Genomic DNA, 72,089 nt, shown 5'->3' with positions numbered 1-72,089 from the left:
ATATTTGGAGCAATTTTAGGCCTCTGCTGGAAAAGGAAAAAAATAAAAACTACACAGAAGTGTTCTCAGAAACTTCTTTGTGATGTGTGCATTCAACTCACAGAGTTGAACATTACTTTTGATAAAGCAGTTTTGAAAACCTCATTTTTAAATCTACGAGTGGATATATGGAGCGATTGTGGCCTCAGGTGGAAAAGGAAATATCTTCAGATAAAAACTAGACAGAATCATTCTTAGAAACTTCTTTGTGAAGTGTGCTTTAAACTCATAGATTTGAACCTTCCTTCTGATACAACAGTTCTGAAACACTGTTTTTGTAGAATCGGCAAATGGATATTTGGTGCACTTTGAGGCCTATACTGGAAAAGGAAATATCTTCACATAAAAACTAGACAGAAGCATTCGCAGAAACTTATACCTGATGTGTGCATTCACCTCACAGAGTTGAGCATTCCTTTTGATAGAGCAGTTTTGAAACTCTCTTTTTGTGGATTCTACAAGTTGGTCATTGGATTACTTTTAGGCGTCTGCTGGAAAAGGAAATATCTTCACATACAAACTAGACAGAAGCATTCCCAGAAAATCATTTTTGATGTGTGCATTCAACTCACAGAGTTGAGCCTTCCATTTGTTAGAGCAGTTTTGAAAAACTATTTTTGTAGAATCTGCAATTGGCTATTTGGAGCACTTTGAGGCCAATGTTAGAAAAGGAAATATCTTCATATAAAAATTAGAGAGAAGCATTCTGAGAAACTTTTTGCGATATGTGCATCCACCTCAAAGAGTTGAATCTTCCTTTTAAGACAGCAGTTTTCCTTCACTCTTTTTGTAGAATCTGCAAATGGATATTTGGACCGTTTTGAGGCCAATGCTGGAAAAGGAAATGTCTTCAAATAAAAACTAGACAGAAGCGTTCTCAGAATCTTCTTTGTGATGTGTGCATTGAACTCACAGAGTTGAACCTTCCTTTTGAGAGAGCAGTTTTGAAACATCCGTTTTGTAGAATCTGCAAGCTGATATTTGGAGCGCTAAAGCTTATGCTGGAAAAGGAAATATCTTCACATAAAAAGTAGACAGAAGCATTCTCAGAAACTACTTTATGTTCTGTGCATTCAACTCATAGAATTAAATGCCCTTTTGTTAGAATAGTATTGAAACACTCTTTTTGTGGAATCTGCAATTTGGTATTTGGAGCTCTGTGAGGCCTATGCTGGAAAAAGGAATATCTTCACATAAAAACTAGATGGAATCATTCTCAGAAACTTCATTGTGATGTGTGAATTCAACGCATAGAGTTGGACCTTTCTTTTCACAGAGCAGTTGTGATAGAGTCATTTGTAGAATCTACAAGTGGACATTTGTAGGGCTTTGGGGGACATGCTTGAAAAGGAAATATCTTCAAATAAAAACTATACAAAAGCAATCTCAGAAAATTCTTTGTGATGTGTGCATTCAACTCACAGAGTTGAACCTTCCTTTTGATGGAGCAGTTTTGAAACACTGTTTTTGTAGGATCTGCATTTGGTTATTTGGAGCACTTTTAGGCATATGCTGGAAATGGAAATATCTTCACATAGAAACTAGACAGAAGCGTTCTCAGGAACTTCTATGTGATGTGTGCATTCACCTCACAGAGTTGAACATTCCTTTTGATAGAACAGTTTTGAAACTCTCCTTTTGTGGAATCTGCATGTTGGTCTTTGGATCACTTTTAGGCCTCTGATGGAAAAGGAAATATCTTCACATAAAAACTAGACAGAAGCATTCCCAGAAAACTCTTTTTGATGCGTGCATTCAACTCACAGAGTTGAGCCTTCCTTTTGCTAGAGCAGTTTTGAAACATTATTTTTGTAGAATCTGCAAGTGGGTATTTTGAGTGCTTTGAGGCCAATGCTGGAAATGGAAATATCTTCACATAAAAACTAGACAGAAGCATTCTGGGAAACTTCTTTGTGATATGTGCATTCACCTCAAAGAGTTGAACCTTCCTTTTAAGAGAGCAGTTTTCAATCACTCTTTTTGTAGAATCTGCAAATGGATATTTGGACTGTTTTGAGGCCAATGCTGGAAAAGGAAATATCTTCACATAAAAACTAGACAAAAGCATTCTCAGAAACTACTTTGTGATGTGTGCATTCAACTCACAGAGTTGAACCATCGTTTTGTTAGAGCAGATTTGAAATATTCTTTTTGTAGAATCTGCAATTTGGTATTTGAAGCTCTTTGAGGCCTATGCTGGAAAAGGGAATATCTTCACATAAAAACTAGACGGAATCATTCTCAGAAACTACTTTGTGATAGGTGCATCCAACTCACAGAATTGAACATTTCTCTTGATAGAGTAGTTTAGAAAAGCTCTTTTTGCAGAATTTGCAAGTGTACATTTGGAGCACTTTCAGGCATATGCTGGAAAAGGAAATATCTTCACATAAAAACTAGACCGAATTATTCAGAGAAACATTTTGTGATTTGTGCATTCAACTCATAAATTTGCACCTTCCTTTTGATAGATCAGTTTTCCAACACTGTTTTTGAAGAATATGCAAGTGGATATTTTGTGCACTTTGAGGCCTATGCTGGAAAAGGAAATAACTTCACATAAAAACTAGACAGAAGCATTCTCAGAAACTTCTATGTGATGTGTGCGTTCACCTCATAGAGTTGAACATTCCTTTTGATAAAGCAGTTTTGAACCTCTGCTTTTGTGGAATATGCAAGTTGGTCTTTGGATCACTTTTAGTCCTCTGCTGGAAAAGGAAATATCTTCACATACAAACGACACAGAAGCATTACCAGAAAATTCTTTTTGATGTGTGCATTCCACTCACAGTGTTGAGCATTCCATTTGTTAGAGGAGTGTTGAAACACTATTTTTGTGGAATCTGCAAGTGGATGTCTTTAGCACTTTGAGGCCAATGCTGGAAAAGGAAATATCTTCACATACAAACTAGACAGAAGCATTCTCAGAAACCTCTTTGTGATATGTGCATCCACCTCAAAGAGTTGAACCTTCCTTTTAAGAGAGCAGTTTTCAGTCACTCATTTTGTAGAATCTGCAAGTTGATATTTTGACCGTTTTGAGGCCAATGCTGGAAAAGGAAATATCTTCACATAAAAACCAGACAGAAGCATTCTCAGCATCTTCTTTGTGATGTGTGCATTCTACTCACAGAGTTGAACCTTCTTTTGATATAGAAGTTTTGAAACCCTCTTTTAAAGAACCTGCAGTGGGATATTTGCACAGATTTGAGGCCTTTGTTTGAAACCGGAATATCATCACATAAAAACTAGACAGAAGCATTCCTAAAAACTTCTTTGTGATGTGGACATTCAACTCACAGATTTGAACATAACTTTTCACAGAGCAATTTTGAAACCCTCTTTTACAGAATGTGCATGTGGATATTTTGACCGTTTTGATGCCTTCGTTAGAAACGGGAATATCTTCACATAAAAACTAGGCAGAAGCATTCTCAGAAACTTCTTTGTGATGAGTGCATTCAACTCAGACTTGAACCGTCCTTTTGATAAAGCAGTTTTGAAACACTCTTTTTGAAGAATCTGCAAGTGGATATTTAGAGTGCTTTGAGGCCTATGGTAGAAAAGGAAATATCTTCAGATGGAAACTAGACTGAAGCATTCTCCAAAACTACTTTGTGATGTGTGAATTCAACCCCCAGGGTTGAAACTTTCTTTTGATAGAGAAGTTTTGAATCACACTTTTTGTAGAATCCGCAATGGGCATTATTATTGCTTTGAAGGCTATGGTGGAAAACAAAACATCTTCACCTAAAAACTAGATAGAAGTATTCTCAGAAACTTCTTTGTGAAGTGTGCATTCAAGTCACAGAGTTGAACCTTCCTTTTGATAGATCAGTTTTGAAACACTCTTTTTGTAGAATGTGCAAGGGTATATTTGGACCATTTTGAGGCCTTCGTTGGAAACAAGAATACATTCGCATAAAAACTAGACAGAAGGAGTCTCAGAAATTTATTTGTACTTTGTGCATTCAACTCACAGATTTGATCCTTCCTTTTGATAGAGCAGTTTTGAAATACTTTTGTTGTAGAATTTGGAAGCTGACATTTGGAGTGCTTTGAAGCCTTTGGTGGAAAAGGAAATATTTTTTCATAAAAACTAGACAGAAGCATTCTCAGAAACTACGTTTTGAGGAGTGCATTCAAGTCATAAAATTGAACGTGCTTTTTGACACAGCAGTTTTGCAGCCCTTTTTTTGTAGATTCTGACAAAGGACATTTTGAGCGCTTTGAGTCTTTTTGTAGAAAAGGAAATATCTTCACATAAAAATTAGTCATAAGCATTCTCAGAAACTTCTATGTGATGTGTGCATTCAACTCAGAGATTTGACCATGCCTTTTCATAGAGCAGTTGTGAAACACTCTTTTAGAAGTACCTGCAAGTGGATATTTGGACTCTTTTTAGGCCTTCTTTAGAAACGAAAGTGTCTTCACAGAAAAAGTGGAGTGAAGCATTCTCAGAAACTTCTTTGTGATGTGTGCATTCAACTCTCAGATTTGAATTTTTCTTTTGATAGAGCAGTTTTGAAATACTCTTTTTGAAGAATCTGCAAGTGGACACTTGTAGCATTTTGAGGGCTAAGTTGGAAAGGGAAATATCTTCCAATAAAAACTAGACAGAAGCATTCTCAGAAAATTCTTTGTGATGTTCGCATTCAACCCACGGAGTTGAACATACATTTTCATAGAGCAGTTGTGAAACATTCTTTTTCGAGAAACTGCAATTGGATATTTGGACCGATTTGAGCCCTACGTTGGAAAAGGGAATATCTTCACACAAAAACTAGATAGAAACATTCTCAGAAACTTCTTTGTAATGTGTGCATTCAACTCACAGATTTCAACATAACTTCTCATAGAGCAGTTTGGAAACACACTTTTTGTAGAATCTGCAAGTGGATATCTGCTCTCCTTTGAGGCCTTCTTTGAAAACGGGAATATCATCCCATAAAAAGTAGACAGAAGCATTCTCAGAAACTTCTTTGTGAAGTGTTCATTCAACTCACAGATTTGAACATGACTTCTCATAGAGTCGTTTTGAAACAGTCTTCTTGTAGAAACTGCGTATGGAAAATTGTACTTATATGAGGCCTTCGTTGGAATCAGGAATATCTTCACATAAAAACAAGACAAAAGCATTCTCAGAAACTTCTTTGTGATGTTTACATTCAATTCACAGAGTTGTACATACCTTTTGATAGAGCTGTTGTGAAACACTTTTTTTGTAGGATCTGCAAGTTGATATTTGGACTGCTTTGAGGCGTTCGTTTCCAATGGGATTATCTTCACATAAAAAAAGACAGAAGCATTCTGAGAAATTTTTTGTCATGTGTGCATTCAACTCGCAGAGTTGAGACTTTCCTTTTGATAGAGCAGTTTTGAAACACTCTTTTCATAGAATCTGCAGGAGGATATTTGGACGTCTATGAGGTCTTCTTAGGAAGTGGGAATATCTTCACATAAAAACTAGACAGAAATATTCCAAGAAACTTCTTTGAGATGTGTGCATTCAACTCACAGAGTTGATACTTCCTTTTGATATAGCAGATTTGACACAATCTTTTTGTAGAATCTGTAAGGTGACATTTGGATAGCTTTGAGGCCTTCATTGGAAACGGGAATATCTTCACATAAAAACTGGACAGAACCGTTCTCAGAAATATCTTTGTGATCTGTGCATTCAACTCACAGAGTTGCACCTTCCTTTTAATACAGCAGTTTTGAAACACTTTTTTTGTAGAATCTGCAAGAGGACATTTGGACCCTTTGAGGTCTTCATTGGAAATGGGAATATCTTCATATAAAAATTAGGCAGAAGCATTCTCAGAAACTTCTTTGCGATGTGTGCATTCAACACACATAGTTGAATGTTCCTTTAGATTGAGCAGTTTTGAAACACTCTTTTTGTGGAATCTGCAAGTGGATATTTGGAGTGTTTTGAAGCCTTCATTGGAAACTGGGATATCTTCAAATAAAAACTAGACAGAATCATTCTCAGAAACTACATTGTGATGTGTGCATTCAGCTAATGGAGTTGAGCCATTCTTTTGATGAAGCAGTTTTGAAACACCCTTTTTGTAGAATCTGCAAGTGCACATGTTTAGCGATTTGAGGGCTATAGGTCAAAAAGAAATATCTTCAAATAAAAACTAGACGGAATCATTCTCAGAAACTTCTTTGTGATATTTGCATTGAACTCACAGAGTTGATCATACCTTTTCTTAGATCCGTTGTGAAACAGTCTTTTAGAAGAACCTGCAAGTGGATATTTGGACCACTTTTAATCCTTCGTTGGAAACGGGAATATCTTCAAATGAAACCTTCCTTTTGAACCTTCCTTTTGATAGAGCAGTTTTGAAACACCCTTTTGTTAGAATCTGCATGTGGATATTTGGACCGCTTTCAAGCCTTTGTTGGAAAAGGGAATATTTTCACATAAAAACTAGACAGAAGCATTCTCAGAAACTTCTTTCTGAAGTGTGCATTCAACTCACAGGGTTGAACCTCCTCTTTGATAGAGCAGTTGTGAATCACTTTTTTTTGTAGAATCTGCAAAAGACATTTGGAGTGCTTTAGGATTCGGTAGAAAAGGAAATATCTTCACGTAAAAACAAGAACGAAGCATTCTCAGAAACTGCTTTGTCATGTGTGAAATCAACTCACATAGTTGAACCTCCGTTTTGATAGAGCAGTTTTGAAACACTCTTTTTGTAGGATCTGCATGTGGATATTTAGAGCGCTTAGAAGCCTTCATTGGAATTGGCAATATTTTCAAATAAAAACTAGACAGAAGCATTCTCAGAAACTACTTTGTGATGTCTGCATTCAAATCACAGAGTTGAACCTTTCTTTTGACAGAGCAGTTTTGAGACACTCTTTCTGTATAATCTTTAAGTGGAGATTTCTTGTGGTTTGAGGGCTGTGGTGGAAAAGGAAATATTTATAAATAAATACTAGACAGAAGAATCTTCAGAAACTTCTTTGTGATGTTTGAACTCATCTCACAGAGTTGAAAGTACCTTTTCATAGAGCAGACGTGAAACACTCTTTTGGTATAATCTGCAAGGGGATATTTGGACTGTTTTGAGGCCTTCATTGCAAACGGGATTATCTTCACATAAAAATTAGACAGAAGCATTCTGATATACTTCTTTGTGATGTGTGCACTCAACTCACAGAATTGAACCTTTCTTTTGATAGAGCAGTTTTGAAACACTCTTTTTTGTATAATCTGCAAGGGGATATTTGGACCGTTTTGAATACTTCATTGCAAACGGGAATATCTTCACATAAAAACTAGACAGAAGCATTCTCGGAAACGTCGTTATGAGGTGTGATTCCACTCACAGAGTTGAACCTTTCTTTTGATAGAGCAGTTTTGTAAGACTCTTTTTGTAGAATCTGCTAGTGGACATTTGTAGCACTTTTAGGTCTATGTTGGAAAAGGAAATATCTTCAATTTAAAACTAGACAGAAGCACTATCAGAAACAACTTTGTGATGTCTGCATTCAACTCACAGAGTTGAACTTTCCTTTTCATACAGCTGTTGTGAAACACTCTTTTTGTAGGACCTTCAAGTGTATATTTTGACGGCTGTGAAGCCTTCTTTGGAAACTGGAATATCTTCACACAAAAAATAGACAGAGGCATTCTCAGAAACTTCTATGTGATGTGTGCATTCAACTCACCGAGTTGAATCTTCCTTTTGATAGAGCAGTTTTGAAACACTCCTTTTGCAGAATGTGAAAGAGGACAGTTGCAGGGCTTTGAGGGCTATGGTGGAAAAAGAAATGTCTTCAAATAAAAAGTAGAAGCATTATCAGAAACTTTTTTGTGATGTGGCATTCAACTCTCAGAGTTGAAGAAACTTTTTCATAGAGCACCTGTGTAACAGCCTTTTTGGAGTTCCAGCAAGTGGATATTTGGGCCGATTTGGGGCCTTCATTGGTAACGAGAATATCTTCACATAAAAACTAGACAGAAGCATAATCAGAAACTTCTTTGTGATGTGTGCATTCAACTCGCAGAGTTGAACCTTCCCTTTGATAGAAAAGTTTTGTAACACTCTTTTTGTAGAATCTACAAGTGGATATTTGGAGTGCTTTGAGGCCTATGCTGGAAAACGAATATCCTCAAACAAAAACAGGACAGAAGCATTCTCAGAAATTACTTTGTGAGGTGTGCATTCAACTCACAGAGTTGAACTTTCCTTTTGATATAGCAGTTTTGAAACACTCCTTTTGTAGAATCTGCAAGTGGATATTTGGAGTGCTTTGAACCCTGCATTGGAAACGGGAATATCTTCAAATAAAAACTAGAAAGAAGCATTCTCAGAAACTGCTTTTTGATGGGTGCATTCATCTCACGGAGTTCAGACTTCCTTTTCATAGAGCAGTTTTGAAACACTCTTTTTGTAGAATCTGCAAGAGGATATTTGGAGCGCTTTGAGGCCAACATAGAAAAGGAAATATCTTCACATAAAAACTAGACAAAGCATACTCAGAAGCTTCTTTGTGATGTGTGCATTAACTCATAGAATTCAACATGTCTTTTCATAGAGCCTTTGTGAAAAATTCTTTTTGAAGAACCTGCAAGTGGATATTTAGACCGATTTGAGACCTTCTTTGGAAACGGTTTTATCTTCACATAAATACTAGAGAGAAGCATTCTCAGAAACGTCTTTGTGTGCATTCAACTCACAGAGTTGAAAATAACTTTTCATAGAGCAGTCTTGAAACAGTCTTTTTCTTGAATTTGCAAGTGAATATTTGGACCGTTTGAGGCCTTCGTTGGAAACGGCAATATCTTCACATAAAAACTTGACAGAAGCATTCACAGAATCTCCTTTGTGATGTGTGCATTCAACTCACAGAGTTGAAAATAACTTTTCATAGAGCAGTTTTGAAACACTCCTTTTGTAGAAACTGACAGTGTATATTTCCAGTGCTTTGAAGCGTTTGTTGGAAACAGTAATATCTTCACATAAAAACTAGACAGAAGCATTCTCAGAAACTACTTTGTGAGGTGCCTATTCAACTCATAGAGTTTAACTATCTTTTTAAAGTGCAGTTTTGAAACACTCTTTTTGTAGAATCCGCAAATGGACATTTTTAGTGCTTTTAGGGCTATGTTGGAAAAGGAAATATATTCAAATAAAAACTAGACAGAAGCATTCTCAGAAACTTCTTTATGATGTGTGCATTCAACTCACAGAGTTGAACATAACTTCAGAGAGCAGTTTCTAAACAGTCTTTTTGTGGAATCTGCAAGTGGATATTGGAACACCTTGAGGACTTTGTTGGCAATGGAAATATCTTCACATAAAAAATAGACAGAAGCATTCTCAGAAACTTCTTTGTGATGTGTGCATTCAACTCACAGAGTTGAACCTTCCTTTTGATAGAGCAGTTCTGAAACACTGTTTTTGTAGTTTCTGCAAGGGTTTATTTAGACCGATTTGAGGCCTTCATTGGAAATTGGAATATCTCCACATAAAAACTAGACAGAAGCATTCTCAGAAACTTCTTTGTGATGCGGGCATTCAAATCACAGGGTTGAACATAACTTTTGATAGAGCAGTTTTGAAACACTCTTTTTGTAGAGTCTGCAAGTGGAAATCCGGACCGCTTTGAGGACTTCCATGGAAACGGGAATATATACACATAAAAATTAGACAGAAGCATTCTCCGAAACATCTTTGTGATGTGTGCATTCATCTCAGAGAAGTGAACCTTCTTTTTAATAGAGCAGTTTTGAAACACTCTTTTTGTAGAATCTGCAAGGGATATTTGGACCGTTTTGAGGCCTTTGTTGGAAACGGGAATATCTTCACATAAAAATTAGACAGAAGCATTTTCAGAAACTATTTTGTGATGTGTGCGTTCAACTCACAGAGTTCAACCTTCCTTTTGATAGAACTGTTTCAAAAAACTTTTTTTGCAGAATCTGCAAGAGGACATTTGGAGTGCTTTGAGGCCTTTAGTGGAAAAGGAAATATCTTCACATAAAAACTAGACAGAAGCATTCACAGAAACTACTGTTTGATTTATGCATTCAACTCACGGAGTTTAGCCTTCTTTTTAATAGAGCAGTTTTGAAACAGTGTTTTTGTGGAATCTGCAAGTGAATATTTGGAGTGATTTGAGGCCTACGGTAGAAAAGGAAATAACTTCACATAAAATTTACACAAAGCATTCTCAGAAACTTCTCCATCATTTGTGCATTCAACTCACAGAATTGAAACTTTCTTTTGATAGAGCAGTTTTCAAACACAGTTTTTGTACTATCTGCAATTGGATATTTGGAGTGCTTTGAAGCCTTCATTGGAAACGGGAATATCTTCAAATTAAAACTAGACAGAAGTATTCTCAGAAACATGTTTATGATGTTTACATTCAACTTACCGAATTAGACATATTTTTTCATATTGCAGTTTTGAAACGACATTTTGAGGAACCTGCAAGTGGATATTTGTACCAATTTGAGGGCTTCGTTGACAACGGGAATATCTTCACGTAAAAAATAGACAGAAGCATTCTCAGAAACTTCTTTGTGATGTGTGCATTCAATCATAGGGTTGAACACAACTTTTCATAGAGCAGTTTTTAAACACTCATTTTGTAGAATTTGCAAGTGGACATTTGGAGGGCTTTGATGCCTTCTATGGAAAAGGAAATATCTTCACATAAAAACTAGACAGATACATTCTCAGAAACTACTTTTTGATGTGTGCATTCAACTTACCGAGTTGAATCTTCCTTTTGATAGAGCAGTTTTGAAACAAACTTTTTGTAGTATCTGCCAGTTGATATTTGGATCTCTTTGAAGCCTTCATTGGAAATGGGAGTATTTTCAATTAAAACTAGACAGAAGCATTCTCAGAAACTACTTTGTGATATGTGCATTCAACTCACAGTGTTGAACATTTCCTGCCATAGAGAAGTTTTGAAAATCTCTTTTGGTAGAATCTGCCAATGGACGTTTGTAGCACATTGAGGGCTATGGTGGAAAAGGAAATGTATTCAAATAAACACTAGACAGAAGCATTCGTGGAAACTTTTTTGTGATGTCTGCATTCAACTCACAGAGTTGAACATAACTTTTCATAGAGCAATTTTGAAACACTGTTTTTGTAGAATCTGCAAGTGGATATTTGGATCACTGTGAGTCCTTCATTGGAAACTTCAATATCTTCAGATTAAAACTAGTCAGAAGCATTATCAGAAACTTCTTTGTGATGTGTGCATTCAGCTCACAGAGTTGAACTTTCCTTTTGATAGAGCAGTTTTGAAACACTCTTTTTGTAGTATCTGCAATGGGATATTTGGAGCGCTATGAGGCCTGTGGTAGAAAGGGAAATATCTTCACATAAAAACTAGACAGAAATATTCTCAGAAACTTCATTGTGATGTGTACATTCAACTCACAGAGTTGAATATTGGTTTTGATATCCCGTTTTGAAACACTCTTTTTGTAGAATCTACAAGTGTTTACTTGGAGCGCTTTGAAGCCTTCGTTGGCAAAGGGAATGCCTTCAAATAAAAACTAGACAAAAGCACTCTCAGAAACAACTTTGTGAGGTGTCCATTCAACTCACAGAGTTAAACCTTTGTTTTGATAGAGCAGTTTTCAAACCCTCTTTTTTGTAGAATCTGAAAGAAAACATTTGTATTGCTTTGAGGGCTATTGTGGAAATGGAAATAACTTCAAATAAAAACTAGACAGAAGCATTCTCAGAAACGTCTTTGGAATCTTTGCATTCAAATAACAGAGATGAACATACCTTTTCATAGAGCAGTTGTTGAACACTCTTTTTGAAGAACTTTCAAGTGGATATTTGAAACGATTGGAGACCTTTGTTAAAAACGGGAATATTTTCACATGAAAACTAGACGGAAGCATTCTCAGAAACTATTTTGTGACGTGTGCATTCAACTCACAGTGTTGAACATAACTTTTCATAGAGCAGTTTTGAAACACTCTCTTTGTAGAATCTGAAAGTGGATATTTGGACAGATTTCAGGCCTTCGTTGCAAACGCAAATATCTTCACATAAAAACTAGACAGAAGCATTCTCAGAAACTTCTTTGTGATGTGTGCATTCAACTCACAGAGTTGAACCTTCCTTTTGATAGAGCAGTGTGAAACCTTTATTTATGGAATGTGCAAGTGGACATTTGGATCACTCTGAGGCCTTCAGTGGAAAGGGCAATATCTTCCCATAAAAACTAGCGTAAGCGTCTTCCTAAACTTCTTTGTGATGTGTGCTTTCAACTAACAGAGTTGAACCTTCCTTCAGATAGAGGAGTTTTGAAACACTTTTTTTGTAGAATCTGCAAGAGGATATTTGGAGCACTTTGAAGCCTTCATTGGAAAAGGGAATATCTTAAAATAAAAAGTAGTTAGAAGTATTCTCAGAAACTACTTTGTGATATGTGCATAAAGCTCACAGAGTTCAGCCTTCCTTTTGATGGAGCTATTTTGAAACACTTATTTTGTAGAATCTGTAAGTGGATATTTGGAGCGCTATGAGGCCTATTGTAGAAAGGGAAATATCTTCACATAAAAACTAGTCAGAAACATTCTCACAAACGACTTTGTGATGTGTGCATTCAACTCACAGAGTTGAACCTTCCTTTGGATAGAGCAGTTTTGAAACACTCTTTTTCTAGAATGTGCAAGTGTATATTTGGAGTGCTTTGAAGCCTTCGTTGGAAACGGGAATATCTTCAAATAAAAACTATACAGAAGCACTCTCATAAACAACATTGCTATGAGTCCATTCAACTCACAGAGTTGAACCTTAGTTTTGAAAGAGCAGTTTTGAAATTCTGTTTTTGAAGAATTTGAAAGAGGACACTTGTAGCGCTTTGAGGGCTATGGTGGAAAAGGAAATATCTTCAAATAAAAACTAGTCAGGAGTATTCTTAGAAACTACTTTGCGATGTGTGCATTCAACTCATAGATTTGATGATAACTTCTCATAGAGCAGTTTTGAAACACTCTTTTTATAGTATCTGCAAATGGAAATTTGGACCACATTGAGGCCTTCGTTGGAAACGGTAATATCTTCACATTAAAACTAGACAGAAGCATTCTCAGAAACATCTTTTTGATGTGTGCATTCAACTCACACAGTTGAACCTTCCTTTTAATAGGACAGTTTTGAAAGTCTTTTTTTATAGTATCTGTAAGAGGACATTTGGAGCGCTTTGAGGCCTTCGGTGGAAAAGGAAATATCTTCACATAAAAACTGGACAGAAGCATTCTCAGAAACTTCTTTGTGATGTGTGCATTATACTCACAGAGTTGAGCCTTGCTTTTGATAGAACAGTTTTGAAACACTCTTTTTGTAGAATCTGTAGGTGGATACTTGGAGCACTTTGAAGCCTTCGTTGGAAATGGGAATATCTTCAAATAAAAATTAGACAGAAGGATTCTCAGAAACTACATTGTGATGTGTGAATTCAACTCAAAGTGTTGAGCCTTCCATTTGTTAGAGCAATTTTGAAACACTCTTTTTGTAGAATCTGCAAGGGGATTTTTGGAGTGCTTTGAAACCTTCTTTGGAAAATGGAATATCTTCACATAAAAACTACACAGAAGCATTCTCAGAAACTACTTTGTGGTGTGTGCGTTCAACTCACTGAGTTGAACCTTCCTTTTCAAAAAGCAGTTTTGAAACACACTTTTTGCAGAATCTGCAGATGGACATTTGAAGCGCTTTGAGGGCTATGGTAGCAAAGGAAATATCTTCAAATAAAAACTAGGCAGAAGCATTCTCAGAAACATGTTTGTGACTTTTACATTCAACTCACAGAGTTGAAAATACCTACTTATAGAGCAGTTGTGAAACATTCTTTTTGTATTACCTGCAAGTGGATATTTGGACCGTTTTGAGGCCTTCGTTGGAAACGGGAATATCTTCACATAAAAGCAGAAGCATTCTCAGAAACTTCTTTGTGATGTGTGCATTCAACACACAGAGAAGAACCTTCCTTTTCATAAAACAGTTTTAAAACACTCTTTTTGAAGAATCCGCAAGTGGGTATTTCAACCGATTTGGGGCCTTCCTTGGAAATGCTTATATCTTCACATAAAACTAGACAGAAGCATTCTCAGAAACTTCTTGTGTTGTGTGCCTTCAACTGACAGAGTTTAGCCTTCCTTTTGATAGAGCAGTTTTGAAACGCTCTTTTTTTAAAATCTGCAAGGGGATATGACGACCGTTTTGAAGCCTTCATTGGAAAAGGGAATATCTTTATATAAAAACTAGACAGAAACACTCTCAGAAATCTGTTTGTGATGTTTGCATTCAGTTCACAGAGTTGAACGTACCTTTTCATAGAGTAGTTACAAAACAATCCTTTTGAAGGACCTGCAAGTGGATATTTGGACCAATTTCACAACTTCATTGGAATAGGGTATCCCTTCACATAAAAACTAGACAGAAGCATTCTCAGAAACTTCTTAGTGATGTGTGCATTGAACTCACAGAGTGGAACCTTCCTTTTGATAGAACAGTTTTGGTACATTCTTTTTGTAGAATCTGCAAGGAATATTAGGAGCACTTTGAAGTTTTCATTGGAAACGTCAATATCTTCAAATAAAAACTAGGCAGAAGCATTCTCAGAAACTTCTTGTGATGTGCGCATTCAACTCACAGAGTTAAACTTTCCTTTTCATAGAGCAGTTTTGAAACATTCTTTTTGTAGAATCTGCAAGTGGATATTTGGATGGCTTTGAGACTTATGCTGGAAAAGGAAATATCTTCACATAAATACTAGGCAGAAGCGTTCTCAGAAACTACCTTTTGATGTGTACATTCAACTCACAGTGTTGAGCCTTCCTTTTCATAGAGCATTTTTGAAACACTCTTTTTGTAGAATCTGAAAGTTGATATTCAGAGCGCTTTGAGGTCTATGGTACAACAGGAAATGTCTTCAAATAAAAACTGGACTGAAGCATTCTCAGAAACTTCTTTCAGATGTGTGCATTCAACTCACAGATTTCAACAAGACTTTTCAAAGAGCAGTTTTGAAACACTCCTTTTTTACAATCTGCAAGTGGATATTTGGATCATTTGAGGTCTTCATTGGAAACGGGAATATCTTGAGATAAAAACTAGACAGAAGCATTCTCAGAAACTGCTTTGTGATGTGTGCATTCAAATAACAGAGTTGAACATAACTTCTCATAGAGGAGTTTTGAAAACTTCTTGTTGTAGAATATGCAAGGGGATATTTGCAGGGCCTTGGAGCCTTCGTTGGAAATGGAAATATCTTCAAATAAAAACTATACAGAAGCATTCTCAGAAACTTCTTTCTGATGTGTACATTCAACTCACAGAGTTCAACATAACTTTTCATAGAGGAGTTTTGAAACACTCTTTTTGTAGAATCTGCAAGTGGACATTTGGATTGCTTTAACTCGTTTCGTGGAAATAGAAATATCTTTACAAAAAAAGTAGAAACAAGCATGCTGAGAAACTTCTTTGTGATGTGTGCTTTCAGCTCACAGAGTTGAACCTTCCTTTTTATAGAGCAGTTTTGAAACACTTCTTTTGTTGAATCTGCAAGTGGACATTGGAGAGCTTTGAGGCCTTTGGTGGAAAAGGAAATATCCTCACATAAAAACAAGAATGAAGTATTCTCAGAAACTTCTTTGTGATGTGTGCATTGAACTCACAAAATTGAAGCTTTCTTTTGATAGAGCAGTTCTGAAACACTCTTTTTGTAGAATCTGCAAGTGGATATTTGGAGTTATTTGATGTCTTCAGTGGAAACGGAAATATCTTGAAATAAAAACTAGACAGAAGTATTCTCAGAAAGTACTTTGTGATGCGTGTTTTCATATCACAGAGTTGAACTTTTCTTTTGATAGAGCAGTTTTCAAACACTGTTTTTGTCCATTCTGCAAGTGGACATTTGTAGCACTTTGAGGGCTCTGGTGCAAAAGGAAAATCTGCAAATAAAAACTAGACAGAAACATTCTCAGAAACTTCTTTGTGATGTTTGAATTCAACTCACAGACTTGAACAAATCTTTTCATAGAGCAGTTGTGAATCACTCTTTTTGTAGAATCTGCAAGTAGATATTTGGACCAATTTGAGTCCATCATTCGAAACGGGAATATCTTCACATAAATGCTAGAAAGAAGCATTCTCAGAAACTTCTTTGTGCTGTGTGCATTCAACTCGCAGAATTGAACATTCCTGTTGATAGATCAGGTTTGAAACACTCTTTTTATAGAATCTGTAATTGGATATTTGAAGCGCTTTGAATCCTTCATTGGAAATGGGAATATCTTCAAAGAAAAACTAGACAGAAGCGTTCTCAGAAACTTCTTTGTGATGTGTACATTCAACTCACAGAGTTGAACATTCCTGTTGATAGAGCAGTTTTGAAACACTCTTTTTATAGTATCTGTAAGTGGATATTTGAAGCGCTTTGAATCCTTCATTGGAAGCGGGAATATCTTCAAATAAAAACTAGACAGAAGTATTCTCAGAAACTACTTTGTGATGTGTGAATTCAACTCACAGAGTTGAACCTTTCCTTTGATAGAGTAGTTTTGTAACACTCTTTTTGTAGGATAATCAAGTGGACATTTTTAGCGCTTTGTGGGCTATGGTGGAAAAGGAAATATCTTCACATAAAAACTAGACGGAAACATTCTCAGAAACTCCTTTGGGCTGTTTGAATTCAACTCACAGAGTTGAACATACCTTTTCATAGAGCATTTGGGAAACACTCTTTTTAAGGAATCTGCAAGTGGATATTCTGACTGATTTGAGGGCTTCTTTGGAAACGTTAATAACTTCATATAAAAACAAAGACAGAAGCATTCTGAGAAACTTCTTTGAGATGTCTGCATTCAATTCACAGAGTTGAACATAACTTTTCACAGAGCAGTTTTGAAACACTCTTTTTGTAGTATCGGCAAGTGGATATTTGGACTGCTTTGAGGCCTGTGGTGGAATAGGAAATATCTTCACATAAAAACTAGATGGAAACATTCTCAGAAACTTCTTTGTGATGTGGGAATTCAACTCACAGAGTTGACCCTCCCTTTGGATAGAATAGTTTTGAAACACATTTGTTGTAGTATCTGTAAGTTGACATTTAGAGTGCTTTGAGGACTTCAGTGGAAAAGGAAATATCTTCACATAAAAACTAGACATAAGCATTCTCAGAAACTCCTTTGTGACGGGGGCATTCAACTCACAGAGGTGAACCTTCCTTTTGATAAAGCAGTTTTGAAATACTCCTTTTGTAGAAATTGCAATTGGATTTTAGGAGCACTTTGAAGAGTTCATTGGGAGCGGGTATATCTTCAAATAAAAACTAGACAGAAGCATTCTCAGCAACTACTTTGTGATGTGTGCATGCAACTCACAGAGTTAAACTTTTCTTTTGACAGAGCAGTTTTGAAACACTCTTTTTGTAGGATCTGCAAGTGGATATATGTAGCACTTTGAGGGCTACATTGGAAAAGGAAATATTTTCAAATAAAAACTAGATGGAAGCATTCTCAGAAACTCCTTGATGATGTTTGCATTCAACTCACAGATGTGAACATACCTTTTCATAGAGTAGTTGTGAAACACTCTTTTCGAGGAACCTGCAAGTGGATATTTTGACCAGTATTAGGCATTCTTTGGAAACGTTAGTAACTTCACATAAAAACTAGACAGAAGCATTCTCAGAAACTTCTTTGAGATGTGTGCATTCAATTCTCAGAGTTGAACATAACTTTTCATAGAGCAGTTTTGAAACACTCTTTTTGTAGAATCTGTAAGCGGATATTTGGACTGCTTTGAGGTCTTCATTGAAAACGGGAATATCTTCACATGAGAATTAGAGAGAAGCATTCTCAGAAACTTCTTTGTGATGTGTGCATTCAACTCAAAGAGTTGAACACATCTTTTCATAGAGCAGTTTTGAAACACTCTTTTTGTAGTTTCTGCATGTGGATATTTGGACTGCTTTGAAGCCTGCGGTGGAGTAGGAAATATCTTCACATAAAAAGTATTCAAAAGCATTCTCAGAAACTTATTTGTGATGTGGGCATTCAACTCACAGATTTGAACCTCCCTTTTGAAAGGGTACTTTTGAAACACTTTTTTTTGTAGAATCTGCAAGCGAACATTTGGAGTCCTTTGAGGCCTTCAGTGGAAAAGGAAATATCTTCACATAAAAACTAGACATAAGCATTCTCAGAAACTTCTTTGTGATATGTGCATTCAACTCCCAGAGTTGAACCTCCCTTTTGATAGAGCAGTTTTGAAACACTTTTTTTGTAGAATCTGCAAGTGGTTATTCAGAGCGCTTTGAGTCCTTTGGTAGAAAAGGAAATATCTTCACCTCAAAACTAGACATAAGATTTCTCAGAAACTTCTTTGAGATGTGCACATTCAATTCATATAGTTGAACATAACTTTTCATAGAGCAGTTTAGAAACACTCTTTTCATAGTATCTGTAAGTGGATATTTGGAAAGATTTGAGGGCTTCATTGGAAATTGGGATATCTTCACATAAAAACTATACAGAAGCATTTTCAGAAACTTCTTTGTGATGTGTGCATTCAATTCACAGAGTTGAACACATCTTTTCATAGAACAATTTTGAAACACTCTTTTAGTAGTATCTACATGTGGATATATGGACAGCTTTGAGGCCTTCGATCGAAAAGGAAATATCTTCACATAAAAACTAGACAGAGGCATTTTCAGACACTACTTTCTGATTTGTGCATTCGACTCACAGAGTTGAACCTTCCTTTTGATAGAGCAGTTTTGAATCACTCTTATTGTAGAATCTGCAAGTGGATATTTGGAGTGTTTGAAGCCTTCGTTGGAATCGGGAATATCTTCAAATAAAAACTAGACAGAATAATTCTCAGAAACTACTTTGTGATGTGTGCATTCACCTCAAAGAGTTGAGCTTTCCTTTTGATAGAACAGCTTTGAAACAGTCTTTTTGTAGAATCTGCAAGTGGATATTTTTAGCGCTTTGAGACCCATGGTAAAAAAGGGAATATCTTCGCATAAAAACCAGACAGAAGCATTCACAGAAACTTCTTCGTGATGTGTGCATTTAACTCACAGATTTGAAACTTCTTTTGATAGAGCAGTTTTGAAACACTCTTTTTGTAGTGTCTTCAAGTGGATATTCGGAGTGTTTTGAGGCCTGTGGTAGAAAAGGGAATATCTTCACATAAAAACTAGACAGAAGCATTCTCAGAATCTTCTCCTGATGTGTGCATTCAATTCACAGAGTTGAATGTTCCTTTTGATAGAGCATTTTTGAAACACTCTTTATAAAGGATCTGCAAGGGAATATTTGGACTTTTTTTGATCTTCATTAGAAACAGGATTATCTTCACATAAAAACCAGACAGAAGTATTCTGAGAAACTTCTATGTGACATGTGCCTTCAACTCACAGAGTTGAATCCTGCTTTTGATAGAGCAGTTTTGAAACAATTTTTCTGTAGAATCTGCAAGGAGATATTTGGACTGTTTTGAGGCCTTCATTGGAAAAGGGAATGTCTTCACATAAAAATTAGACAGAAGCATTCTCAGAAAATTCTTTGTGATGTGTGCATTCAAATCACAGAGTTGAACCTTTCTTTCATAGAGCAGCTTTGAAACGCTTTTTTTGAAGAATCTGCAAGTGGACCTTTGGAGGGCTTTGAGGAATTTGGTGGAAAAGGAAATATCTTCACATAGAAACTACATATAAGAATTCTCAGAAACTTCTTTGGGATGTGTGCATTCAACTCACAGAATTGAACTTTCCATTTGATAGAGCAGTTTTGAAACACTCTTTTTGTAGAATCTGTAAGTGGATATTTGGAGCATGTTGAAGCATTCATTGTAAAGGGGAATAACTTCAAATAAAACTAGACAGATCCATTCTCAGACAGTACTTTGTGATGTGTGCATTCAACTCACTGTGTTGACCCTTCCTTTTGATAGAGAAGTTTTGAAACACTCTGTTTCCAGAATCTACAGGTGGATATTTGGAGTACTATGAAACCTTTATTGGAAACGAAAATATCTTCAAATAACAACCAGACAGAAGCATTTTCAGAAACAACTTCCTGATGTGTGCATTCAACTCACAGAATTCAGCCTTGGTTTTGATAGAGCAGTTTTGAAACAGTCTTTTTTTAGAATCTGCAAGTAGATATTTGGAGAGCTTTGAGGTCTATGGTAGAAAAAAAAATATCTTCACATAAAAAGTTGACAGAAGCATTCTCAGAAACTTCTTTGTGATGTGTACATTCAAGTCACAGAGTTGAAACTTCTTTTTATAGAGCAGTTTTGAAGCACTGTTTTTGTAGGATCTGAAAGTGGATATTTGGAGCACTTTGAAGCTTTCGTTCCAAAAGAGTTTATCTTCAAATAAAACCTACACAGAATCTTTCTCAGAAACTACTTAGTGTTGTGTGCATTCAACTCACTGAGTTGAGTCTTCCTTTTGATAGATCAGTTTTGAAACACTCTTCTTCTAGAATCTGCAAGTGGATATTTGCAGCGCTTTGAGGCCACTGTAGAAAAGGAAATATTTTTCATATAAAAATTAGACAAAGAATTCTCTGAGACTGCTTTCTGGTGTGTGCATTCAACTCACTTAGTTGAACATAACTTTTCAGAGAGTAGTTTTGAAACACTGTTTTTGTAGAATCTGCATGTGGATATTAGGACTGCTTTGAGGCCTTCATTGGAAACGGGAATATTTTCACATAAAATCTAGGCAGAAGCATTTTCAGAATCATCTTTGTGATGTGTGCATTCAACACGCAGAGTTGAACGATCGTTTTGATAGACCTGATGGAAACCCTCTTTTTGTAAAATCTGCAAGTGGATAATTGGAGAGCTTTGAGACCCATGGCAGAAAAGGAAATATCTTCACATAAAAACTAGACAGAATGGTTCTCAGAAACTATTTTGTGATGTGTCCATTCAACTCACAGAGTTGAACAATCCTTTTGATAGAACAGCTTTGAAACACTGTTTTTGAAGGATCTGCAAGTGGATATATGAGCACTTTGAGGCCTATGCTGGAAAAGGAAATATCTTCACAGAAAAGCTAGACAGAAGCGTTCTCAGAAACTTCTTTGTGATGTGTGCATTCAACTTACAGAGTTGAGCCTTCTTTTTAATAGAGCAGTATTGACACTCTTTTTTTGTAGGATCAGCAAGTGAATATTTGGAGTGCTTTGAGGCCTATGCTGCAAAAGGAAATATCTTCGCATAAAAAGTAGACAGAAGCATAATCTGAAACTTCTTTGTGATCTGTGCATTCAACTCATAGAGTTGAAACTTCCTTTACATAGAGCGGTTTTGAAACACGGTTTTTGTAAAATCTGCAAGTGGATATTTGGAGGTCTTTGAGGGATATGCTGGAAAAAGAAATGTCTTCACATAAAAACTATACAGAGCTTTATCAGAAACTTCTTTGTGATGTATGCGTTCAATTCCCAGAGTTAAACCTTCCTTCCTTTTGATAGAGCAGTATTGAAACTATCTTTTGGTTGAATTTGCCAGTGGATATTTGGGGCGACTTGAGGCCTACGCTGGAGAAGGAAATATCTTCATATAAAAATTAGACAGAAGTATTCAGAGAAACTTCTTTGTGATGTGTGCATTCAACTCACAGAGTTGTACCTTCTTCTTAATAGGTCAGTTTTGAAATAATGTTTTTGTAGAATCTGCAAGTGAATATTTGGAGCAAATTGAGGCCTATCCTGGAAAAGGAAATATCTTCACATAAAAACTAGACAGAAGCATTCTCAGAAGCTTCTTTTTAATGTGTGCTTTCAACTCACAGAGTCGAAACTTCCTTTTGAGAGAGCAGTTTTGAAACACATTTCGTAGAATCTGCAAGTGCATATTTGGAGCAATTCGAGGCCTATCCCGCAAAAGGAAACATCTTCACATAAAAACTAGATAGAAGCATTCTCAGAAACAACTTTGTGATGTGTGCATTCAACTAACAGAGTTGAACCTTCCATTTGATAGAGCAGACTTGAAACAATCTTTTTAGAGATTCTGCAAGAGGATATTTGGAGAGATTTGAGGCCTATTCTTGAAAAGGAAATGTCTTCACGTAAAAACTAGACAGAAGAGTTCTCAGAAACTTCTTTTTGATGTGTGCATTCAACTCACAGTATTGAACCTTCCTTTTGATAGAGGAGTTTTGAAACACTCTTTTTGTACAATCTGCAACAGGATATTTGAAGCGGTTTGAAACCTATGCTGGAAAAGGAAATATCTTCACCTACAAACTAGACAGAAGCATTATCAGAAACTTCTTTGTGATGTGTGCATTCAACTCAGAGAGTTGAACTTCTCTTTTGATAAAGTAGTTATGAAACACGGTTTTTGTAGAATCTGCAGGTGGATAATACGAACACTTAGAGGCCTATGCAGGAAAAGGAATTATCTTAAAAAAAAAAAAAAAACTAGACAGAAGCATTATCAGAAACTTCTTTGTCATGTGTGCACTCAACTCACAGAGTTTAACCTTCCTTTTTATAGAGCAGTTTTGAAACACTCTTTTTGTAGAATCTGCAAGTGGATATTTGGAGCAATTTCTGTCCTATACTGGAAAAGGAAATATTTTCATGCAAAAATTTGACAGAGGCGTTCTCAGAAACTTCTTTGTGATGTGTACATTACACTCACAGAGTTGAACACTACTTTTGATAGAGCAGTTTTGAAACACTCTTTTTGTAGAATCTGCAAGATGGTATTTGGAGTTCATGGAAGCCTTCTTTGGAAATGGGAACACCTTCAAATAAAAATTACACAGAAGCGTTCTCAGAAACTACTTTGTGATGTGTGCATTCAACTCACAGAGTTGAACCTTCATTTTGTTAGAACAGTTTTGTAGCCCTCCTTTTGTCGTATCTGCAAGTGAATATTTGGAGCGGTTGAAGCCTCTGTTGGAAAAGGAAATATCTTCACATAAAAACTAGATAGAAGCATTCTTAGAAACTTCTTTGTGTTGTGTCTATGCAACTCATGGAGGTGAGCCTTCATTTTCATAGAGCAGTTTTGAAACACTCTTTTTGTTGTATCTGCTAGTGGGTATTTGGAGAGCTTTGTCGTCTATGCTGCAAAAGGAAATATCTTCACATAAAAACTAGACAGAAGCATTCTCAGAAACTTCTTTATAATGTGTGCATCCAACTAACGGAATTGAAATTTCCTCTTGATAGAGCAGTTTTGAAACACTATTTTTGTTGAATCTGCTAGTGGATATTTGGAGTGCTTTGAGGCGTATGCTGGAAAAGCAAATATCTCCACCTAAAAAGTAGACAGAAGTATTCTCAGAAACTTCTTTGTGAAGTGTGCATTCAATTCACAGAGTAGAAACTTCGTTTTGATAGAGCAGTTTTGAAACACAGTATTTATAGGATCTGCAAGCGGATATTTGGGGCACTTTGAGGCCTATGCTGGAAAAGGAAATATGCCCACATAAAAACTAGACAGAAGCGTTCTCAGAAACTTGTTTGAGATGTGTGCATTCATCTCACAGAGTTGAACCTTCCTTTTGAGAGAACAGTTTTGAATCATAGTTTTTGTAGAATGTGCAAGCTGATATTTAGATCTATTTGAGGCCTGTGCTGGAAAAGGAAATGTCTTCAGATAAAAACTGTACGGACGCATTCTCTGGAACTTCTTTCTGATGTGTGCATTCAACTCACAGAGTTGAACCTTCTGATTGATAGAGCAGTTTTGAAACAGGCTTTTTGTGTAATCTGAAAGTGGATGTTTGGAGAGATTTGAGACCTTGGCTGGAAAAGGAAATATCTTCACTTAAAAACTAGACAGAAGCGTTCTCAGAAACTTCTTTATGAGGTGTACATTCATCTAACAGAATTGAACGCTCCCTTTGATAGAGCAGTTCTAAAACCCTCTTTTTGTAGAATCTGCACGTGGCTATTAGGAGCTATTGGGGCCTCTGGTGGAAAAGGAAATATCTTCACATCAAAACTAGACAGAAGCATTCTCAGAAACTTCTTTGTGATGTGTGCATTTAAGTCACATATTTGAACCTTCTTTTTGTTAGAGCCGTTTTGAAACTCTCTTTTTGTAGAATCTGCAAGCGGATATTTGGAGAGATTGATGCCTATGGTGTACAAGAAAATATCTTCATATAAAAACTAAACAGAAGCAATCAGAGAAACTTCTTTTTTATGAATGCATTCAACCCACAGAGTTGAACCTACCTTTTGATATAACAGTTTTGAAACACAGTTTTTGTAGAATCTGCAAGTGGACATTTGAAGCACTTTGAGGCCTATGCTGGAAAAGCAAATCTTCACAGAAAAACTAGACAGAAGCGTTCTCAGAAACTTCTTCGCGATGTGTGCATTCAACTAACAGAGTTGAGACTTCTTTTTAATAGAGCAGTATTGACACCCTCTTTTGTAGAATCTGCAAGTGGGGATTTGGAGTGCTTTGAGGCCTATGCTAGGAAAAGGAAATATGTTCACATAAAAAGTTGACAGAATCATTCTCAGAAACTTCATTTTTATGTATGTATTCAACTGACAGAGTTGAAGCTTACTTTCAATAGAGCAGTTTTCAACTGCTGTTTTTGTAGAATATGCAAGTGGATATTTGGAGCACTTTGAGGCGTATGCTTTAAAAGGAAATATCTTCACAAAAAACTAAACATAAGTATACTCAGATACTTCTTTGTAATGTGTGCCTACAGCATACAGTGTTGAACTTTCTTATTGATAGAGCAGTTTTGAAACACTGTTTTTGTGTAATCTGCAAGTGGATATTTGGAGAACTTTGAGGCGTATGCTGGAAAAGGAGATATCCTCACATAAAAACTAGACAGAAGCATTCTTAGAACCTGCTTTGTCATGTGTGCATTCAACTCATAATGTTGAGCCTTCCTTTTGATAGAGCCGTATTGAAACACTGCTTTTGTAGAATCTGCAAGTTCATATTTGGAGCGCTTTGGGGCATGTGGTGGAAAAACAAATATTTTCACATAAAAACGAAACAGAAGCATTCAGAGGAGCTTCTTTGTTATGTATGCATTCAACTCACAGGGTTGAACCTACCCTTTGATAGATCAGTTTTGAAACCCTCTTTTTTGTAGAATTTGCAAGTGGATATTTGGAGCGATTGCGTCCTCTGGTGGAAAAGGATATAAATTTACATAAAAACTATACAGAAGCATTCTCAGAAACTTCTACATGATGTGTGCATTCAATTCTGAGCGTTGAGCCTTCCTTTTTATAGAGCAGTTTTGAAAAACTCTTTTTGTAGAAACTGAAAGTGGACATTTGGAGCGGTTTGAGGCCTATGCTGGAAAAGGAAATATCTTCACATAAAAACTAGACAGAAGCATTCTCAGAAACTTCTTCTGATGTGTGCATTCAACTCACAGAGTTGAAACTTCTTTTTAATAGAGCCGTTTTGAAACACTATTTTTGTAGAATGGCAAGTGGATAATTGGAGCTCTTTGTGGCGTATGCTGGAAAAGGAAATATCTTCACATAAAAACTAGACAGAAGTATTCTCAGAAACTTCTTTGTGATGCGTGAATTCAAATCACAGTGTTGAACTATCCTTTTGATTGAATAGTTTTGAAACACTATTTTTGTTGTATCTGCAAGTGGATATTTAGAGCACTTTGATGCCTATGCCAGAAAGGAAATATCCCCTCATAAAAACTGGACAAAAGCGTTCTCAGAAACTTCTCTGTGATGTGTGTATTTAACTCAGAGATTTGAACTTTCCTTTTGAGAGAGCAGTTTTGAATCACTTTTTTTGTAGAATTTGCAAGTGGATATTTGTAGTGATTTGAGGCCTATGCAGTAAAACGAAATATCTTCACATAAAAACTAGACAGAAGTGTTCTCAGAAACTTCTTTGTGATATCTGCATTCAACTCACAGAGTTAAACCTTACTTTTGAAATACTTTTTTTGTAATCTGCAAGTGGATATTAGGAGCACTTTGAGGCCTATGCTGGAAAATTAAATATCTTCACAGAAAAACAGACAAAATCGTTCTCAGAAATTACTCTGCAATGTGTGCATTCACCTCACAGAGTCGTGCCTTCTTTTTAATGCAGCAGCTTTGAAACACTCTTTTTGTACAATATGCAAGAAGATGATTGGAGCACTTTGAGTTCTATGAAGGGAAAAGGAATATCTTCACATAAAAACTAGAGAGAATTATTCTCAGAAACTTCATTGTTATGTATACATTCCACTCACAGAGTTGAACCTTACTTTTGATAGAGTAGTTTTGAAACCTCATTTTTGAAGAATCGGCGAGTGGATAATTGGAGGTCTTAAAGGCCTATTCTAGAAAAGAAAATATCTTCACATAAAAACTAGACAGAAGCATTCTCAGAAACTTCTTTGTGATGTGTGCATTCAACTCATACAGTTGAATCTTTCTTTTGTTAGAGTAGCTTTGAAACACTCTTTTTGTAGAATCTGCAAGTGGATATTTGGAGAGTTTTGAGGCCTATGCTGGAGAAGGAAATATCTTCACATAAAAACTAGATGCAAGTATTCAGAGCAACTTTTTGTGATGTGTGCACTCAATTCACAGAGTTGGACCCTCTTTTTCATAGAACAGTTTTGAAACACTTGTTTTTGTAGAATTTGCAAAGAAATTGCAAATTTCCTTGTGAAGGAAATACCTTCACAGACAAACTTGACAGAAGTGTTCTCAGAAACAACTTTGTGATGTGTACATTCAACTCACTGAGATGAACATTCCTTTTAATAGAGCAGTTTTGAAACACTGTTTTTGTAGAATCTGCAAGTGGATATTTGGAGCACTTTGAGACATGTGGTAGAAAAAGAAATATCTTTACATAAAAACGAGACAAGCATTCTCGGAAACTTCTTTGCTATGTATGCATTCATCTCTAATAGTTGAACTTAACTTTTGATAGAGCAGTTTAGAAACCTTGTTTTCTTAGTATCTGCAAGTGGATATTTGGAGCGATTGTGGCCTCTGGTGGAACAGAAAATATCTTCACATACAGACAAGGCAGACGCATTCCCATAAGCTTCTTTGTGATGTGTGCATTCAACTCACAGAGTTGAGCCTTCCTTTGGTATACGAGTTTTGAAACACTGTTTTTGTAGAATCTGCAAGTGGATATTTAGAGCACTTAGAGGCCTATGCTGGAAAAGGAAATATCTTAATTTAAAAACTAGACAGAAGCATTCTCAGAAACTTCTTTGTGATATGTGCATCTAACTCACAGAGTTGAAACTACCTATTGATAGAGCAGTTTTGCGGCAATCTTTTTGTAGAATCTGCAAGTGGATATTTGGAGGGATTTGAGTCCTACACTGGAAAAGGAAATATCTTCACATAAAAACTAGACAGAACTATTCTCAGAAACTTCTTAGTGATTTGTGTATTCAACTCACAGAGTTGAACCTTCTTTTTAATAAAACACTTTTGAAACACTCTTTTTGTAGAATCTGCAACGGATATTTGGAGCATTTTCAGGCATATGTTGGAAAAATAAATATCTTTGAATAAAAACTAGACAAAAGCATTCTCAGAAATTTCTTTGTTACGTACGCATTCCACTCACAGAGTTGAACCTTAATTTTGATAGAGCAGTTTTGAAACACTCTTTTTTTAGAATCTGCAAGTGGATATTTGAAGATCTTTGAGACCTATGCTGGAGAAGGAAATATCTTCACATAAAAACTATACAGAAGCATTCAGAGGAACTTCTTTCAGAATTGTGCATTCAACTCACAGTGTGGAACGTTCCTTTTGATAGAACAGTTTTGAAACACTGTTTTTGTAGAATCTGCAGGTGGATATTTGGAGCAATTTGAGGGTTATGCTGGAAAAGTAAATATCTTCACATAAATACATGACAGAAGCATTCTCAAAAACTTCTTTGAGATGTGTGCATTCAAGTCATAGATTTGAACGTTCCTTTTCATAGAGCAGTTTTGAAACTCTCTTTTTGTAGAACCTGCAAGGGGATATTTTGACTTATTTAAGGCCTTTGTTGGAGTCAGGAATATCTTCACATAAAAACTAGACAGAAGCATTCTCAGAAACTTCTTTGTGATGTTTGCATTCAACTCACAGAGTTGAACCTTCTTTTTGATACAGCCGTTTTGAAAGACTTTTTTAATAGAATCTGCAAGTGGACAATTTGTGTGCTTTGAGGCCTTTTGTAGAAAAGGAAATATCTACACATAAAAACTAGACAGAAGAATTCTCAGAGACATCTTCATGATGAATGCATTCAACTCACAGAGTTAAAACCTCCTGTTGATAGAGCAGTTTTGAAACTCTCTGTTTGTAGAATCTGCAAGTGAATATGTGGAGCGCTTTGAAGCCTTCGTTGGAAACGGGAATATCTTCAAATAAAAACTGAACAGAAGCATTCTCAGAAACTATTTTGTGATGTGTGCATTCAACTCAGGGAGTTGAACCTTTCTTTTGATAGAGCAGTTTTCAAGCACTCTTTTTGTATAAGCTGCAAGGGGACATTTATAGCACATTGAGGGCTATGGTGGAAAAGGAATTATCTTCAAATAAAAAACACACAAAAGCATTCTCAGAAACTTCCTTGGGAGGATTGCATTCAAATCACAGAGTTGGAGATATCTTTTCATAAAGCAGTTGTGAAACAGTCTTTTTGAAGTACCTACAAGTGGATATTTGGACCGATTTGAGGCCTTCATTGGAAAAGGGAAAATCTTCACATAAAAACTAGATAGAATAATTTTGAGAAACTTCTTTGTCATGTGTGCATTAAACTCACAGATTTGAACACAACTTTTCATAATGAAGTTTTGAAACATTCTTTTTGTACAATCTGCAAGTGGATATTTGGACCGCTTTGAGGCCTTCATTGAAAATGGGAATATCTTAACATAGAAAGTAGACAGAAGAATTCTCAGAAACTTACTTGTGACGTGTGCATTCAACTCACAGAGTTGAACATACCTTTTCATAGAGCAGTTGTGAAACACTCTTTTTGAAGAACCTGCATGTAGATATTTGGACCGATTTCAGTCCTTCTTTGGAAACCGGAATATATTCACATAAAACCTACACAGAAGCATTCTCAGAAACTATTTTGAGATGTGTGCATTCAACTCACAGAGTTGAACAAAACTTTTCATACAGCAGTTTTGAAACACTCTTTTTGTAGAATCTGCAGGTGGATATTCGGAGCGCTTTGAGGCAAATGGTAGAAAAGCAAATATTGTCACATAGACACTAGAAAGAAACATTCTCAGAAACTTCTTTGTGATATGTGCATTCAACCCACGTAGTTGAAACTTCCTTTTGATAGAGCAGTTTTGAAACACATTTTTTGTAGAATCAGAAGGAGGAGATTTGGAGTTCTTTGAAGCCTTCTTTGGAAAAGGGAATATCTTCAAAAAAATATTAGACAGTAGCATTCTCAGAAACTGCTTTGTGATGCGTGCTTTCATGTCACAGAGTTGAACATTCCTTTTGATAGAGCAGTTTTGAAAGACTCTTTTTGTAGAATCTGGAAGTGGATATTTGGAGGACTTTGAAGCCTTCATTGGAAACGGGAATATCTTTACATAATAACTAGACAGAAGCATTCTCAGAAACTACTTTTTGATGTGTGCATTCAACTCACAGATTTGACCCTTCCTTTTGATAGAGCAGTTTTGAAACACTCTTTTTGTAGAATTTCCAAGGGATATTTGGACTTCTTTGAGGCATATGGTAGAAAAGGGAATATCTTCACATAAAAACTAGACAGAAGAATTCTCAGAAACTTCTTTGTGATGTGTGCATTCAACTCACAGAGTTGAACCTTCCTTTTGGTAGACCAGTTGTGAAACACGCTTTTTGTAGAACCTCCAAGTGGATATTTGGACCAATTTGAAGCTTTCATTGGAAACGGGTATATCTTCACATAAAAACTGGACAGAAACATTCTCAGAAAATTCTCTGTGATGTGTGCATTCAACTCACAGAGTTGAACCTTCCTTTTGAAAGATCGTTCTGATACACTCCTTTTGTGGTATATGCTAGTGGATATTTGGACCACTTCAAAGCCTTCATTGGAAAGGGGAATGTCTTCACATAAAAACTAGACAGAAGTATTCTCAGAAACTTCTTTCTGATGTGTGCATTCAACTCACAGACGGGTTGAAACTTCCTTTTGATAGAGCAGTTTTGAATTACTGTTTTTGTACAATCTGCAAGTGGATATTTTGAGCAATTTGAAATCCTCGTAGGAAACAGGAATATCTTCAAATTAAAAGTAGACAGAAGCACTCTCAGAAACTTCTTTGTGATGTTTGCATTCACCTCACGGAGTTGAACATATCTTCTCATATATCACTTGTGAAACACCCTTTTTGAAGAACCTGCAAGTGGATATTTGCATCGATTTGAGGCCTTCATTGGAAACGGGAATTTCTTCACATAAATCTAGATGGAAGAATTCTCAGAAACTTCTTTGTGATGTGTGCATTCAACTCACAGAGTTGAACATAACTTTTCATAGAGGAGTTTTGAAACCCTCTTTCTGTAATATCTGCAAGGGGATATTTGGACCGTTTTGAGGCCTTCTTTGGAAACGGGAATATCTTCACATAAAAACTAGACAGAAGCATTCTCAGAAACTTCTTTATGATGAGTCCATTAAACCCACAGAGTTGAACCTTCCTTTTGATAGAGCAGTTTTAAAACACACTTTTTGTAGAATCTGCAGCAGTATATATGGACTGTTTTGAGGCCTTTGTTGGAAACAGGAGTACCTTTACATAAAAAACAGACAGAAGCATTCTAAGAAACTTCTTAGTGATGTGTGCATTCAGCTCACAGAGTTGGACCTTCCATTTGACAGGGCTGTTTTGAAAAGCTCTTTTTGTAGAATCTAAAAGCAGAGATTTGGCGTGCTTTGAGTCCTTCCGTGGGAAAGGAAATATCTTCAAATAAAAACTAGACAAAAGCATTCTCAGTAACTTCTCTGTGATGTTTGCACTCAACTCACAGAGTTGAACCTTCCTTTTCATAGAGCAGTTTTGAAATAATCTTTTGGTAGAATCTGAAGGTGTATATTTGGACTGCTTTCAGTCCTATTGTAGAAAAAGGAATATCTTCACATACAAACTAGACAAGAATTCTCAGCCACTTGTTTGTGATTTGTGCGTTGAACTAAAAGAGATGAACCTTCCTTTTGATGGAGCAGTTTTGATACACTCTTTTTGTAGAAACTGCAAGTGAATATTTTGAAAGCTTTGAAGACTTCTTTGGAAAAGGGACTATCTTCAAATGAAAACTAGACAGAAGCATTCTCAAAAACTACTTTGTGATGTTTGCATTCACCTCACAGAGTTGAACATACCTTCTCATAGAGCAGTTGTGAAACACTCTTTTTGAAGAACCTGCAAGTGGATATTTGGAGTGCTTTGAAGTCTTCGTTGGAAACGGGAATATCTTCAAATAAAAACTAGACAGAGGCATTCTAATAAACTTATTTGTGATGTGTGCATTCAACTCACAGAGCTGAACATAACTTTTCATATAAGACTTTTGAAACCCTCTTTTTGTATAATATGCAAGGGGATATTTTGACCGTTTTGACCCACTGTTGGAAACCGGAATATCTTCTTATAAAAACTAGACAGAAGCATTCTCAGAAACTTCTATATGATATTTGCATTCAACTGACAGAGTTGAACATACCTTTTCATAGAGCAGTTTTGAAACACACTTTTTGAAGAACCTGCAAGTGGATATATGGACCGATTTGAGTTCTTGGTTGGAAACGGGAATATCTTCACCTAAAAACTAGACAGAAGCATTCTCTGGAACTTCTTTGTGATGTCTAGATTCAACTTACATAGTTCAACATAATTTTTGATAAAGCAGTTTTGAGACATTCTTTTTGTAGAATTTGCAAGTGGATATTTGGAGGGCTTTGAGGCCTATGGTAGAAAAAGAAATATCTTCAAAGAAAAACTAGACAGAAATATTCTAAGAAACTACTTTGTGATGTGTGCATTCAACTTACAGAGAAGAACATTTCTTTTGATAAATCAGTTTTGAAAAACTCTTTTTGTATAACCTGTGTGTGGATATTTTGAGCGTTTTGAGGCCTATGGTAGAAAAGGAATTATCTAAACATAAAAACTAGACAGATGCATTCTCATAAACTTCTTTATTATGTGTGCATTCAACTCACAGAGTTGAATCTTTGTTTTAACAGAGAACTTTTGAAAAACTCTTTTTGTAGTATATGCAAGTGGATATTTGGAACCCTTTGAAGCCTTCATTGGAAATGGGAATATCATAAAATAAAAACTAGAGAGAAGCATTCTCAGAAACTTATTTTTGATGGGGGCATTCAACTCACAGAGTTGAGCCTTCCTTTTGATAGAGCAGTTTTGAAACACTCTTTTCATAGTATCTGCAGGTGGATATTTGGAGCGCTTTGAATCCTATGGTGGAAAAGGAAATATCTTCACATAAAAACTAGACAGAAGCATTCTCAGAAACTTCTTTGTGATGTGGGCATTCAACTCACAGAGTTGAAGCTTCCTTTTTATACAGCAGTTTTGAAACACTCTTTTGTACAATCTGCAAGGAGATATTTGGACCGTTTTGGGGTGTTCATTGGGAATGGGAATATCTTCAAATAAAAACTAGACAGAAGCATTCTCAGAAAGTACTTTGTGATGAGTGCATTCAACTCACAGCAGTGAGCCTTCCTTTTGATAGAGCAGTTTTGAAACACTCTTTTTGTGGAATCTGCAGGTGGATATTTGGAACGTTTTGAGACCTATGGAAGAAAAGGAAATATCTTCAGATAAAAACTAGACAGAAGCATTTTCAGAAACTTCTTTGTGATGTTTGCATTCAACTCACAGAGTTGAAATTTCCTTTTGATAGAGCAGTTATGAAACAATTTTTTTGTAAAATCTGCAAGTGGACATTTGGTGTGCATTGAGGCCTTCGGTGGACAAGGATATATCTTCACCTATAAACTAGACAGAAGCATTCTCAGAAACTTCTTTGTGATGTGTGCATTCAACTCACAGTGTTTAACACACGTTTTCATAGAGCAGTTCTGAAGCACTCTTTTTGAAAGATCTGCAATTAGATATTTGGTCCGATTTGAAGCCTTCTTTGTAAACGGGACTATATTCACATAAAAAGTAGACAGAATCATTCTCAGAAACTTCTTTGTGATGTGTTCATTCAACACACGGAGTTAAACCTTCCTTTCAATACAGTAATTTTGAAACACTCCTTTTGTAGAATCTCCAAGGGGATATTTGGAACGTTTTAAGGCCTTTGTCGGAAACGGGAATATCTTCCCATAAAAACTAGACAGAAGCAGTCTCAGAAACTTCTTTGTGATGAGCGAATTCAACTCACAGAGTGGAACCTTCCGCTTCGTAGAGCAGTTTTAAACACACTTTTTGTAGAATCTGCACGTGGATATTTGAAGAACCTTGAAGTTATAGTTGGAAACGGAAAAATCTTCAAATAAAAACTAGATAGAAGAATTCTCAGAAAATACTATGCTATGTGTGCATTCAAATCACAGAGTTCAACCTTTCTTTTGATAGAGTAGTTTTGAAACACTCTTTCTGTGGATTCTGCAAGTGGATATTTGTAGCACTATGAGGGCTATCGTGGAAAAGGAAATATCTTCAAAAAAAAAAAAAAGACAAAAGCATTCTCTTTGAAGAACCTGCAAGTGCATATTTAGACCAAAGTGAGGCCTTCTTTGGAAACCGGAATATCTTCATATAAAAACTAGACAGAAGCATTCTCAGAAACTTCTTTGTTATGTGTGCATTCAACTCACAGAGTTGAACCTTCCTTTTGATAGAGCAGTTTTGAAACACACTTTTTGTATAATCTGCAAGGCATATTTGGAGTACTTTCAGGCTTATGGTAGAAAAACACTCTTTTTGTAGAGTGTGCAACTGGATATACGGAATGCTTTGAGGAATTCGTTGGTAACGGGAATATCTTCACATTAAAACTAGACAAAAGCATTCTCAGGAACTTCTTCGTGATGTGTGCATTCAACTCCCAGAGTTGAACCTTCCTACTGATTGGGCAGTTTTGAAATACTCTTTTTGTAGAATCTGCAACTGGATGTTTGGAGCGCTTTGAAGCCTTCATTGGAAACAGGAATATCTTTAAATATAAACTAGACTGAAGAATTCTCAGAAACTACTTTGTGGTGTGTGCATTGAACTCACAGAGTTGACTCTTTGTTCTTAACAGAGCAGTTTGAAACACTCTTTTTGTAGAACCTGCAAGTGGATATTTGTAGCGCCTTGAGGGCTATGGTGGAAAAGGAAATATCTTCAATTAAAAACTATACGGTAGCTTTCTCAGAAACAACTTTCTGATGTTAGCATTCAACTTACAGAGTTGAATACACGTTTTCATAGATCAGTAGAGAAGCACCCTTTTTGAAAAACCTACCAGTGGGTATTTGCACCGTTTTCATGCCTTCATGGGAAACTGGAATAACTTTACATAAAGACTAGACAGAAGCATTCTCAGAAGCTTCTTTGTGATGTCTGCATTCAACTCACAGAGTAGAACGTTCCTTTTGATAGAGCAGTTTTGAAACACTTTTTTGGGGGAATCTGCAAGTGGACATTTGAAGTGCATTGAGGCCTTCGGTGGACAAGGAAATATCTTCACCTATAAACTATACAGAAGCATTCTCAGAAACTACTTTGTGATGTGTGCATTCAACTCACAGAGTTGAACCTTCCTTTTGATAGAGCAGTTTTGGAACACTCTTGTAGAATCTGCAAGTAGATATTTGAAGAGCTTTGAAGCTTTGGTTGGAAACGGGAATAGTTTCAAACAAAAACTAGACAGAAGAATTCTCAGAAACTACTATGTGATGTGTGCATTCAACTCACAGAGTTGGACCTTCCTTTTGATAGAGCAGTTTTGGAAAACTCTTTTTGTGGAATCTGCAAGTGGACATTTGTAGTGCTCTCAGGGCTATGGTAGAAAAGGAAAGATTTTCAAAAAAAACTAGACAGAAGCATTCTGAGAAACTTCTTTGAGATATTTGCATTCAACTCACAGAGTTGAACATACCTTTTCATAGAACAGTTGTGAAACACTCTTTTTGAAGAACTTGCAAGTGGATATTTAGAACGAATTGAGGCCTTCTTTAGATACGGGAATATCTTCACATAAAAACTAGACAGAAGCATTCTCAGAAACTTCTTTGTGATGTGTGCATTCAACTCACATAGGTGAACATAACTTTTCATAGAGCAGTTTTGAAACACTCTATTTGTAGTATCTGCAAGTGCATATTAGGACCGCATTTATGCCTTCTTTGGAAAAAGGAATATCTTCACAGAAAAACTAGACAGAAGCATTCTCAGAAACTTCTTTGTGATGTGTGCATTTAGCTCAAAGAGTTGAACCATCCTTTTGATAGAGCAGTATTGACACCCTCTTTTTGTAGAATCTGCAATTGGATATTTGACCTATTTGAGACCTTCATTGTAAATGGGAATGTCTTCACATAAAAACTAGACAGAAGCATTCTCAGAAACTTTTTTGTGATGTGTGCATTTAACTCACAGTGTTGAACGTTCCTTTTGATTGAGAAGTTTTGAAACGCTCTTTTTGTAGAATCTGCAACTGGATATATGGACTGCTTTGAGGCCTTCATTGGTAACGGGAATAATTTCCCACAAGAACTAGACGGAAGTATTCTCAGAAACTACTTTGTGATGTGTGCATTCTACTCGCAGAATTAAAGTTTTCTTTCAATAAAGCAGTTTTGAACCACTCTTTTCTAGAATCTGCAAGGGGATATTTGGAGCGTTTTGAGGCCTTCGTTGGAAATGGGAATATCTTCACATAAAAATTGGACAGAAGCATTCTCAGAAACTTCTTTCTGGTGTGTACATTGAACTCACAGATTTGAACCTTCCTTTTCATAGAGCAGTTTCGAAAAACCTTTTTTGTAGAATCCACAAGAGAACATTTGGAGGGCTTTGAGGCAAAGGCTTTGGTGGAAAAGGAAATATCTTCACATAAAAACTAGGCAGAAGCATTCTCAGAAACTTCTTTGTGATGTGTGCATTCAACTCACAGATTTGAACCTTCCTTTTGATATAGCAGTTTTGGAAGACTCTTTTTGTGGAATCTGCAATTGGATATTTGAAGCACTTTGAAGCTTTGGTTGGAAAAGGGAATATCTTCAAATAAAAGCTAGACAGAAGAATTCTCAGAAACTACTATGTGATGTGTGTATTCAATTCACAGAAATGAACCTTTCTTTTGATAGAGTAGATTTGAAACACTCTTTTGTGGAATCTGCAAGTGGACATTTGTAGCCCTTTGAGGGCTATGGTGAAAGGAAATATCTTCAAAATAAAACTAGACAGAAGCATTCTCATAAACTTCTTTGTGATGTTTGCATTCAACTCACAGAGTTGAACATACCTTTTCATAGAGCATTTCTGAAACCCTCTTTTTGAAGGACCTGCAAGTGGATATTTAGACTGAATTGAGACCGTCTTTGGAAACGGGAATATCTTCATATAAACCTAGAAGGAAGCATTCTCAGAAACTACTTTGTGATGTGTCCATTCAACTCACAGAGTTGAACATTCTTTTTGATAGAGCAGTTTTGAAACCCTCTTGTTGTATAATCTGCAAGGGGATATTTGGAGCACTTTCAGGCCTATGATAGAAAAGGAAAGAGCTTCACAAAAAAAACTGGACAGAAGCATTCTCTGAAACCTCTTTGTGATGTGTGTATTCAACTCAGAGAGTTGAATCTTCCTTTTGACAGAGCAGTTTTCAAACACTCTTTTAGTAGAATCTGCAAGTGGATATTTGGACCGCTTTAAGGCCTTCATTGGAAACGGGAATATCTTCACATAAAAATTAGACAGAAGCATTCTCAGAAACGTCTTCATGATGTGTGCATACAACACACAGAGCTAAACTTTCCTTTTCATAGAGCATTTTCGAAACACTCTTTTTGTAGAATCAGCAAGGGGATATTTAGACCGATTTGAGTCCTTTGCTGGAAACGGGAATATCATCACATAAAAACTGTACAGAAGCATTCTCAGAAAATTATTTGAGATGTCTGCATTCAACTCTCAGAATTGAACCTTCCGTTTGATAGAGCAGATTTGAAACTCTCTTTTTGTACAATTCGCAATAGGATATTTGGACAGTTTTGTGGCCTTCTTTGGAAACGGGTATATCTTCAAATAGAAACTAGTCAGAAGATTCTCAGAAACAACTTTGTGATGAGTGCATTCAACTCACAGAGTTGAGACTTCCTTTGATAGAGCAGTTTTGAGACACTCTTTTTGAAGAAACAGCAGGTGGTTATTTGGAGCGCTTTGAGACCTACGGTACAAAAGGAAATACCTTCACATAGAAACTGGACAGAAACATTCCCATAAACTTCTTTTTGATGTGTCCATTCAACTCACGGAGGTGAACCTTCATTTTGATAGACCAGCTTTGAAACACTCTTTTGTAGAATCGGCAAGTGGATATTTTGAGCTCTTCAAAGACTTCATTGGAAGTGACAATATCTTCAAATAAAAACAAGACAGAAGCATTCTCAGCAACTACTTTGTGATGTGTGCATGCAACTCAAAGAGTTGAGCATTTCTTTTGATAGAGCAAATTTGAAACACTCTTCTTTTATAATATGCAAGTGGACATTTGTAGAGCTTTGAGGGCTGTGGTAGAAAAGGAAATAACTTCAAATAAAAACTAGACAGAAGCATTCTGAGAAACTTCTTTGTGATATTTGCATTCAACTCACAGACTTGAACCTTCCTTTTGATAGAGCAGTTTTGAATCACTTTTTCTGTATGATCTACAAGTGAACATTTGGGGTGCTTTGAGGCCTTCAGTGGAAAAGGAAATATCTTCACACAAAAACTAGACAGAAGCATTCATAGAAACTTCTTTGAGATGTGTGCATTCAACACACAGAGTTGAACCTTCCTTTTGATAGAGCAGTGTTGAAACACACTTTTTGTAGAATCTGCAAGTGGATATTTGGAGCACTATGAAACATTCACAGGAAACCGGAATATCTTCAAATAAAAAGTAGACAGAAGCATACTCAGAAAGTACCTTGTGGTGTGTGCATTGAACTCAAAGAGTTGACCCTTTGTTTTTAACAGAGCAGTTTGAAACACCCTTTTTGTAGAACCTGCAAGTGGACATTTGTAGTGCTTAGAATGCTATGATGGAAAAGGAAATATCTTCAAATAAACACTACACAGAAGGATTCTCAGAACTTCTTTGATATGTTTGCATTCAACCCACAGAGTTGAATACACGTTTTCATAGAGCAGTTGTGAAGCACCCTTTTTGAAGATCCTACCAGTGGATATTTCCACCGATGTGATGCCTTCATTGGAAACGGGAATAACTTTTCATAAAAACTAGACAGAAGCATTCTCAGAAACTTCTTTGTGATGTGTGCATTCAACTCACAGAGTTGAACCTTCCTTTTGATAGAGCAGATTTGAAGCTCTCTTTTTGTAGGATCTGCTAGTGGATATTTGCAGCACATTGAAGCCTATACTGGAAAAGGGTATATCTTCACATGAAAACTAGACAAAAGCATTCTCAGAAACTCCTTTGTGATGTGTGCATTCAATTCACAGAGTTAAACCTTCCTTTTGATAGAGCAGTTTTGAAACACTCTTTTTGTAGCTCTGCATGTGGATATTTGGTGCGCTTTGAGGCCAATGCTCTGAAAGTAAATATCTTCACTTAAAAACTAGACAGAAGCATTATCAGAAACTTCTTTTTGATGTGTGCATTCAACTCACGAGATTGAACCTTCCTTTTGAGAGAGCAGTTTTGAATCACTGTTTTTGTTGAATCTGCTGCTGGATATTTGGAGTCATTTGAGGCCTATGCTGGAAAAGGAAATATCTTCACATAAAAACTACAGAGTAGCATTCTCAGAAACTTCTTTGTGATGTAGGCATTCAACTCAAGGAGTTGAACCTTCCTTTTAACAGAGCAGTTTTGAAACACTTTTTTTGTAGCATCTGTAAGTGGATATTTGGAGTGCTTTGAGGCCAAAGCTGGAAAAGAAAATATCTTCTCATAAAAACCAGACAGAAGTATTCTCAGTAACGTCTTTTGGATGTTTGCTTTCAACTCACAAAGTTGATCTTTCCTTTTGATAAAGCAATTTTTAAACACAGTTTTTAGAGAATATGCAAGTGGATATTTGGAGCACTTTGAGGACTATGCTGGGAAAGGAAATATCTTCACATAAAAACTAGACAGAAGAATTCTCAGAAACTACTTTGGGATGTGTGCATTCAATTCACAGAGTTGAACCTTCCTTTTGATTGAGCAGTTTTGAAACACACTTTTTGTAGAACATTCAAGTGGATATTTGGAGCTATTTCATCCTTAGGTGGAAAGGGAAGTATCTTAACATAAAAAAAAGATGGAAGAGTTCTAAGAAACATGCCTCTGCTGTGGGAATTCAACTCACAGAGTTGAATCCTACTTTTGATAGAGCAGATTTGAAAAACACTTTTTATAGAATCTGCAAGTGGATATTTGGAGCACATTGAGGACTATGCTGCGAAAGAAAATATCTTCTCATAAAAACAAGAGAGTAGCACTCTCAGAAACTTCATTGTGATGTATGAATTCAACTCACGGAGTTGAACGTTCATTTTGATAGAGCAGTTTTGAAACACTCCATTTGTAGAATCTGCAAGTGAATATTTGGAGTGCTTTGAGGCCAAAGCTGGAAAAGAAAATATCTTCACATAAAAACTAGAGAGAAGCATTGTTGGAAACTACTTTTTGATGTGTGCATTCAACACACAAAGTTGAACCTTCCTTTTCATACAGCAGATATGAGACACAGTTTTTACAGAATCTGCAAGTCGATGTTTGGAATATTTGTAACAGTTTGAGGCCTATGCTGGGAAAGGAAATATCTTCACATAAAAACTAGACAGAAGCATTCGCAGAAACATCTTTCGATGTTTTCATTCAACTCATGGAGTTCAACATTTCTTTTGATAAAGCAGTTTTGAAACACTCTTTTTGTAGTATCTGCAAGTGAATATATTTAGCGCTTGGAGGCCTAAGCTGGAAAACGAAGTATCTTCACATGAAAACAAGACAGAAGCAATCTCAGAAACTACTTTGTGATGTGTGCATTCAACTCACAGAGTTCAACCTTCCTTTTGAAACAGCAGTTTTGAAACTCTCTTTTTGTAGAATCTACAAGTGGATATTTGGAGTGCTTTGAGGCCTATGCTGGAAAAGGAAATATCTTCACATAAAAACTAGACAGAAGCATTCTGAGAAACTTCTCTGTGATGTATGCACTCAACTAACAGAATTGAACTTTGTTTGATGGGGCAGTTTTCAAACACTCTTTTTGTAGAATCTGTATGTGGATATTTGGAGCACCTTGAGGCCTATGCTGGAAAATCAAATATTTTCAAATAAAAACTAGAGAGAAGCATTCTCAGAAACTTCTTTAGATGTGTGCATTCAACTCGCACAGTTGAACCTTCCTTTTCATAGAGCAGTTTGGAAACACTGTTTTTATAGAATCTGCAAGTGGACATTTGGAGCACTTTGAGGCGAATCCTGGAAAAGGAAATATCTTCACATAAAAACTAGACAGAAGCATTCTCAGAAACTGATTTGTGATGTGTGCATTCAACTCACAGAGTTGAAACTTCCTTTTGATAGAGCAGTTTTGAAATACTCTTTTTGTGGAATATGCAAGTGGATATTTAGAATTATTTCATCCTCTGGTGGAAAACGAAATATCTACACATAAAAAGCAGACAGAAGGTTTCTCAGAAACTTGTCTGTGTTGCGTGCATTCAACTCACAAAGTTGAACATTCCTTTTGATAGAGCAGTTTTAAAACACTCTTTTTATATAATCTGCAACTGAATATTTGAAGCCCTTTAAGGCCTATGCTGGAAAATGAAATCTTTTCACATAAAAACTAGACAGAAACATTCTCAGAAACTTCTTTGTGATGTGTGCATTCAATTCACAGAGTAGAACATTTCTTTTGATACAGCAGTTTTGAAACACACCTTTTGCAGAATCTGCAAGTGGTTATTTGGAGCACTTTGAGGCCTCTGCTTCAAAAGGAAATATCTTCACATAAAAAGTAGAGAGAGACATTCACAGAAACTGCCTTGTAATGTGAGCATTCATGTCACAGACTTGAGCCTTCCTTTTGATAGAGCAGTTTTGAATCACTCTATTTGTAGAATCAGCAAGTGGATATTTGGAGCGCTTTGAGGCCTAAGATGGAAAAGGAAATATCTTCACATAGAACAAGACAGAAGTATTCTCAGAAACTTCTTTGTGATGTGTGTATTCAACTCACAGAGTTGAACCACCCTTTTGATAGAGCTGTTTTGAAACACTCTTTTTGTAGAATCTTGAAGTGGATATTTGGAGCGAAAAGGCCTATGCTGGAAAAGGAAATATCTGCCCATAAAACGTAGAGAGAAGCTTTCGCAGAAACTTCTTTGTGATGTTTGCAATCAACTTTCAGTTTTGAAACCTCCTTTTGATAGAGCAGTTTTGAAACACTATTTTTTTAGAATCTGCAAGTGGATATTTGATGCCATTTAACGCCTATGTTGGAAAATGAAATATCTTCTCACAAAAACTAGACAGAAGCTTTCTCAGACGCTTTTTTGTGATGTGTGCATTCAACCCAGAGAGTTGAACATTTCTTTTGATAGAGCAGTTTTGAAACACTCTTTTTGTAGAATCTGCAAGTGGATTATTGGAGCGCTTTGAGGCCTATGTTGGAAAAGGAAATATCTTCACATAAAAACTAGTCAGAAGCATTCTCAGAAATTTCTTTTTTATTTGTGCTTTCAACTCACACAGTTGAACCTTCCTTTTGATAGAGCAGTTTTGAAACACTCTTTTTGCAGGATCTACAAGTCGATATTTGGAGAACATGGAGGCCTATGCTGGAAAAGGACATATCTTCACATAAAAACTATGCAGAACCATTCTCAGCAATTTCTTTGTGATAGCTGCATTCAACTCACAGAGTTGAACCTTCCTTTTGATAGAGAAGTTTTGAAACACGCTGTTTATAGAATCTGTAAGAGGATATTTGAAGCCCTTGAAGACCTATGCTGGAAAAAGAAATATCTTCACATAAAAACTAGACAGAAGCGTTCTCAGAAACTTCTTTATGATGTGTGCATTAAAGTCTCAGAGTTGAACCTTCCTTTTGATAGAGCAGTTTCGAAACACACTTTTAGTAGTATCTGCAAGAGGATATTTGTAGCCGTTTGAGGCCTATGCTGGAAAAGGAAATATCTTCCCATAAAAACTAGAGAGAAGCATTCTCAGAAACTTCATTTTGCTGCATGCATTCAACTCACAAAGTTGAACATTCCTTTTTATAGGGCAGTTTTGAAACTCTTTTTGTATAATCTGCAACTGAATATTTGAAGCCCTTTAAGGCCTATGTTGGAAAAGGAAATATCTCCACATAAAAACTAGACAGAAACATTTTCAGAAACTTCTTTGTGGTGTGTGCATTAAATTCACAGAGTTTAACCTTCTTTCTGATAGAGCAGTTTTGAAACACTCTTTTTGTAGAATCTTCAAGTGGATATGTGGAGCAAGTGTGGCCTCTGGTGGAAAAAGAAATATCTTCATACAAAAACTAGACAAATGCGTTCTCCGAAAGTAGTTAGTGATGTCTGCTTTCAACTCACACACTTGTACCTTCTTTTTGATAGAGCAGTTTTGAAAGACTCTTTTTGTATAATCTGCAAGTGGATATTAGGAGCGATTGCGGCCTCTGGTGGAAAAGGAAATATCTTCACATAGAAACTAGAAGGAAGCCTTCTCAGAAACTAATTTGTGATGTCTGCTTTCAACTCACAGACTTGTACCTTGTGTTTTATAGAACACTTTGGAAACACCTTTTTCGTAGAAATTGCAAGTGGTTATTTGCAGCTCTTTGAGGCCTATGCTGTAAAAGGAAATAACTTCACATAAAAAGTAGAGAGAAGCGTTTTCACAAACTTCTTTGTGATGTGTGCCTTCAACTCCCAGAGTTGAACTTTTCTTTTGATAGAGCAGTTTTGAAACACTATTTTTAGAGAATCTGCAAGTGTATATATGGAGCACTTTGAGCAGTATCCTGGAAAAGGAAATATCTTCACATAAAAACAAGACAGAAGCATTCTCAAAAATTTCTTTGTGACATGTGCATTCCACTTATAGAGTTATACCGTCCTTTTGATACAGCAGCTTTGAAACACTCTTTTTGTAGAATTTGCATGTAAATACTCAGAGAGCTTTGAGGCCTAAGCTGGAAAAGGAAATATCTTCACATAAAAACTAGAGAGCAGCATTTTCAGAAACTTCTTTGTTATGTACGCGTTCAACTCACAGAGCTGAACCACCCTTTTGATAGAGCAGTTTTGAAACACTCTTTTTCTAGAATCTGCAAGTGGATATTTGGAGCGCTTTGAGGCCTAACCTGGAAAAGGGAATATCCTCACATAAAAACAAGAGAGAAGCATTCTCAGAAACGTCTTTGTGATGTGTGCATTCAATTCACACTGTTGAACATTCCTCTTGATAGAGCAGTTTTGAAACACTCTTTTTCTAGAATCTGCAGGTGGATATTTTGAGCACTTTGAGGCCTCTGCTGGAAAAGGAAATATCTTCACTTAAAAACTAGACAGAAGCATTCTCAGAAACTTCTTCATGATGTCTGCATTCAATTCACAGAGTTGAACTTCTTTTTGACAGAGCAGTTTTGAAACACTATTTTTGTAGAATCTGCCAGTGAATATTTGGAGCGCTTTGAGGCCAATGCTCTAAAAGTAAATATCTTCACCAAAAAAGTAGACAGAAGCATTCTAAGAAACTTCTTTTTGATGTGTGCATTCAACTAAGAAAGTTGAACCTTCCTTTTGATAGAGCAGTTTTGAAACACTATTTTTATAGAATCTGCAAGTGAATATTTGGAGCACTTTGAGGCCAGTGCTCCAAAAGTAAATATCGTCAAATAAAAACTAGACAGAAGCATTGTCAAGAAACGTTTTTGTGATGTGTGCATTCAATTCACAGAGTTGAACATTCCTTATGATAGAGTAGTTTTGAAACACTCTTTTTGTAGAATCTGCTAGGGGATATTTGGACTGATTTGAGGCATTCATTGGAAACGGGAATATCTTCAATTAAAACTAGACAGAAACATTCTAAGAATCTTCTTCGTGATGTGTACAATCAACTCACAGAGTTAAACCTTCCTTTTGATAGAGTAGTTTTGAAACACTCTTTTTGTAGCATATGCAAGTGGACATTTGGAGAACTTTCAGGCCTTCTGTGAAAAGGAAATATCTTCACTTAAAAAGTAGACAGAAGCATTCTCAGAAACTGGTTTGTGATGGGTGCATTCAATTCACTGAGTTGAACTTTCCTGTTGATAGAGCAGTTATGAAACACTCTTTTTGTAGAATCTGCTTGTAGATATTTGGAGCGCTTTGAATCCTTCATTGGAAAAGGGAATATCTTTACATAAAAATTAGACAGAAGCATACTCAGAAATTACTTTGTGATATGCACATTCAGCTCACATAGTTGAACCTGTCTTTTGATAGAACAGATATAAAACACTGTTTTTCTAGGGTCTGCAATGGACATTTTTAGTACTTTGAGGGCTATGGTGGAAAATTAAATATCTTCAAATAAAAACTAGACAGAAGTATTCCCATAAATTTCCTTGTGATGTTTGCATTCAGCTCACAGAGTTGAACATACCTTTTAATAGAGGAGTTGTGAAACACTCTTTTGAGAAACCTGCAAGTGGAAATTTTTTACGATTTCAGGCCTTTGTTGGAAACGGGAATATCTTCACATAAAAACTAGACAGAAGCATTCTCATAAACGTCTTTGTGATGTGCTCATTCAATTCACAGAGTTGAACTTTTCTTTTGATAGAGCAGTTTTGAAACAATTTTTTTGTAGGATCTGCAAGGGGATAATTGGACATATTTGAGGCCTTCTTTGGAAACTGGAATATCTTCACATAAAAGCTGGACAGAAGCATTCTTAGAAACTTCTTTGTGATGTGAGCACTCAACTCACAGAGTTGAACCTTCCTTTTGATAGATCAGTTTTTAAACCCTCTTTCTGTAGATTCTGCAAGAGGACATTTGGAGCGCTTTAAGGCATTCGGTGGAAAAGGAAATATCTTCACATACATACTAGAAAGAAACATTATCAGAAACATCACTGTGATGTGTGCATTCAACTCAATGATTTGAGTCTTCCTGTTGATAGAGCAGTTTGGAAACCCTCTTTTTGCAGAATCTGCAAGTGGATATTTTAGCTCTTTGAATCCTTCATTGGAAAAAGGAATATCTTCAAATAAAAACAAGATAGAAGCATTCTCAGAAAATACTTTGTGATACGTATATTCAACTCACAGTGTTAAACCCTTCTTATGATACTGTAGTTTTGAAACGCTCTTTTTGTAGAATCTGCAAGTGGACTTTTGCAGCTCTTTGAGGGCTATGGAGTAAAAAGAAATATCTTTACATAAAAACTAGACAGAAGCATTCTCAGAAACTTCTTTGTGATGTTTTCACACAACGCACAGAGTTGAACATACCTTTTCATAGAGTGGTAGTGTTCTTCAAACACTCTATTTGAAGAACCTGCAAGTGGTTATTTGGACAGATTTGAGGCCTTCATTGGAAACGGGAATATCTTCACAGAAAAACTAGACAGAAGCATTCTCAGAAACTTCTTTGTGATGTTTGCATTCCCCTCACAGAGTTCAATGTAACTTTTCATACAGCAGTTTGGAAACACTCTTTCTTTGGAATCTGCAAGTGGATATTTGGACTGCTTTGAGGCCTTCATTGGAAACGGGAATATCTTCACATAAAAACTAGACAGAAGCATTCTCATAAACTTCTTTTTCATGTGTGCATTCAACTGACAGATTCGAAACTTCCTTTTGGGAGAGGAGTTTTGAAACATTTTGTGTAGAATCTGCAATTGGACAGTTTGAGTGCTTTGAGACCTTCCTGGAAAGGGAAATATCTTCACCTAAAAACTTGACTGAAGCATTCTTAGAAACTTTTTGGTGATGTATGCATTCAAATCACAGAGTTGTATCTTTCTTTTCATAGACCAGTTTTGAAACACTCTTTTTGTAGAATCTGAAAGAGGACATTTGTAGGACTTTGAGGGCTATGGTGGAAAAGGAAATATCTTCCAATAAAAACCAGACAGAAGCATTCTCAGAAACTTCTTTGAGATATTTGCATTCAACTCATAGAGTTGAACATTCCTTTTAATAAAGCAGTTGTGAAACACTCTTTTAGAAGAACCTGCAAGTGGATATTTGAACCGATTTGGAGCCTTCGTTAGAAACGGGAATATCTTCACATAAAAACTGGACAGAAGAGTTATCAGAAATTACTTTGTGATGTGTGCTTTCAACTCACAGAGCAGATCATAAGTTTTCATAGAGCAGTTTTGAAACACTCTTTTTGTATAATCTGCAAGGGGATATTTGGACTGTTTCAGGGCTTCATTAGAAACGGAATTATCTTCCCATAAAAACTACACAGAAGCACTCTCAGAAACTTCTTTGTGATGGGTGCATTCAACTCACAGATTTGAACATAACTTTTCATAGAGCAGTTTTGAAACACTTTTTTTGTAGAATCTGCAAGGGGATATTCGGACCAATTTGAGGCCTTCGTTGGAAACTTGAATATCTTCACATAAAAACTAGAAAAAAGCATTGTCAGAAACTTCTTTGTGATGTGTGCATTCAACTCAAAGAGTTAAACCTTCATTTTGATAGAGCAGTTTTGAAACCTTTTTTTGTGGAATGTGAAAGTGGACATTTAGAGCGCTTTGAGGCCTTCAGTGGAAAAGGAAATATCTTCACATTAAAACTAGACAGAAGCATTCTCAGAAAGTTCTTTCTGATGTATGCATTCAACTCACAGAGTTGAGCCTTCCTTTTGATAGAGCCGTTTAGATACAGTTTTTTTGTGGTATCTGAAAGTGGACATCTGGAGTGCTTTGAGGCCTCCGGTGAAAAAGGAAATATCTTCACATGAAAAGTAGACAAAAGCATTCTCAGAAACTTCTTTGTGAAGTGTGAATTCAGCTCACCGAGTTTAATCTTCCTTTTGATAGAGTAGTTTTGAAACAGTCTTTTTGTAGAATCCACAAGTGGATATTTAGAGGGCTTTGAAGCCTTCCTTTGAATCGGGAATATCTTCAAATAAAAACTAGACTGAAGCATTCTCAGAAATAACTTTGTGATATGGCCATTGAACTCACAGAGTTAAAACTTTCTTTTGATAGAGCAATTTAGAAACTCTCTTTTTTGTAGAATCTGAAAGAGGACATTTGTAGCATTTTGAGGGCTATCGTGGAAAAGGTAATATCTTTAACCAAAAACTACAAAGAAAATTTCTCAGAAACATCTTTGGAACGTTTGCATTCAACTCACAGAGTTTAACATACATTTTCTTAGTGCAGTTGTTGAACACTCTTTTTGGAGGACTTGCAAGTGTATATTTAGAACGATTTGAGGCCTTCATTGGAAACGGGAACATCTTCACATATAAATTAGACAGAAGGATTCTCATAAACTTCTTTGTGATGTGTGCATTCAACTCATGAAGTTGAACATAACTATTCATACAGCAGTTTGGAAACACTCTTTTTGTAGAATCTGCAAGTGGATATTTTGACAGTTTGAGGCCTTCATTGGAAACGGGAATATCTTCACCTAAAAAGTAGACAGAAGCATTCTCAGAAACTTCTTTGTGATGTGTGCATTCAACTCACAGAGTTGAACGTAACTTTTCATAGAGCAGTTTTGAAACACTCTTTTTGTAGAATCAGAAAGAGGATTTTTGGACCGATTTGAGACTTTCATTGCAAACGGGAATATCTTCAGATAAAAACAAAACCGAAGCACTGTCAGAAACTTCTTTGTGATGTGTGCATTCAGCTCACAGAGTTGAAACTTTCTTTTGATAGAGCAGTTTGAAACCTTTTTTTATGGAATTTGCAAGTGGACATTTGCAGTGCTTTGAGTCCTTCGGTGGAAAAGGCAACATCTTGACATAAAACTGGACAGAAGCAATCTCAGAAACTTCTCTGTGATCTGTGCATTCAACTCAGAGAGTTGAACCACCCTTTTCATACACCAGTTTTGAAACACATTTTTTGTAGTATCTGGAAGTGGACAATTGGAGTGCTTTGAGGACTTCTTCGGAAAAGGAAATCTCTTCACATAAAAACTAGACAGAAGCATTCTCAGAAAATTCTTCGGATGTGTGCATTCAACTCCCAGAGTTGAATCTTCCTTTCAATAGAGCAGTTTTGAAACACTCTTTTTGTAGAATCTGCAATTGGATACTTGGAGCGCTTTGAAGCCTTCGTTGCAAATGGAAATATCTTCAAATAAAAACTAAACAAAATAATTTTCAGAAACTACTTTGTGAAGTGTGCATTCAACTCACAGAGTTGAGCCTTCCTTTTGATAGAGCAGTTTTGAAACACTCTTTTTGAAGAATCTACACGTTGATATTTGGAGCGAACTGTGACCTATGGTACAAAAGGAAATATCTTCACATAATAACTAGACAGATGCATTTTCATAAACATCTTTGTGATGTTTGCATTCAACTCACAGAGTTGAACATAACTTTTCATAGAGCAGTTTTGAAACACTCTTTTTCTAGCTTCTGCAAGTGGAATTTTGGAACGATTTGAGGCCTTCGTTTGAAATGGGAATTTCCTCACATAACAACTAGACAGATTCATTCTCAGAAACTACTTTGTGATGTGTGCATTCAACTCACAGAGTAGAGCCTTCCTTTTGATAGAACAATTTTGAAACTATCTTTTTGTAGAACTTACAAGTGGGTATTCAGAGCGCTTCGAAGATTATGGTGGAAAAGGAAATGTCTTCAAATAAAAACAAAACAGTAGCATTCTCAGAAACTTCTTTGTGATGTGGGCATTCAACTCAAAGTGTTGAACCTTCCTTTAGATACAGCAGTTTTGAAAAACTCTTTTTGTAGGTTCTGCAAGGGGATATTTAGACCTATTTGAGGTCTTCCTTGGAATTGAGTAGATCTTCACATAAAGATTAGACAGAAGCATTCTCAGAAACTGCTTTGTGATGAGTGCATTCAACTCACAGATTTGAACATAACTTTTCATAGAGCAGTTTTGAAACACTCGTTTTGTAAAATCTGCAAGTGGACATTTGGAGCGCTTTTAGGAATTCGGTGGAATATGAAATATCCTCATAAAAACCAGATAGAAGCTTTCTCAGAAACTTCTTTGTGATGTGTGCATTTAAATCACAGAGTTCAAATAGTATTTAGTAGAGTAGTTTTGAAACACTCTTTTTGTAGAATCTGCAAGTGGACATTTGGAGCGCTTTGAGGCCCTCAGTGGAACAGGAAATATCTTCACATAAACACTAGACAGAAGCATTCTCAGAAACTTCTTTGTGATGTGTGCATTCAATTTACCGAGTTGAAACTTCCTTTTGATTGAGCAGCCTTGAAAATCTCTTTTTGTAGAATCTGCAAGTGGATATTTGGAGCACTTCGAATCCTTCATTGGAAACGGGAATATCTTCAAATATAAACTAGACAGAAGCATTCTCAAAAACTTCATTGTGATGTGTGCATTCATCTCACAGAGTTGAACCTTCCTTTTTATAGAGCAGTCATGAAACACTCTTTTTGTAGAAACTGGAAGATGATATTAGCACCATTTTGAGGCCTTCATTTGTAACATGTATACATTCACATAGAAACTAGACAGAAGCATTCTCAGAAATACATTGTGATGTGTGCATTCAACTCACAGATTTGAACATTCTTTTTGATAGAGCAGTTTCAAAACACTTCTTTTGTAGAATCTGCAAGTGGACATTTAGAGTGCTTTGAGGCCCTCTGTGGAAAAGAAATATCTTCACATAAAAACTAGACAGAAGCATTCTCAGAAACTTCTTTGTGATGTGTGCATTCTGCTCACAGAGTTGAACATACCTTTTCATAGAGCAGTTTTGAAACACTCTTTTTGAAGAGTCTGCAAGGGGATATGTGGACCGATTTGAGGCCTTTGTTGGTAACGGGAATTTCTTCACATAAAAATTTGAGAGAAGCATTCTCAGAAACTGCTTTCTGAAGTGTGCATTCTACTGGTAGAGTTGAACCTTCCTTTTGATAGAGCAGTTTTGAAACCACCTTTTTGTAGAGTCTGCAAATGGATATTTTGAATGCTATGGTGCCCTCGTTGGAAACCGGAATATCTTCAAATAAAAAATAGACAGAAGCATTCTCATAAACTACTTTGTGATGTGTGCATTCAACTCACAGAGTAGAACCTTTCCTTTAATAGAGCAGTTTCGAAAAACTGTTTCTACAGAATCTGCATGTGGACAATTGTAGCGCTTTGAGGGCTATGGTGGGACAGGTAATATCTTCAAATAAAAACTAAACAGAAACATTCTAAGAAACTTCTTTATGATTTTTGCATTGAACTCACAGAGTTGAACATTCCTCCTCATAGAGCAGTTGTGAAACACTGTTTTTGAAGAACCTGCAACTGTATATTTGGACGAATTTGAGGCCCTCATTGGAAACGGGAATATCTTCACATAAAAACTAGACAGAAGCAATCTCAGAAACGTCTTTGTGATGTGTGCATTCAACTCACAGCGTTGAACCTTCCTTATGACAGAGCAGTTTCGAGACACTGTTTTTGTAGAATCTGCAATGCGATATTTGGACCGATATTCCATTCCTTCGTTGGAAAGGGGAATATCTTCACAAAAATTTAAGCAGAAACATTCTCACAAACTCCTTTGTGATGTGTGCATTCAACTCACAGAGTTGGACCTTCCTTTTGATAGAGCAGGTTCGAGACACTGTTTTTGTAGAATCTGCAAAGCGATATTTGGACCGATTGTATTCCTTCGTTGGAAAGGGGAATATCTTCATAAAAATTTAAGCAGAAACATTCTCACAAACTACTTTGTGATGTGTGCATTCAACTCACAGAGTTGAAAATACCTTTTCATAGAGCAGCTGTGAAACACGCTTTTTGAAGAACCTGCAAGTGGATATTTGGGCCAATTTGAGGACTTTGTTGGAAACGGGTATATCTTCACATAAAAACTAGACAGAAATATTCTCAGAAACTACTTTGTGATGTATGCATTAAACTCACAGAGTTGAACCTTCCTTTTTGATAGAGCAGTTTTGAAACCCTCTTTTTGTAGTATCTGCAAGGGGATATTTGAACCGATTTGAGCCCTTCATTGAAAACGGGAACATCTTCACATAAAAAGTAGACAGAAATATTCTCAGAAAATTCTTTGTGATGACGACATTCAAATCACATATTTGAACCTTCCTTTTGATACAGCAGTTTTGAGACAATTTTTTGTAGAAACTGCCAGTGGACATTCTGAGTGCTTTGAGGACTTCAGTGAAAAAAGAAATATCTTCATATAAAAATTAGACAGAAGCATTCTCTGAAACTTCACTTTTATGTGTGCATTTAACTGACAGAGTTGAACATACCTTTTGAAAGAGCAGTTTTGAAAAACTCTTTTTCTACAATCTGCAGGTGGATATTTGGAGCGGTTTGATGCCCTCTTTGGTATCAGAAATATCTTCAAATAAAAACTAGACAGAAGCATTCTCAGAAAGCACTTTGCAGATTGTACATTCAACTTACAGAGTTGAGCTTTCCTTTTGATAGTGCAGTTTTGAAACAATGTTTTTGTAGAATCTACAAGTGGATATTTGGAGTGCTTTGAGGCCTATTTTAGCAAAGGAAATAACTTCACATAAAAACTAGACAGAAACATTATCAGAAACTTCGTTTTGATGTGTGCATTCAACTCACAGAGTTGAACATAACTTTTCATAGAGCAGATGTGAACCACTGTTTTCGAAGGACCTGCAAGTCAATATTTGGACCGATTTGAGGCTTTCGTTGGAAACGGAGATATCTTCACCTAAAAATTACTCAAAAGCATTCTCAGAAACTTCTTTGTGATGCCTGCATTCAACACACAGGGTTGAATGTAGGTTTTCATAGAGCAGTTTTGAAATACTCATTTTGTAGAATCTGCAAGTGGATATTTGCACTCCTTTGAGGCCTTAATTGGAGACGGGAATATCTACACATAAAAACTAGACAGACGCATTCTCAGAAACTTCTTTGTGGTGTGTGCATTGAATTCACAGAGTTGAACCTTACTTTTGATAGAGCAGATTAAATCACTCTTTTGGTAGCATCTGCAAGGGGATATTTGGACCACTTTGTGGCCTTTGTTGGAAAGGGGAATATCTTCACATAAGAACTAGACAGAAGCATTCTCAAAAACCTCTTTGTGATGTGTGCATTCAATTCACAGAATTGAACCTTCCTTTTGATAGAGCAGTTTTGAAACACTTTTTGTGTAGAATCTGCTAGTGGACGTTTGCAGTCCTTAGAGACGTTCGGTGGAAAAGGAAATATCTCCACATAAAAACTAGACAATAGCATTCTCAGAAACTTTTTGGGATGTGTGCATTCAACTCACAGAGTTGAATCTTCCTTTTGATAGAACAGTTTTGAAACTTTCTTTTTGTAGAATGTGTAATTGGACATTCGGAGCGCTTTGAAGCCTTCATTGGAAATGGGAATATCTTCCACTAAAAACAAGACAGAACCATTCTCAAAAACTACTTTTTGATGTGTGCATTCAACTTACATTGTTGAACGTTACATTTCATAGAGCAGTTTTGATGCATTCTTTTTGTCGAATCTGCAAATGGACATTTGTAGCGCTTCATGGGCTATGGTGGAAAATGAAATATCTTCATAGAAAATTAAACGGAAGCATTCTCAGAAACTTCTCTTTATATGTGCATTCAGCTCACAGAGTTGAACATAATTTTTCATAGAGCAGCTTTGAAAACTTTTTTTGTAGAATCTACAAGTGGACATTTGGATCACTTTGACACCTTCGGTGGAAAAGGAAATATCATCACATAAAAACTAGAAAGAAGCATTCACAGAAACTTCCTTCTGTTGTGGGTATTCAACTGACAGAGTTGAACACTTCTTTAGATAGAGCTGTTTTGAAACACTGTAATTGTAGAATCTGCAAGTGGATATTTGGAGGGCTTTAAGTCCTATGCTGGAAAAGGAAATATCTTCACATAAAAACTAGACAGAAGCGTTCTCAGAAACTGCTTTGTGATGTGTGCATTCAACTCACACAGTTGAACCTTCCTTTTGATAGAGCAGTTTTGAAATACTCTTTTTGCAGAATCTGAAAATGGATATTTGGAGGGTTTGCAGCCTATGCTAGAAAAGGAAATATCTTCACATAAAAACTAGACAGAAGCATTCTGAGAAACTTATTTTTGATGTGTGCATTTAAGGCACAGAGTTGAACCTTCTTTTTCTTAGAAGAGTTTTGAAACACTCTTTTTGTAGAATCTGCCAGTGGATATTTGGAGAGTATGAGGCCTATGCTGGACAAGGAAATATCTTTATATAAAAACTAAACACAAGCAATCAGAGAAACTTCTTTGTGATGTATGCATTGAACTCACAGCTTTGAACTTTCCTTTTGATATAACAGTTTTGAAACACAGTTTTTGTAAAATCTGCTGGTGGATATTTGGAGCAATTTAAGGCCAATGCTGGGAAAGGAAATATCTTCCATAAAAACTAGACAAAAGCATTCTCAGAAACTACTTAGTGATGTGTGCATTCAACACACAGAGATAAACCATCCTTTTGATAGAGCAGTTTTGAAACACTGTTTTTGTAGAATCTGCAAGTGAATATTTGTGAGACTTTGAGGTCTATGTTGGAAATGGAAATATCTACACATAAAAATTAGACAGAAGCATTCTCAAAAACTTCTCTGTGGTGTGTACATTCAAATCACAGAATTTAACGTTCCTTTTCATAGAGCAGTTTTGAAACACTGTTTTTGTAGAATCTGCGATTGGATATTTGGAGTAATTGTGGCCTCGCTTGTAAAAGAAAATACCTTCACATAAAAACTGACAGAAGCATTCTCAGAAACTTCTTTGCGATGTCTCCACTGAACTCAGAGTTGAGCCTTCCTTTTGATAGAGCAGTTTTGAAACACTCTTATTGAAGAATCTGCAAATGGATATTTGGAGCTATTTAAGGCCTATGCTGGAAAAGGAAATATCTTCAAATAAAAACATGACAGAAGCATTCTCAGAAACTTCTTTGTGATGTGTGCATCCAACTCACCTAGTTGAACCTACCTCTGGATAGTGATGTTTTGAAGTCCTCTCTTTGTAGACTCTGCAAGTGGATATTTGGAGAGATTTGAGGCCTATAATCGAAAAGGAAATATCGTCACATAAAAACTAGACAGAAGGGTTCTCAGAAACTACTTTGTGATGTGTCCATTCAACTCACAGAGTTGAACCATTCTTGTGATAGAGCAGTTTTGAAACACTGTTTTTGAAGAATCTGCGAGTGGATATATGAGCACTTTGAGGCGAATGCTGGAGAAGGAAATATATGCACAGAAAAACTAGATAGAAGCGTCCTCAGAAATTTCTTTGCTTTGTATACATTCAATTCACAGATTTGAACCTACCTTTTGATAGAGCAGTTTTGAAACCCTCTTTTTTTAGAGTCTGCAAGTGGATATTTGGAGCGATTGCAGCCTCTGGTGGAAAAGGAAATATCATCACATAAAAACTTGACAGAAGCATTCTCAGAAATTTCTTTGTGATAAGTGCATTCAACTCAAAGAGTTGAGACTTCTTTTTAATAGAGCAGTTTTGAAACATTCTTTTTGTAGAATCTGCAAGCGGATATTTGGAGGGCTTTGAGGCCTATGCGGCAAATGGAAATATCTTCACATGAAAACTAGGTGGAAACATTCTCAGAAACTTCTTTGTGATGTGTGCATTCAACTTACAGAGTTGAAATTTCCTTTAGATAGAGCAGTTTTAAAACACTGTTTTCGAAAAATTTGCAAGTGGATATTTGGTGGGGTTTGAGGCCTATGCTGGAAAAAGAAATATCTTCACATAAAAACTGGACAGAAGCGTTCTCAGAAACTTCTCTGTGATGTGTGCATTAAACTCACAGAGTTAAACCTTACTTTTTATAGAGCAGTATTGAAACACACTTTTGGAAGAATGTGCAAGTGGATTATTGGAGCGCTTTGAGTCCTATGATAGAAAAGGAAATATCCTCACTTAAAAACTAGACAGAAGCATTCTCAGAAACTTCTGTGTGATGTGTGCATTAAACTCACAGAGTTGAACATAACGTTTCATAGAGCAGTTTTGAAACACTTTTTTTGTAGAATCCTCAAGTGGACATTTTGAGGGCATTGACACCTTAGGTGGAAAAGGAAATATCTTCACATAAAAACTACAGAGTAGAATTCTCAGAAATTTCTTTGTGATGCGTGCATTCAACGCATGGGTTTGAACCTTTGTTTTGATATAGCAGTTTTGAAACTCTCTTTTTGTAGAATCGGCAAGTGGACATTTGGAGCGTTTTGAAGTCTTCATTGGAAACGGGAATATCTTCAAATAAAAACTAAACAGAAGCATTCTCAGAAACTACCTTGTGATGTGTACATTCAACTCACCAAATTGAGCATTCCTTTTGATAGATCAGTTTTGAATCTCTCTTTTTGTAGAATCTGCAAGTGGATACTTGGAGCGCTTTGAGGACTACATTAGAAAAGGAAATATCTTCACATAAAAACAAAAAAGAAGCATTCTGAGAAACTTCTTCGTGATGAGTGCATTCAACTCACAAAGTTGAACCTTCCTTTTGATAGAACAGTTTTGAAACACAGTTTTTGTAGAATCTGCAACAGGATATTTGGAGCGCTTTGAAGCCTTCTTTGGAAACAGGAATTTCTTCAAATAAAGAATAGACAGAGGCATTCCTAGAAACTGTTTTGTGATGTGTACATTCAACTCACAGAGTTGAACCTTTCTTTTGATAAAGCAGTTTTGAAACACTCTTTTTGCTGCATCTTCAAATGTTTGCTTGTCGCACTTTGAGAGCTGTTGTGGAAAAGGAAATATCTTCAAATAAAAACTACACAGAAGCATTCTCAGAAACTTCTTTGTGATGTTTGCATTCAATTCATGGAGTTGAACAAACCTTTTCATAGAGCAGTTGTGAAACACTCTTTTTGAAGAACCTGCAAGTGGATATTAGGACTGATTTGAGGCCTTCATTGGAAACGGGAATGTCTTTACATAAAAACAAGACAGAACCATTCTCAGAAACTTCGTTGTGATCTGTGCATTCAATTCACACTGTTGAACATAACTTTTCATAGAGCAGTTTTGATACACTCTTTTTGTAGAATCTGCAGGTGGATATTTAGACGGCTTTGAGCCCTTCGTTGGAAAAGGGAATACCTTCTCATACAAACTAGACAAAAGCATTCTCAGAAACTTATTTGAGATGTGCGCTTTCCACTCATGGAGTTGAGCCTTTCTTTTCATACAGCAGTTTTGAAAAACTGTTTTTGTAGAATCTGCCAGTCGATATTTGGACTGCTTTGAGGCCTATGGTAGAAAACGGAATACTTTCACATACAAACTAGACAGAAGCAGTCTCAGAAACTCTTTTGTGATGTCTGCCTTCAACTTAAAGAGTTGAACCTTCCTTTTGATTCAGCAGATTTTGAAACAATTTTTTTTTGTAGAATCTGCCAGTGGACATTTGGAGTACTTTGTGGCCATTGGTGGAAAAGGAAATATCTTCACATAAAAAGTAGACAGAAGAATTCCCAGAAACTTCTTTGTTATGTGTATATTGAACTCACAGAATTGAACCTTCCTTTTGACAGAGGAGTTTTGAAGCACTTTTTTTATAGAACCTGCCAGTGGACATTTGGAGTGCTTTGAGGCCCTCAGTGGAAAAGGAAATCTCTTCACATAAAAACTAGTTAGAAGCATTCTAATGTGTGAATTCCACTCACAGAGTTGAACATCTCCTTTGAGAGAGCAGTTTTGAATCACTCTTTTTGTAGAATCTGCAAACGTACATTTCTAGCACTTTGAGAGCTATGTTGTAAATGGAAATATCTTCAAATAAAAACTACACAGAAGCATTCTCAGAAACTTATTTGTGTTGTGTCCATTCAACTCACAGAGGTGAACATAACTTTTCATAGACCAATTTTGGAACACTCTTTTTGTAGAATCTCCAAATGAATATTTCTACCGCTGGGAGCCCTTTGTTAAAAACTGGAATATCTTCTCATAAAAACTAGGCAGAAGCGTTCTCAGAAACTTCTTTGTGACGTTTGCATTCAACTCACAGAGTTGAACCTTCCTTTTGATGGAGCAGTTTTGAAACACTCTTTTTGTAGAATCTGCAAGTGGATATTTGGACCGCTTTGAGGCTTTCATTGGAAACGGGAATATCTTCAAATAAAAACTAGACAGAAGCATTCTCAGAAACTTCTTTGGATATGTGCATTAAAATTGCAGTGTTGAACCTTCCTTTTGATAGAGCAGTTTTGAAATGCTCATTTTGTAAAATCTGCAAGTGCAGATTTGCAGCGCATTGAAGCCTTTGTTGGAAACAGTAATATCTTCAAATGAAAACTACACAAAGCATTCTCAGATATTACTTTGTGATATGTGCATTCAACTAACAGAGTTGAGCATTACTTTTGATAGAGCAGTTTTCAAACACTCTTTTTGTACTATCTGCATGTGGATATTTGGAGCTCTTTGAGGCCTTTGGTAGAAAAGGAAATATCTTCACATAAAAAATAGACAGAAGAATTCTCAGAAACGACTTTGTGATGTGTGCATTCAACTCCCAGACTTTAACATAGCTTTTCATAGAGTAGTTTTGAAAGACTATTTTTGTAGGTTCTGCAAGTGGATATTTGGACTGCTTCGATGCCATCATTGCAAACGGAAACAACTTCACATAAAAATTAGGCAGAAGTATTCTCAGAAACTTCTTTGTGATATGTGCATTCAACTCACAGAGTTGAACCTTTCTTTTGATAGAGCAGTTTTGAAACAATTTTTTTTTTTTTTTTTAGAATCTGCAAGTGGACATTTGGGGTGCTTTGAGGCCTTCAGTGTAAAAGGAAATATCTTTACATAAAAACAAAAAAGAAGCATTCTGAGAAACTTCTTCATGATGAGTGCATTCAACTCACAAAGTTGAACCTTCCTTTTGATAGAACAGTTTTGAAACACTTTTTGTAGAATCTGCAAGTGGATATTTGGAGCGCTTTGAGGCCTATGATGGAAAAGGAAATATCTTCACATAAAAACAAGACAGAAGCATTCTCAGAAACTTCTCTGTGATGAGTGCATTCAACTCACACTGTTGAACTTTCGTTTTGATAGAACAGTTTTGAAACACTCTTTTTGTAGAATCTGAAAGTGGATATTTGGAGTGCTTTGAGGCCTATGATGGAAAAGGAAATATCTTCACATAGAAACTAGACAGAAGCATTCTCAGAAACTTCTTTGTGTTGAATGCATTCAACTCACAGAGTTGAACTTTCCTTTTGTCAGAGCAGTTTTGAAACACTCTTTTTGTAGAATCTGCAAGAGGATATTTGGAGCGCTTTGAGTCCTATGCTGGAAAAGGAAATAACTTCACATAAAAACTAGACAGAAGCATTCTCAGAAACTTCTTTGTGATGAATGCATTCAACACACAGAGTTGAATCTTTCTTTTCATAGAACAGTTTTGAAACACACTTTTTGTAACATCTGCTAGTGGACATTTGTAGCACTTTGAGGGCTATGTTGGAAAAGGAAATATCTTCAAATAAAAACTATACAGAAGCATTCTCAAAAACTACTTTGTGATGTTTGCATTCAACTCACGGAGTTGAACATACGTTTTCATACAGCTGTTGTGAAACACTCTATTTGAAGAACCTGCAAAGATATATTTGGACCACTGTGAAGCCTTCATTGGAAAGTAGAATATCTTCACATAAAAACTAGGCAGAAGCATTCTCAGAAACTTCTTTGTGATGTGTGCATTCAACTCACAGAGATGTACCTTCCTTTTGATATTGCAGTTTTGAAGCACTGTTTTTGTAGACTCTGAAAGAGAAATTTGTAGGACTTTGAGGGTATGTTGGAAAAGGAAATATCTTCAAATAAAAACTAGAAAGAAGCATTCTCAGAACGTACTTTGTGATGTGTGCATTCAACTTACGGAGTTGATGATAACTTTTCATAGAGCAGTTTTGAAACACTCTTTTTGTAGAATATGCAAATGGATATTTAGTCCACTTTGAGGTCTTCATTAGAAACGGGAATATCTTCACATAAAAACTAGACAAACGCATTCTCAGAAACTTCTTTGTGATGTGTGCATTCAACTCACAGTTCAACATAACTTTTCGTAGAGCACTTTTGAAACACTCTTTTTGTAGAATCTGCAAGGGGATATTTGGACCGTTTTGAGGCCTTCGTTGCAAAAGGGATTATCTTCACATAAAAACTAGACAGAAGCATTCTCAGAAACTTCTTTGTGCTGTGTGCATTGAACTCATGAAGTTTAACCTTCCTTTTGTTAGAGCAGTTTTGAAACCTTTGAATGTGCAAGTAAACATTTGGAGCGCCTTGAGGCCTTCGGTGGAAAAGGAAATATCTTCACATAAAAACTAGACAGAAGCATTCTCTGAAACTTCTCTGTGATCTGTGCATTCAACACTCAGAGTCGAACCTTCCTTTCAATAGGACAGTTTTGAAAAACTTTTTTTGTAGAATCTGCAAGTGGACATTTGGAGCGTTTTGAGGCCTTGGGTGGAAAAGGAAATATCTTCACTTAAAAACTAGAAAGAAGCACTCTCAGAGACTGCTTTGTGATGTGTGCATTCAGCTTACAGAGTTGAAACTTCCTTTTGATAGAGCAGTTTTGAAACACTCTTTTTGTAGAGTCCGCAAGTGGATATTTGGAGCGCGTTGCGGCCTATGGTAGAGATGGAAATATCTTCACATAAAAACTAGACAAAAGCATTCTCAGAAACTTCTTTGTGATGTGTGCATTCACCTGACAGAGTTGAACTTTCCTTTGGATAGAGTAGTTTTGAAACATTCCTTTTGTAGAATCTTCAAGTGTATATTTGGAGTGCTTTGAAGCATTCGTTGGAAACGGGAATATTTTCAAATAAAAACTTGACAGAAGCATTCTTAGAAACAACTTTGTGATGTGTGCATTCAACTCACAGAGTTGAAATTTTCTGCTGATAGAGCAGCTTTGAAACACTCTTTTTGTAGAATGTCAAAAAGGACGTTTGTAGCACTTTGAGGGCTATGGTGGAAAAGAAAATATATTAAAATTAAAAATAGACAGAAGCATTTTCAGAATCTTCTTTGTGATGTTTGCATTCTACTCATGGTGTTGAACATACCTTTTCATAGAGCAGTTGTGAAACACTGTTTTTGAAGAAACTGCAAGTGGATATTTGTACGATTTGAGGCCTTCATTGGAAACGGTAATGTCTTCACATAAAAACTAGACAGAAACATTCTCAGAAACTTCTTTGTGATGTGTGCATTCAACTCACATATTTGAACATTCCTTTTGATAGAGCAGTTTTGAAACACTCTTTTTGTAGAATCTGCAAGGGGATATACGGACTGTTGTGAGCCCTTCTTTGGAAACGTGAATAACTTCACATAAAAACTAGACTGAAGCTTTCTCAGAAACTTCTTTGTGACATGTGCATTCAACTCACAGAGTTGAAGCATTCTTATGATAGAGTAGTTTTGAAAACTATTTTTGTAGAATCTGCAACTGGATATTTTGACTGCTTTGAGGCTTTCATTGGAAACGGGAATATCTTCACATAAATATTAGACAGAAGAATTCTTAGAAACTACTTTGTGATGTGTGCACTAATCTCACAGAGTTGAACCTTCCTTTTGATAGAGCAGTTTTCTAACACTGTTTTTGTACAATCTGCAAGCGGATATTTGGAGCGCTGTGATGCCTATGATAGAAGAGAAAATAACTTTACATAAAAACTAGACAGAAGTATTATCAGAAACTTCTTTGTGAGGTGTGCATTCCACTCACAGAGTTGAACCTTTCCTTTGATAGAGCAGATTTGAAACCCTCTTTTTGTAGAATCTACAAATGGACATTTCTAGCACTTTGAGTGCTATGTTCTAGTTGGAAATATCTCTAAAAAAAACTGGACAGAAGCATTCACAGAAACTTTTTTGTGATGTGTGCATTCATCTCACAGAGTTGAAGATATCTTTTCATGGACCAGTTGTGAAACACTCTTTTGGAAGAACATGCAGGTTGATATTTGGACCAATTTGAGTCCTTCATTGGAAACGAGAATATCTTCACATGAAAACCAGACAGAATCATTCTCAGAAACTTCTTTGTGATGTGTGCATTCAACTCACAGAATTGAACATAACTTTTCATAGAGAAGATTTGAAACACTCTTTTTGTAGGATCTGTAAGTGGATATTCGGACCGCTTTGAGGTCTTTATTGGAAACGGGAATATCTTCACATAAAAACTAGACAGAAGCATTCTCAGAAACTTCTTTGTGATGTGTACATTCGACTCACAGAGTTCAACATTGCATTTCATAGAGCAGTTGTGAGACACTGTTTTTGTAGAATCTGTAAGTGGATGTTTGGACCGCTTAGAGGCCTTTGTTGGAAAGGGGAATATCTTCACATAAAAGTTAGACAGAAGCATTCTCAGAAACGTCTTTTTGATATGTGCATTCAACTCACAGGTGTGAACAAAAATTTTCATAGAGCAGTTTTGAATCAATCTTTTTTTAGAATCTGCAAGGGGATATTTGTACCATTTTGAGGCCTTTGTTGGAAACGGGAATATCTTCACATAAAAACTAGACGGAAGCATTCTCACAAACTTCTTTGTGATGTGTGCATTCAACTCACAGTATTGAACCTTCCTTATGATAGAGCAGTTTTGAAACACTTTTTTTGTAGAATCTGCAACTGGATATTTGGAGCGCTTTGAGGTCTTTAGTAGAATACAAAATATCTTCACATAAAAACCAGACAGAAGCATTACCAGAAATTTCTTTGTGATGTGTGTATTCAACTCACAGAGATGAATATTCTTTTGATAGAGCAGTTTTGAAGCACTCTTTTTGTAGATCTGCAAGTGGACATTTGTAGTGATTTGAGGGCTGTGGTGTAAAGGGAAATGTCTTCAAATATAAACTAGACAGAAGCATTCTCAGAAATTTCTTTGTGATGCTTGCATTCAACTCACAGAGTTGAACATACCTTTTCATAGAGCAGTTGTGAAACACTCTTTTTGAAGGACCTGCAAGTGGATATTTTGTCCGCTTTGAGGTCTAGGTTGGAAATGATAGTATCTTCACATAAAACTAGACAGAAACATTCTCAGAAAATGCTTTGTGGTGTGTGCATTCAACTCACAGTGTTGAACACAACTTTTCCTAGAGCAGTTTTGAAACACTCTTTTTGTAGAATCTGCAAGTGGATAATTGGAGTGCTTTGAGGCCTTCGTTGGGAAAGGGAGTTTCTTCACATAAAAACTAGACAGAAGCATTCTCAGAAACTTCTTTGTGATGTGTACATTCAACTCAAAGAGTTGAACCTTCCTTTTGATAGAGCAGTTTTGAAAATCCCATTTGTAGAATGTGCAAGTGAGTATTTAGAGTGCTTTGAAGCCTTCATTGGAAACCGGAATATCTTCAAATAAAAATTATTCAGAAGCAGTTTAAGAAAATACTTTGTGATGTGTGCATTTAACTCACAGAGTTGAAACTTTCTTTTGATAGAGCAGTTTTGAAACACTATTTTGGTAGAATCTGCAAGTGTATATTTGGAGCGCTTTAAAGCCTTCATTGGAAACGGGAATATCTCCAAATAAAAACTAGTCAGAAGCCTTCTCAGAAACTGCTTTCTGATGTGTCCATTCAACTCATACAGTTGAACTTTTCTTTTAAGAGAGCAGTTTTGAAACACTCTTTTTGGAGTATCTGCAAGTGGACATTTGTAGCACTTTGAGGGTTATGGTGGAAAAGGAAATATCTTCAAATAAAAACTAGACAGAAGCATTTTCAGAAACTATTGTTGATGTTTGCATTCAACTCACAGAGTTGAACATACCTTTTCTTAGAACAGTTGTGAAACATTCTTTTTGAAGAATCTACAAGTGGATATTTGGACTGATTTGTGGCCTTCGTTGGAAACAGGAATATCTTCACATAAAAACTAGACAGAAACATTATCAGAAACTTCTTTGTGATGTGTGCATTCAACTCACAGATTTGAACCCTCCTTTTGATACAGTGGTTTTGAAATACTCTCTGTAGAACCTGCAAGTGGATATTTGCACCGTTTTGAAGCCTTCATTAGAAACGGGAAAATCTTCACTTAAAAATTAGACAGAAGGATTCTCAGAAACTTCCTTCTCATGTGTGCCTTCTACTCACAGAGTTGAACTTTCCTTTTTATACAGCAGTTTTGAAACCCTTTTTTTTGTAGAATCTGCAAGTGGACATTTGGAGCACTTTGAGGGATTCGGGGGAAAAGAAAATACCTTCCTATAAAAACTAGATAGAAGCATTCTCAGAAACTTCTTTGTGATGAGTGCATTCAAATCACAGAGTTGAACATTCATTTTGATAGAGCAGTTTTTAAACACTCTTTTTGTAGAATCTCAAAGTGGATATTCGTAGCACTTTGAAGTCTTCATTGGAAACGGAAATATCTTCAAATAAAAACTAGACAGAAACATTCTCAGAAACTACTTTGTAATGTGTGGAATCAACTCACAGCGTTTAACCTTTCTTTTGATATAGCAGTTTTAAAACACTCTTTTTGTAGAATCTGAAAGTGGATATTTGGACCGCTTTGAGGGCTATGGTGGAAAAGGAAATAATTTCAAATAAAAACTAGACAGAAGCATTCTCAGAAATTTCTTTGTGATTTGTGCATTCAACTCACAAGGTTGAACATAACTTTTCCTAGAGCAGTTTTGAAACACTCTTTTTGTAGAATCTGCAAGTGGATATTTGGATCGCTTTAAGGCCTTCATGGAAAAGAGAATATATTCACATAAAAACTGGACAGAAGCATTCTCAGAAACTTCTTTGTGATGTGTATATTCAACTCACAGAATTGAACCTTCCTTTTGAGAGAGCAGTTTTGATTCACTCTTTTTAAAGAATCTGCAAGGGGATATTTGACCGATTTGAGGCCTTCGTTGGAAATGGAAATATCTTCACATAAAAACTATACAGAAGCATTCTCAGAAACGCTTTTGTGATGTGTGCATTGAACTCACAGATTTGAATATAACTTTTCATAGGGCAGTTGTGAAACATTCTTTTTGTAGAATCTGCAGGTGGAAATTTGGACTGCTTTGACTCCATCGTTGGAAACAGGAATATCTTCACATGAAAACTAGACAGAAGCATTCTCAGAAGCTTCTTTGTGATGTGTGCATTCAACTCACAGACTTAAACTTTCCATTTGATAGACTAGTTTTGAAACACTCTTTTTGTAGAATATGCAGGTGAATATTTGGAGAGCTTTGAGGCCTATGATTGGAAAGGGAATATCTTCACAATAAAACTAGACAGAAGCGTTCTCAGAAACTTCCTTGTGACGTGGGCATTCAACTCACAGAGCTGAACCTTCATTTTGATAGAGCAGTTTTGAAACACTATTTTTGTGGAATCTGCAAGTGGATATTTGGAGTGCTTTGAAGCCTTCGTTGGAAACGGGAATATCTTCAAATAAAAATTAGACAGAAGCATTCTCAAAAAGTTCTTTGTGATGTGTACATTCAACTTACAGAATTGAGACTTCCTTTTGATAGAGAAGTTTTGAAACACTCTTTTTGTAGAATCTGCAATTGGATTTTTGGATCGCTTTGAGACCTATGGTAGAAAAGGAAATACCTTCACGTAAAACCTAGACAGAAGAATTCTCAGAAACTTCTTTGGGATGTGTGCATTTAATTCACAGAGTTGAAACTTCCTTTTGGCAGTTTTGAAACACTCTTTTGATAGAATCTGCAAATAGACATTTGTAGTGCTTTGAGGGCTGTGGTGGAAAGGGAAATATCTTCAAATATAAACTAGACAGAAGCATTCTCAGAAACTTCTTTGTGATGTTTGCATTCAACTCAAAAAGTTGAACATACCTTTTCTTAGAGCAGTTGTGAAACACTCTTTTTGAAGAACGTACAAGTGGATATTTGGACCGATTTGGGGCCTAGATTGGAAACGGAAATATCTTCACATAAAACTAGACAGAAACATTCTCAGAAAAGTGTTTGTGATGTGTGCATTCAACTCACGGAGTTGGACACAACTTTTCCTAGAGTAGTTTTCAAACACTCTTTTTGTAGAATCCGCAAGTGGATATTTGGACCGCTTTGAGACCTTGATTGGAAGCGGGAGTTTCCTCACGTTAAAACTACACAGAAGCATTCTTAGGAACTTCTTTGTGATGTGTGCATTCAACTCACAGTTGAACCTTCCTTTTGATAGAGCAGTTTTGAAAACCCCATTTGTAGATCTTGCAAGTGGATATTTGGAGTGCTTTGAAGACTTTTTGGAAAAGGGAATATCTTCACATGAAAACTTGACAGAAGCATTCTCAGAAACGTCTTTGGGATGTGTGCATTTAACTCACAGAGTTGAACCTTCTTTTAGATAGAGAAGTTTTGAAACACTTTTTTTGTAGTATCTGCATGTGGACATTGGGAACGCTTCGAGGCTTTGGTGGAAAAGAAACATCTTCACACAAAAAGTAGACAGAAGCATTCTCAGAAATTTCTTTATGATGTGTGCATTCAACTCACAGAATTGAACCTTACTTTTGATAGAGCAGTTTTAAACCACACTTTTTGTAGAATCTGCAAGTGGACATTTTGAGTGCTTTGAGGCCTTCGGTGGAACAGAAAGTATCTTCAGATGAAAACTAGACAAAGCATTCTCAGAAACTTCTTTATGATGTGTGCATTCAATTCACAGAGTTGAAACTTCCTTTTGCTAGAGCAGGTTTGTAAAACTCTGTTTGTAGAATCTCCAAGTGGATATTTGGAGCACTTAGAAGCCCTCTTTGGAAACGGTAATATCTTCAAATATAAACTACACAGAAGCATCCTCAGAAACTACATTGTGATGTGTGCGTTCATCTTACAGAGTTGAAACTTCCTTTTGATACAGCAGTTATGAAACACTCTTTTTGTAGGATCTGCAAAGTGATGTTTGCACCATTTTTATGCCTTCATTGGAAACGCATATATCTTCACATAAAAACTAGACAGAAACATTCTCAGAAACTACTTTGTGATATGTGCATTCAAATTACGTATTTAAACCTTCCTTTTGATAGAGCAGTTTTGAACCACTCTTTTTGTAGAATCTTAAAGGGGATACGTGGATCGATTTGAGGCCTTCATTGGCAACGGGAATATCTTCACATAAAAACTAGAGAGAAGCATTCTCAGAAACTGCTTTGTGATGTGTGCATTCTACTCACAGAGTTGAACTTTCGTTTTGATAGAGAAGTTTTGGAACACTTTTATTGTAGAATCTGCAAGTGGACATTTGGAGCTCTTTGAAGCCTTCGGTGGAAAAGGAAATATCTTCACATAATAACTAGACAGAAGAATTCTCAGAAACTTCTTCGTGATGTGTGCATTCAACTCACAGATTTGAACCTTCCTTTTGATAGGGCAGTTTTGAAACATGCTTTTTGTAGGATCTGCAAGGAGATATTTGGAGCGCTTATATGCCTCTGTAGATCACGGGAATATCTTCAAACAAAAACTAGACTGAAGTATTCTCACAAACTACTTTGTGATGTGTACATTCAACTCACAGAGTTGAACCTTTCTTTTGATACAGCAGTTTTGAAACACCGTTTTTGCAGAATCTGCATGTGGACATTTATAGCACTTTGAGGGCTATGGTGGGAAAGTAAATATCATCAAATAAAAAACGGGACAGCAGCATTCTGAGAAACTTCTTTGTGATGTGTGCATTTAACTGACAGAGTTGAACTTTCCTTTTCATAGAGCATTTGTGACACACACTTCTCGAAGGAACCCCAAGGGTATATTTGGATGGATTTGAAGCAAAATTCTGTTTTGAATTCTGTTTTGAAACAGAATTTTTGTAGAATCTGCAAGTGGATATTTGGAGTGCTTTGAAGCCTTCATTGGAAACGGGAATATCTTCACATAAAAACTAGACAGAAGCATTCTCAGAAACTTCTTTTTGATATGCACATTCAACTCACAGAATTGAACATTCCCTTACATAGAGCTGTTTTGAAACAGTTTTTTGTAGAATCTGCAAGTGGATATTTGGAACGCTTTGAGGCCTGTGGTGGAAAAGAAAGTATCTTCAGATAAAAAGTAGACTGAAGCATTAACAGAAACTTCTTTGTGATGGGTGCATTCAACTCACAGATTTGAACCTTCCTTTTGGTAGAGCAGTTTTGAAACACTCTTTTTGTAGAATCTGCAAGTGGACATTTGGAGCACTTTGAGGCCTTTGGTGGAAAAGGAAATATCTTCACGTTAAAACAAGACAGAACCATTCTCAGAAACTTCTTTGTGTATGATGTGTGCATTCAACTCAATTATTTGAACCTTGCTTTTGTTAGAGAAGTTTTGAAACCATCTTTTTGCTGTATCTGCTAGTGAATGTTTAGAACACTTTGAGTCCTTCGGTGGAAACGGGAATATCTTCACATAAAAACTAGACAGAAGCTTTCTCACAAACTTCTTTGTGATGTTTGCATTCAACTCACAGAGTTGAACGTGCCTTCTCATAGAGCAGTTTTGAAACACTCTTTGGTAGAATTTCCAAGTGGATATTTTTACCACTTTGAGGCCTTCATTGGAAACGGGGATAACTTCACATAAAAACAACACAGAAGGATTCTCAGAAACTTCTTTGTGATGTGTGCATTCAACTGACAGATTTCAACCTTCCTTTTGATAGAGCAGTTTTGAAAAAGTCTTTTATTATCTGCAATTTCAAATTTTTCGCGCTTTGGGGGATATGATGGAAAAGGATATATTTTCATATGAAAACTAGGCAGGAGCATTCTCAGAAACTTCATGTGATGTTTGCATTCAACTCACAGAGTTGTACATACCTTTTCATAGAGCAGTTGTGAAACACTTTTTCTGTAGAATCTGAAACTGGATATTTGGACCGCTTTGATGCCTTCATTGGAATCGGGAATATCTTCACATAAAAACTAAACAGAAGCATTCTCAGAAACTTATTTGTGATGTGTGCATTCAACTCACGGAGTTGAATCTTCCTCTTCATAGAGCAGTTTTGAAACATTCTTTTTGTAGAATCTGCAATTGAATATTTTGAGTGCTTTGAAGCCTCTGTTGGAAACGGGAATATCTTCACATAAAAAATAGACAGAAGCATTCTGAGAAACTGCTTTGTGAGGCATGTATTCACGTCACAGGGTTGAACCTATCCTTTGATTGGGTAGATTTGAATCTCTCTTTTTGCAGAATCTGTAAGTGGATATTTGGAACACTTTGCGGCCTATGGTGGAAAAGGAAACATCTTCAAATAAAAACTGCACAGAAACATTCTGAGAAACTTCTTTGTGATGTGTGCAGTCATCTCACAGGGTTTAACGTATCTTATGATGGAGCAGTTTCAAAAAACTCTTTGTAAAGAATTTACAAGTGGATATTTGGAGCACTGTGAGGCCTACTGTGGAAAAGCAAATATCTTCAGATAAAAACCACACAGAAGCATTCTCAGAAACTCCTTTGGGATGTGTGCATTCATCTCACACAGTTGAACCTGTCTTATGATTGAGCAGTTTTGAAATTCTCTTTTTCTAGAATCTGCAAGTGGATATTTGGAGTGCTTTTTGCCCTATGGTGGAAAAGGAAATATCTTCAAATAAAAACTACACAGAAACTTTCTCAAAATCTTCTCTGTGATGTGTGCATTCAACTCACAGTGTTGAATCCATCTTTTGACTGAGCAATTTTGAATCTCTCTTTTTGTAGAATCTGCAAGTGGATATTGGGAGTGTTGTCAGGCCTAATGTGGAAAATCAAATGTGTTCACATAAAAACTACACAGAAGCGTTTTGAGAAACTTCATTGTGATGCGTGCATTCAACTCAGAGCTGAACCTATCTTTAGATTGAGCAGTTTTGAATCTCTCTTTTTACAGAATGTGCAAATGGATATTTGGAACACCTTTTGGCCTATTGTTGGTGGAAAATATCTTCAAATAAGAACTACACAGAAACATTTTGAGAAACTTCTTTGTGATGTGTGCATTCATCTCACAGAGTTGAACCTAGCTTTTGATTGAGCTGTTTTGAATCTTTTTTTTTTTTTTGCAGAATCTACAGGTGGATATTTTGAGCCATTTGTGGCCTACTATGGAAAAGCAAACCTCTTCACATAAAAATTACACAAAAGCATTCCGAGAAACATCTTCATGATGTGTGTATTCAACTCATAGGGTTGAACCTATCTTTTGATTGTGCAGTTTTGAATCTCTCTTTTTGCAGGATCTGCATGTGAATATTTGGAGCCCTTTGCAGCCTATGGTGGAAAAGGAAATATCTTCAGATAAACACAACACAGAAATATTCTCAGAACTTCTCTTTGATGTGTGGATTCATCTCACAGAGTTGAAACTTTCTTTTGATTGAGCAGTTTTGATACAGTCTCTTGGTAGAATCTGCATGTGGATATTTGGAGCCCTTCGTGGCCTACTGTTGAAAAGGAAATATCATCACACAAAAACTACACATAAGCATTCTGAGAAACTTTTTTGTGATGTGTGCATTCATCTCACAAGGTTGAATCTATTTTATGATTGAGCAGTTTTTAAACACTCTTTTTGTAGAATCTGAAAGTGGATAATTGGAGACCTTTAAGGCCTATTGTGGAAAAGGAGGTATCGTCAAATAAAAACTACTCAGAAGCTTTCCGAGAAACTTCTTTGTGATGTGTATTCATCTCACAGGGTTGAGCCTATCTTATGATTGAGCAGTTTTGAAACACTCTTTCTGTAGAATCTGCAAGTGGATATTTGCAGCACTTTGAGGCCTGCCGTGGAAAAGCAAATATCTTCAGATTAAAAATACACAGAAGCATTCTGAGAAACTTCTTTGTAATGTGTTCATTCATCTCACAGAGTTGAACCTTTCTTTTGATGGAGCAGTTTTGAAACACTGTATTTTTAGAATCTGCAAGTTCAAATTTGGAGCCCTTTGAGACCTACTGTGGAAAAGGAAATACCATCATAAAAACTACACTGAAGGATCCTGAGAAACTTCTTTGTGATGTGTGCATTCATCCAACAGAGTTGAATCTTTCTTTTGATTGACTAGTTTTGAAATGCTCTTTTTGTAGAATCTAGAAGTGGATGATTGGAGCCCTTTGAGGCCTACCATGGAAAAGCAAATATCTTCAGTTAAAAACTACACAGAAGCATTCTGACAAATTCTTTGTGATGTGTGCATTCATCTCACAGAGTTGAATCTTTCTTTTGATTGAGCAGTTTTGAAACACTCTTTTTGTAGAATCTGCAAGTTGATAATTGGAGCCCTTTGAGACCTACTGTGGAAAAGGAAATATCTTCATATAAAAACTACTCAGAAGCATTCTGAGAAACTTCTTTATGATATGTGCATTCAACTCACAGAGTTGAAACTATCTTTGATTGAGCAGTTTAGCCTCTCTCTTTTTGTAGAATCTGCAAGTGGATATTTGGAGCCCTTTGCACCCTACAGTGGAAAAGGAAATATATTCAAATAAAAACTATACAGAAGCATTCTCAGAAACTTCTTCATGATATGTGCATTCAACTCACAGAGTTGAACCTGTCTTTTGATTGAGAAGTTTTGAATCTTTCTTTTTCTAGAATCTGCAAGTGGATATTTGGAGCGCTGTGAGGCCTCCTGTGGAAAATCAAATATGTTGACATAGAAACTACTCAGAAGCATTCTGAGAAACTTCTTTGTGATGCGTGTATTCAACTCACAGACTTGAACCTTTCTTTTGATTGAGCAGTTTCGAATCTCTCTTTTTGCAGTATCTGCAACTGGATGTTTGCAGAGCTTTGAGGGCTATTGAGGAAAAGGAAATATGTTTAGATAAAAACTACACAGAAGCATTCTGAGAAACTTCTTTGTGAGGTGTGCATTCAACTCACATGGTCGAACTTATCTTCTCATTGAGAGGTTTTGAATCTCTCTTTTTGTAGAATCTGCAAGTGGATATTTGGAGCCCTTTGTGCCCTACAGTGGAAAAGGAAATATCTCCAAATAAAAACTAAACAGAAGCATTTAGAGATACTTCTTTTTGATGTAAACATTCAACTCACGAATGGGCCTAATGTGGTAAAACAAATATCTTCACCTAAAAACTACACAGAAGTATTCTGATAATCTCCTTTGGGATGTGTGCATTCAAATCACAAAGTTGAACCTATCTTTTGATTGAGCAGTTTTGAATCTCTCTTTTTGCAGAATCTGAAAGTAGATATTTGGAGCACATTGAGGCCTACCGTGGAAAAGCAAATATTTTCAGTTAGAAACCACATGGAAGCATTCTGACAAATTCCTTTGTGATGTGTGCATTCATCTCACACAGTTGAATGTATCTTTTGATTGAGCAGTTTTTAAACACTCTTTTTGTAGAATCTGCAAGTTGATAATTGGAGCCCCTTGAGGGCTATTGTGGAAAAGGAAATATCACATAAAAACTACTCAGAAGCATTCTGAGAAACTACTTTGTGATATGTGCATTCAACTCACAGAGTTGAAACTATCTTTTCATTGATCAGATTAGCATCTCTCTTTTTGCAGGATCTGCAATTGGATATTAGGAGACCTTTGTAGCCTGTGGT

Source organism: Pongo abelii, chromosome 13 (genome assembly GCF_028885655.2).
Source record: "Pongo abelii isolate AG06213 chromosome 13, NHGRI_mPonAbe1-v2.0_pri, whole genome shotgun sequence".
Taxonomy (NCBI): Eukaryota; Metazoa; Chordata; class Mammalia; order Primates; family Hominidae; genus Pongo; species Pongo abelii.
Note: the sequence above shows the minus strand (reverse complement) of the source record.